The sequence below is a fragment of the Grampus griseus genome (assembly GCF_964374135.1).
Source record: "Grampus griseus genome assembly, chromosome: 20".
Taxonomy (NCBI): domain Eukaryota; kingdom Metazoa; phylum Chordata; class Mammalia; order Artiodactyla; family Delphinidae; genus Grampus; species Grampus griseus.
The window spans coordinates 40,717,737-40,789,263 of record NC_139014.1 but is presented as its reverse complement, the minus strand read 5'-3'; the positions used below and the strand labels follow the sequence as shown (position 1 = coordinate 40,789,263).

Genomic DNA, 71,527 nt, shown 5'->3' with positions numbered 1-71,527 from the left:
TCCTCGAGGAGATCGGCACCTCTGGTGCCTGGTGTCCTCTCTCATTCAATAAAAAACGAGGGAACGAATGAATGAAATGCATCCACTTCCTTCCAAATGCAGCTCCTCCTCACTTCTCTGTATTTTTTTTTTTTTTTTTTTTTTTTGCGGTATGCGGGCCTCTCACTGTTGTGGCCTCTCCCGTTGCAGAGCACAGGCTCCAGACGCGCAGGCTCAGCGGCCATGGCTCATGGGCCCAGCCGCTCCACGGCACGTGGGATCCTCCCGGACCGGGGCACGAACCCGTGTCCCCTGCATCGGCAGGCGGACTCTCAACCACTGCGCCACCAGGGAAGCCCTCTCTGTATTTTTTAAACTAATGATGCCAAAAGCTTTCCCCATCACTCTGGCTGGACGGCATCGCCTCACCAAACACCATCAAAGCCTTTCCTCTTACTGTGTTGTGTCTCTCTCCTGCGGGGCAGTTCGACACCACCGTTGAGGAATGAACTCTGACTGCTTTTCACAGGACGGGGGTCCTCCAGGAAAGAGCGAGCCTCCTTCAGATTCTCTCCTCCCGGGTACCTGGCCTCCTGGAGGTCTGGCTTGATTCAACTTTAGGAAAATAAAGAAATGTGACCCCGCATGTATGCTCCAATATCCGAAAGCAATCATCGTTTACAATTTTCTTGTCCTTTCCTTCCACCAGGATCCTGGTTTAGACCCTGGCCTCACGTTCAGACTGTGTAAACAACCTCCTTACCATACATCAGAGGATCTCCCATGGAAAGGGAGGTGGAAATCAGATCGATACCACACGCCCTCTCCTGGCTCCCTCCGAGTCCCCGAGCTGTAAAGTGACTTGGGCGATACCAGAGCCTCACGCAGACCCTGGGCTCCTGGGCTCTCAGAGCCCTTCGGGGGTCTTTTATTCTCAAACTCACCCTCTCATCTCTTAAGACCACTTTACAGCCTGTCTCTTTTCGATGTTAAGAAGCAGAACTAGGCTCGTTCAAGAACAGAGGAAATTGCACATTTTTAAAACATCAGATTGTGAACTGTGCTGAACTAAATGCTTCCATTTCCTATAAATCTGTTTCCACTCAGTCCAGCCAGGCCGGGCCTCCCGGGCGCAGTCGGTGGCCGCGCGTACCACCCAGTGGACACAGCCTGGTACTACACCTGTGGGGGAAAAAGACCCTGGCCAACATCTGACTGCAATTTCCTTAAGGCTATTTTCACCGATGAATTTCGACCCACGTTCTTCTGTGTGTCAGTGAGCTGAGCAGATCAGCTAGACTTGAGCGGTGTTGCCACTGGGATATGATGGAATTTCAGGAGAAAATAGGGAAATCCTGCTAGCACTCATGACTGTTCATTTCCCTTTAAAATATGGAGCAGGGGAGGGTCTTTAGAAAAGGCAATTGAGAATTTGCTCATTATTAACCAATGGTACTTAGAACCTACTATGTAGTGACGATCTGCTGACACCTACCTCTAAGTCCCAGACTCCTAGACCTTCATGCACGGTTCACCATAGCCAGATTTTTGTAATACAGCCAGCATTCCTGATTCTCAGTTGGATAAACAGAGAAAAAAGAGTTCAAGAAGCCCCTCAGTGACTCACAGAATCTCAGAGGTTCACAATAATATACACAGGCCTATCTGATGGTCTACAGTGGCTGTAGCACCTTCTAGAAATTCAAGAAATTTAATTTGTAGATGTTATGAAAATACAGGAAATGAAAATACACTTTAAATGACCGTCCTCACCCTTCTCAAGCTGTGAGCTAATAATTATAAAAAAATGAACCGTAAGTCAGACACAGGACACCTATGAATAAATTTAAAATTCTCCCCCAGATCGCGCCAGTTAGCCTATATCTACCCATACTCTTCGTTGTGGGGATTATATCTACCCCACAACTACCGAGCCTGCACTCTAGAGCCCGTGAGCCACAAATACTGAAGCCCGTGTGCCACAACTACTGAAGCCCGCACACCTAGAGCCCGTGCTCCACAACAAGAGAAACCACCGCAATGAGAAGCCCACGCAACGCAACAAAGAGTGGCCCCCGCTCGCCACAACTAGAGAAAACCCGCGCGCAGCAAGGAAGACCCAACGCAGCCAAAAATAAATAAATAAATAAAGATTATTTTAAAAAATCGATCATGGCAGAGCAAATTATCTTTTAAAAAAAAGCTTTTTGTGTTAGTCAGAAATGGCCATTTGCTCACGTAAGTGGCTGTAATAATCCATCAGTGAGGACACTTTCTTCCGAAAGTATGAAAAATGGCTGAAAAAACAAGATCATTTGTTATTTCAAACAACAGGACTTGAAGGCAAGACTTGTTCAAAGTAGGTTCAACTTGTCCTCAAAGACCAGGTCTTGTTATTTTTCTACCCCAGCTAGACTCATGGTCACAGAAAAGCACAGGCATCGCTTGTAGACACAAAATCCTACAGAAAGGGCAGGGCCTTTGCGCCTGCGTCTCTTTTACTACAAGAGACCCCCCCCCTCCCAGCAGCCTTCTCCCCGGGCCCCACCAGCCAGTCTTAGCTGCAAGGGAGGTGGGAAAAGACTCAGCAAGCTTCATGCTCAGCTCTATTCTGGGAGGGGGTCCTGCCGGGAGGAATCGGGGGATGGGTGGTTAAATGACCATTCGGTTCTAGTTCTAGTTTTTTCTCTTTTCTTCTTTCATCCCCACGTGCTCAGCATTACAGCATGAGCCCCTTCCCCACAGCATACAAGGAGCATCTTACTCTCTATCCCACCTTACCCCCTCCCTCTCTACACAAACACAGACACACACACATACACACACAGAGCCTCACTGCATTCATTCAGCCAACAAACATACGCCGTGTCTATGAGGGGCCGGACACTTAGCTAGATGCTGGAGACACAGGTGAACAAGGTGGGCGTGGTCTCTACCCTCTGGGAATGTCTGCTCCGGGCAAGGAGCTCCCCAGACCGTAAGGGAAGGGACCGGCAGGTACGACGGACGCTGAGGGACCAGCGGGGTGGCACCCAGAGGCTAGGTGGGCTGTGGGGCTCCCTGGGCCTCCCCCTCCACCGACCCTGGCCTGTGGCACCCCACCCTCACCCCAGGAGGCCGTGAGCTCTGTGGCTCTGAGCACCTGGGCAGCCGGCCTGCCCAGGGCAGTGCAGACGAGGGCCAGGAACCTGTGGGTGACCTTCAGGGGAGCGGGACGGATGGCAGATCAACAGATAAACTTGGAGGGTGGAAGAGATGAGTGGGAAGTGAGGCGTGGGGAGGGTGGGAGGGAGTACAGAGGGACGAGACTTTCTAAGAAGAACAGTGTTTCCAATCAGTGTTTCTATCAGGTTAACTTTAATTCTGTGTTGACACTGGGTTTTGGCCACAAGGAAGAGAGAAGGGCAGGAAGCAGCCCTGGGCTCTGATGGGGCGGCCTGTCCATCATCACCTGGACCCGAAGACAGAGGGCCTGGTCTTGGTCTCCCGTCCCTGCAGCCAGAGCTCTTTTCCCTTGGGATTTGCAGGAAAGAGGACCCACCTGTTGCCATGATGCCCCCCGCCCCCAATCACAGACACCATACAGGGAGCACGTGAGGTGTTCCAAGGACACCTGTGGCCCGGAAGGATGACTTTAGGAGTAATAAACAGGGAGGCCCTTGGCCCTAAGCACATCCTACCTCAACTTGCAGATGGAGTCACAGCGTTCATTACTTAACGAGAAGCAAGAACTAAAGACGCCAGAGTCTAAACAAGGTCCCACGGGAGAAGCTGGGGTGCTGGGCCTGGACACTTGGTCGGGGGAAGGGCCTAGGACGGGGGATGGGTAGTCCCCAAGGGTGAGCTTTCAGGTACAGAAAAGTACAAACCTCAGCCATCAGTCAAAGTAACGCTGTCCTCAGCCAGTAAGGCTTTGCAGAGAGAGAGAGAGGTTCAGATCTGTTCCAGGACCATAGGGCTGGAACCGGGAACCAAGGGGAGGAAGGAGGGCTTGAGCCGTATTTAAATGGGATGCTTGCAAGGCAGCGGAAATAGCCTTCTCCTCCAGGCTTTTTGGTTCTCGGCTGGGTCTCTGTAACAACAGACAGATTGACAAGAGAACAGGATCCACATGCGTTTACCGTGAGCTGTATGGGACACAGGAGCTTTCAGAAGTGAAGACCCCAAGGAGTGATACAGCCTGAGCGTTTCTGTGCCAGTTCTGATGAAAAGTGGAGGGTCCCGGGAAGACGTGATGGGACCACGGGTATGAGCTACGAGGGATGAACTGGGGGGGTTGGCAAGGTTGTTCCTTCAGATTCCTCAGCTCCGTCCATCTTCGCAGACGAGGACCCTCCTCTCCTCTGGGTACCGGGAGGGCACCTCGCACATGCTTCAGGGGAAGGTCGGAAAGCCCTTCCTGTACCTGCCGTTTCTCAAATGCCTTTGCTCAAAAATATTGCATACGCCCAGCGGCCATGTTTTGGGGTCGCATGTCCTGAACCTCGTCTTGTGTATCCACAGAGAACTATTAGAAACAGGTGCCGGGAACAATTCAGCATCCATTGCTCGTTGCTGTCTTGGTTTCACCGAGGTTTTACCTTTGGGTAAATTATTTCACTTCTCTGCAGCTCATAGATCATCTACAAAGACCTACTGCAGAGCACAGGGAACTCTACTCAATATTCTGCAATAACCTGTACGGGAAAAGAACCTGAAAAAGAATGGATATATGTATATGTGTAAGTGAATCACTTTGCTGTACACCCGACACTAACACAACGTTGTAAATCCACTGTACTCTAATATAAAATAAAAATTAAATTAAAAATAAGTAAATAAAATAAAATAAAACGGGGCTACAGGTATTCACCTCGTGAGGTCATGTACGAGCCCTCGCCTGGGTTACACGTGGTGCGTGCTTTGAAGGAACCCTGGCAGGTGTCAACTTTAAAAAAAATGCACACCGTGAGAGTTGTGAGTTCAGTTTTATTGGGGGCAAAATGAGAACTGCAGCCCAGGAGACAGCACTTCAGAGAGCTCTGAGGAACTGCTCCAGAGAGGCAGCGGGGAAGGTCAGGATAGATGTGATTTGGGTGAAGGGGGGAGGGGAGTCCATGCGATCGAGCACATATTATTCTGCAGCAGGTTTCTGCTAGTCACGAGGAGCAGTCGTCACCATGAAGGATTTTAGTGCTTTTCTAGATCCGAGGAGATACAAGAACTGGGCTCATAAAATTGGCTCCTGAAAATATTTAACTCTCTGAAGACCTGTTCTGCCAGTTTTTCCCAGAGCACAGAGCGCCTCAATTCTGCTCTCCACCCTGAGCTCCTTTCGGGGGGTGGTGCAAGTCAGCAGCTGCAGAGCACATGATTTAACCCTGGTAGAGGTAGATGGCAAGGGTCAATTGTAGTTGACACAGGTATGGAGGTTGGGGGGCAGTGGGATGTGGTCACTGCTGCTCTGAGAGATGTTGGACTTTTTGCCTGAATACCCCCGTTTTTTTGCTTTTGTCTTCAGCTCTGGACCTTTCACAGATTTCTCCTGGGTTTGAAGTCTCTCAGCTGGTCCTCTGCTAAGGATGTGACCCCAAGTGATTCTTTATGATTCCTTGTCATTAATGGCCTCACGCAGGTCAGCGTTCTCCACACCTCACTGAGCAGTTTCTCCTGTCTCTTCCTTAAGGAAGAAATAAGGTTTTCAAATTCACCTGAACATGTAAAGGGACAGATCGGACCTCTAGGGAATCCCCTAATTGGCAGCTCAGCCCAGGTCCCTCCCCTGTCACTCCCAGGGGACTGCAGCCCATCTGCCCCTGCATCCTCCAGAAGCTGCTTCAGCGGCTGAGTGGGCTTCCGCACGCCCTGTACTGCTCTGAACGTACCTGTAGACAGAATGTCTATCTCAAAACGGAGATCATCAATGTTCCCCTCTGTGAGAGGCCTCCCAAACTTTCCTGATGAATGAATTCTATTGTGTGTGCATCTATATACTATACATGAACATAGAGGGCTCCCTAGTGTTTGACGAATAAATTATGCATTATACATTATAGCTTTATAAAATTGCATAATACACAAGTATATAATAGAAATGGTTAACAATGAACTATAGGTCTCCCCATAAGTTTGAGAGTTCCTTCAGGATAAAGGGTGTCTTTCCCATGTCTCTGTGCCTTATAACTAAGACTAAATAAATGCTAATTACAGGAATGAATCTATTGCACACTTGCTGTGGAAATAGACACCTATTGTTACACACTTTTTTAATTTAAAAATATTTTTATAAAGTAGTAAAGCCATTTGTTGCCTATAATTAAGTCTTGGTTGGGTGACATGGGATTTAGCTTAAGTGACTCCATTTTGGGCCTGTTGTCTTGTTTTTAACAGAATAGACCAAAATGCAATCACTTATATAGGAAGAGGTGACATATATAAATAATGTACAGTTAATACTTGCTTTGAAATTTAAAATTCATTGGTACGGAGGATGTGTCTCACTATGCAAATGACTGACGTAACTTTGCATTTGGACCAAAACATTGAGGCGCTGGATCAGCTTAGCTCCGAGAGAGCGTTCAGCGACTGTGTATTTCGTACGCGTCCTCGGAGCTCCTTTCTATCTGCCAGGTTGGATGGTGCCTGATTCGTGAACTGTTGAATGAAGTCAATGAGATCTTCAAAACTAACTCAGTTGAATTTTGTTTTTTAACATTTCCCTCCTCCTGGGTTTGAGGTGGTTAAGAAGGAAGATGGGGAAAGGGGTGAAGGACCTGACAACCAGAGTGGGCTTTTAAAGGGATCCTTCCTTTGCGCCATTTTCTGGCTGAAGGTGAATTGTGTGTCTAATGTTAATAGAAGTGAAACAGGAAAGAAAATGCACTGGAACCATTATTATTATTAGTGTTATTGTTGTTGTTATTTTTTTTATTTTTATTTTTTTTGGCGGTACGCGGGCCTCTCACTGTTGTGGCCTCTCCCGTTGCGGAGCACAGGCTCTGGACGCGCAGGCTCAGCGGCCATGGCTCACGGGCGCAGCCGCTCCGCGGCACGTGGGATCTTCCCGGACCGGGGCACGAACCCGTATCCCCTGCATCGGCAGGGGGACTCTCAACCACTGCGCCACCAGGGAAGCCCTCTTGTTATTATTATTATTACAATCTGATTTCTACTATCTTCCAATAAGTAGGTATTGTGTAATCCCACTCGTGCTACCTACAGTGGCCATCCTCTTACGGACGTTACTGCTCACAGAATCTTCAGAGAGTGAAATAGCGGGATGCCCAGCTCCTTCTGTGTGAGCATAATGTACTGAATCGATATTTGAATTTTAAAAGTTGGCCGTTTTCAGGGCTCCGTGTTCAAGGCATCTGATGAGAATGACTGTAAAATACACAAAAAGTCTATGACAATTTCCTCAAGTCTGATCTCGGCACCCAGACAAAATGCTCATGACAGGTCCACATTATTTGGTAAAACGCTTGAAAACCAAGAGCTTTATGGAGAACGATCCTTCCACCAGCAGTAGTTCTCTCGAGCTGTGAGCGTATCCACATTTGGGTCTTTGCAGGAGAAAAGACAGTAAGAAACGAGGTCAAGCTGGGATTTTCAAGCTAAGTTAGCAGCTCAGAATGAAGGCGTATGAATCTCTGCCTTTCTGTTGTGTGGAAAATCTGCCAGGGGCTAAACTCTGTTGTTAGATGGGCCTCAATAAGCAAGACAGGTTAGCTGGGGAGGGGAGGGAGGGAAAATGTGGCTTCCTGTGGTTTTCTGAGGGTCACATCAGTCTTAGGAATGAGGGATACTGGGGGCAGCTAAACATATGCAAATAAAATGCAACTTTTCGGAGGGAATTTATTAAGTTCCTTCATTAGCACTGAGGCCAAGGGCGGTCCAGAGCTAATGCAAAGTAGATCTGAGGGTTTCCTTTTGTTTGGTTCAAGGTCCTCCTGGCGGTGGAAGTAATGGGGTGAAAAGGCGGACAGCGCTGTCCTTGAAAGGAAGCAGGACCTGTGAGCAGTCTCAAGTCCTTTTGGCTTGAATACCAGCCTTTGTCTCCAAAGGACCATGGCTTGGGCTCCCCGAGAGTCCCAGTAATGAAGCAGTTGATTAAGACCTCATTAAAAGTTCATTGACATTCATCGCGACCCGAGCCATCACTGCAGCCCAGAGAGATGGAGCAAGAAAGGACTGGGACCAGCCAGAAGCTTAAACCCTGGGTCTGAATGCCCTCTCTGCCACGCCATGGCTCTGTGTTCTTGGGAAAACATTTTAATCTTCTGAGATGCCACTTTCCTCAGCTCGAAGTGACTCCGATTCAACGCTGCCGTGAGCAAGTACTTTGAGAGCTTTAGTCGTTTTGCGCATCTGCGCTCTTACCATCACCCCTTTCCTGTCTTCACCTGGTCGTGGGAGCCCCTTTAGGAACAGCCAAGACATTTATTTCTTGCATCACAGCACTGTGACGCTTCCTGAGGCAGGAAGACCTCTGAGAAATACAGTCAGGTTATCAGAAAACAAGAGTCTCTGGTCTCTGGCAGGTGCTGACACAATCCACTCGGTCCCCAGGAAAGGAGAAAGTGCAGGCAGCTTAAAGCGTCTCCGCCCAAAGGTGTCAGGTGTGCTCTTTTGCCCAAATTCAAGCTCCTGGCCTCAGATCCAGGAACTAACTAAGCACAACCGCAAATCGCAAAGTGTGTTCTAGGGACCACTTGTTCTAACAGATGTCTGGCCTTCCACCAGGGGGCTGGGGCAGGGAATTCTGCCTGCTTTCCCCAAAAGAGCCCAGGAATCTGCAAGGCCACCTTCTTTTTTTTTATTTTTAGTGAAATATAATTGATTTACAATGTTGTGTTAGTTTCAGGTGAACAGCAAAGTGATTCCCTTATACATATATATATATATATATTCTTTTTTCACATTCTCTTCCACTATAGATTATTACAAGATATTGGGCATAGCTCCCTGTTCTATACGGTATGTCCTTGTTGGTTATCTATTTTATATACAGTAGTGTGTATCTGTTCATTCCAAACTTTGAATCTCTCCCTCCCCCTACCCCAAGGCCACCTCCTAGACCGTATGGTTCCATGTCAACTTCAACCACTGGACTCAACACGGGCATGTTTTGTTGTGTTTTGTTTGGACTTAGACCTGTTAAAAAATAAAATTTAACTGAGTAAAATTTAAAGATCTTATTGGCTTTACTCAATGATTCATAAATTGGTCATCATCCAATCCAGCAGAGAGGACGGAGCTCCGAGGAACTGTACAAAGTCAAAGACTTTTACAGGCAGAAGGAGCGGGAACAGGAAGTTGTACTCGGCCAAAAGCAGGCTGGTTACTGCAAGGTCACTCACTTCCCTTTAGGGGATGCAGGGGTCCACCCGGCAGGTGACCTCACTGGCGCTGATCAGGGGATTCCCGATTCCCTGGTTTAAGATTCCGTTTCTGGGAGAGGCTGAAACTGTAATTAAGTCTCGGTTTCCTGACATGGGGTTCAGCATCAGTGACTCCACTTTGGGGCGGAAATGGCCTCTTCTGCTCTGGGACCCTCCTTCAGCTCCTCTGATGATACTGTAAAAATTTCCATCCCTGACCATCACCTCCAACCTCGAGTACCCTCTCACTCTTCCTTTCTTGCCGATGGTTGAGATCTCTCCTTGTCCTGGCAGGGGAGAGAGTCTTACTTCAGCTCCAATTCTTCTCGTGCTCCGAGAGACGATATATACTTCACGTCTGATTCTTCCGCTTAGAGCCAAGTTTCTGAAAAATCAAAGCTTTATTCTCTCTACTCACAGAAGAGCGGTAGCTTTTAATTCTCTATTTGGGCTACAGATTTCTGAAGGTCTGCTTCAGAGCTCAAAAGGCAATGAATTTTTTTTATTGCTCTCTCTGATTCTTCCCTGCTCAGAGGGCGATTTATAGAGAGTCCCACTGGCTATACGACTGCTTGGTGGTGATGACAGAGCAGTGTCTACAGAAAGAAGGATTAGAGGTAAATGGTGCTGGCATTTTTTTTTTTACATTTTTTTTACTTTTGCAACTGAGCTATAATCGACACATAGCATTGTGTAAGTCTGATGCATTTATATTTTGTCAGCAACATTAGCTAACACTCTTATCGTGTCTTGTAACTACCATTTCTTTTCTGTGTTGAGAACAGTTCAGATCTAGTCTCTTAGCAACTTTGAAGTTTATAATGCAGTATTTTTTACTATCATCGCTATGTTGTGCATTAAATCTCCAAAACTTATTTCTCTACCAGTTGCAATTTGTACCCTTAAATAACATCTCCCCAAATCCTCCACCCCCAGCCCCTGGGGACCACCAATCCAGTCTCTTGTTACAAGTTCAGGTTTTTTTTTTTAAGTTTCCACATATGAGTGAGATCATATAGTATTTGCTTAAAGACTCATCTCACTGAGCATAATGCCTTCAAGGTCCATCCATGTTGTTGCAAACGGCAGGATTTCCTTCTTTCTCGTGGCTCAATACTATTCCATTTCATATATACAGACCACATCTTATATATGCATTCATCAGTTGACAGACACTTAGGTTGTTTCCATGTCTTCACTGTTTTGACTGATGCTGCAATGAACGTGGGTCTGCAGATATCTCTTCAAGATAATGATTTCGTTTCCTTGAGATATACACTCAGAAGTGGGAATGCTGGATCATATGGTAGTTCAATTTTTAATTTTTTAAGGAACCTCCATACTGTTTTCTATCATGGCTGCACGAACTTCCATTCCCGTCAACAGTGTAGGAGGGTTCCCTTTTCTCCACACCCTTGATGTTAGCACTTTTTAAAGGCCACTAAATTAACACTTCATTCTCCTCCAAAGTGCAGAATGAATAAAAAGATAGAGGAATCAGATGGAGATAAATGTTAGCTTGATTACTGATAAAAACTGGATTGGATGACACGGTCTAGATGCACAGCTAAATGGTCTTGCTAATTTTTTGCCCCTGAATTCAGTAAATTTCCCCCCTGGTCACTGGCCCAGCTTAAAGCCCAGAGGTCTTCCCTGTAATGCTACTCCATGGAGAAGCAGAGGAGGCTTACATTCCATGGAGAAACTCATTCCAAAAGAGAGCCATCAGGCCCCGTGTCCTCTTCAACACTCATCAATTAAGTAAGTCATTTCTCCTCCCTTGGGAAGGAGAGAATAAGGAAGGAAAGAGTGGGGATTTTCCTTGAAACATGAAGAATCAAAAACAAAGTGTTCTAAAAATATACATATATGAAATTAGAATAACAGCCAACCCAACTCTAAAGCATTAGTTGCTAATAGTATCATTATAAAGTAATGAATTCAATTTGCTTGTATTTCATTTCAATATTTTTGCATCTCTATTTAGAAGCTAGGTTGTTCTCTACTTGTGTTCTTTGTGCAATGCTTTTCAGGTTGCCCTCAAGGTACTGCAGTACCATGGTGTGTGCCAGGACTTCCGCTGGCCCCTCTAGGGCCACCTCCACCTTCCTCCACCTGCTGTCTGCCCTAGGAGGCTGACCCACAGGGACCACATCGATGGACTCCATTGACCTATGGCTTCCAGTTGGGTTTGGCCAATGAGGAACCAGGAAGGAAATCGGAGGGTGGGAGAAGAAGGGGGTGAGGGCATCTATTCTCCCAGGCCTTCCCTGCAAGTTCACGGGAGGCTGACTGGGTCCAAGGAGCAAAGATCACCACTGCTGCCAGGCCCTCCTGGGAGGTTCTGATACGACCCTCTCCCCGCCCCTTCAAGCCAAGGGTGGTGAACAGGACTGCACTACCATCTGACACTTCTGCATCCTTCCCACACCTTAGCTGAGCTCTCTTCAAATTAGTCCATGTGAGTGTGAGATCTGTTTCCTGCTGGGAAGCTGATTGATACGTGTGGTTAGGCTCACTTAGTAAAACGAACTGGAAAGCCTTCTATTTTTATCTATGCTCTGGAACACATTAAATAGTGCAAGAATTTTCTAGCCTTTGAAGGTCAAAAAGCTGCTTTTTAGTGCCCTCTTGGCCTCGTATTTTTGGGATGGGATAGTCCTTTAACAAATGTTTAAACATTTTCTCACGGTGATTGCTTTATTTAGGTCTCTTCCTCGTGTCAAGTTTTGAATTTCCTAGAAAAGCATCCATTTCCGTAACAATTTGCAATGTATTCACATGGAATTGTTTCCAGAATCATCTTTTTATTGTTTTAATCCACCTAGAATCTGTGGTCACCTTCCCCGTCTCACTTCTACTGTGCTGTATTTGTTTTCCCTTATTTGGGTTAAGTTTATCTGGTTGTGTGTGTGTGTGTGATTTGCCCCAGGTCACACTGGGCATCAAAAGCAGAATCAGTTTTCTGGTATCAAGCCAAAATATTTTGCCTGCAAATGACAGTTTTTCCTGAGCCTCTGCCTGCCAGTCGTCCGGGCAAAGAATGAAAAGGAGCCCCAGATCAACCAGGGTCAATCCCAAAGTGAAAATTTCAGGAATCGAAGGGAGAAGCAAGTGAGTTCTTTCACAGCTCTGCGTCCTTAAAGCCATTCGTACCTTGATAGAGCCTGTGCCGTAGGTGTTGACTCTCAACCAGATCAGCAGGCACATGAGAGAGAGGGCAGGAGAACTCCCCACTCTGATCTTCTGGGTGATAATACTTTTAATTTTCGTCAGCGCAAGACACTGTCCCAAACCAGAAGGGGTTTGCCTAATTCATCATGGTCCCTGGCCACACAATGGGACCCCTGACAAGCAGAACATTGGAGAGTGAGAGAAATGGACATCACGAACGCTCATGAATTGCAAATGTTTCTTCATTAGAGGATGCTCTCCTACTCGGGACCATCTGCTTGATGTAACGGGGCCCAGGTCCTCAGGCTAGAAACATCTGTCACTTTAATCATTTTACCTCTTAATTAAAGCGCAACCAAAAGGAGGCCAAACATCGCTATGACCCTGAACAGGTCAGACCTTAGCCATACAGACTGGAGAACGCATCTGCCTGGATAAAGCATGAGTGAGAGCACATAGGTGTGCGGTTCACCCGATGTATGTGCTCCCCACTGAGATCAAACAAATTTGGGCAAATGAATCCCCTTTCCCCATTCACTTTGTGTAGCATTTCAAAGACACTCTGTCTTCAAATCGAATTGATCTTCCACCGGTAAGGCCACCTGACCAGTTGTCTGTGAGCTGCTCTGCCCTGCGGCATCTCTGTCAAGTAGTTAATGATCTATAAATAAACACGTTAATACGCAGGGGAGATGCTATTTAAAGGAACCCCATGCTAATACTTTTGCACCACAAAGAATTCTTTTATAATGCAAATAGTCACCCTTTAATTGAGCTATCTTGTAAGTTCAGATTTTCATATGCATTTTCCACGCGTCATCAAAGAAACAATGCGTGGAAACACTCCAGTTCATGCCCAGTAAAGCACTTCATAAGTGGTAGGTGACACCATTATTTCTCACTTTGGGATGTACCCATATTGTTTTGAGCTTAGGTCAAATTGTAAGCACGCCACCGAGATTCTGCGTATACATCTGTCTAACCCGCCTCACTAGTCTGTAGTCTCTCTAAGATTCTAGACGTTTATATTTCTTTTATTTTGTTTCTCATAGAGCTGTCTTGTGCTGAGTTCTGTACTAGTGAAATGTTGATATCAGTTGATACCAGCAAAAAAGTCATATATGCATCTTTTAATACTAAAAATCCTTCCAAAATGCTAAAAAAAATACCTATATATATAGTTTTTGGATATATAGTCAAAAACACTGGAAACAACCTAAGTGTCCATCATCGGATGAATGGATAAAGAAGATGTGGCACATATATACAGTGGAATATTACTCAGCCATAAAAAGAAACGAAATTGAGTTATTTGTAGTGAGGTGGATGGACCTAGAGTCTGTCATACAGAGTGAAGTAAGTCAGAAAGAGAAAGACAAATACCGTATGCTAACACATATATGTGGAATCTAAGAAAAAAAAATGTCATGAAGAACCTAGGGGTAAGACGGGAATAAAGACACAGACCTACTGGAGAACAGACTTGAGGATATGGGGAGGGGGAAGGGTAAGTTGTGAGAGAGTGACATGGACATACATACACTACCAAACATAAAATAGATAGCTAGTGGGAAGCAGCCGCATAGCACAGGGAGATCAGCTCGCTGGTTTGTGACCACCTAGAGGGGTGGGATAGGGAGGGTGGGAGGGAGGGAGACACAAGAGGGAAGAGATATGGGAACATATGTATATGTATAACTGATTCACTTTGTTATAAAGCAGAAACTAACACACCATTGTAAAGCAATTATACTCCAATAGAGATGTTAAAAAAAAAAAAAAGAGAGAGACATGTACCACCATGTTCATTGCAGCACTATTTACAATGGCCAGGACATGGAAGTAAGTGTCCATCGACAGAGGAATGGATAAAGAAGATGTGGCACATATATGCAATGGCATATTACTCAGCCATAATAGAAACAGTCCTTTGGTTCATTTCTGCCAAAAAAATTCTTGTGCTTAGTACACAAATAGAGCTGGAGTGGCGTGGAAGTATAGCTCAGTGGTAGAGCATCTGACTGCAAATAGAGCTGGAGGTGGAAAAATTATGCAAATGAATCCTATTCAAAATCTCTAGTTTCTTAGTTTTAACGGAGGTAAAAGGAACATTCTATTACTCAAGCAGGGGCTCCCTCTGTGGAAATCTACTTTGAAACCCATACATTGTAACTGACTCCTTGAATTACCTACTTGGGAGTGGTGTGAGAAAAGCACCCATAATTTAAAGTTTCAAGACTGACATCCCCTGTCTACCTGGGTAATGAAAGCCTTTCCAGTACTTTTGCAGGTGAGTCACTGATTTCGTCAGGTAAAAGAATATTCACCTCCTTCAGGATGAATAGTGCGAATCTAGTGCTCTTAGAGAATAGTCTTCTTGTTGTTCTTTTTAATTTGGCAAAGCCATAAAATTATCCTGGGAAATACCTAATGGAAACCAAAGGCGCACAAAGAGTAAAGGGAATGCTTTTTCACTCAATTAGGAAATGTTTCTTGTCTGCAGTCCTTCAGAGATGTGGACTCACCGTATATTTCTCAGAGATTTAGGTCCTGATAAACAGTGTAGGAGCCTCAAGGTGGTCCCATACCTCTCCCAATCTTAAACCTCCGTGCCTGCCGCATACGGATCGGCCCATTGAAGATTTTATATTCTAAATCTGAGTGCAGTAATAAAGCTTGGGCATTTTTAGATCTTATTTTTACCTTCTTCTTGGCTCCAGCTGGAATTCCAAAAAGAAAAGGATCAATATCAATCCCAGAGACGATCCACTGGAAATTCTCAACGTGTAGAGTTAAGTTTTAGAGTCCGCTGATTAGATTGTGAAGAGTCTAAACATCACGATCAATTATGTCAAATCAACAGGTCAATCGATTGTGAACTGTCTCACAATTCTCAGCAGTCATTGCACAGAAGTGCACATGACTTGAAAACTGCCAGAAGTGTAGAAAATGAGTCCCCACACAGTCCCCCAACAAAACACACTGATGTTTTCTGTGTACTAATACGGATGGAGTTCATTCCACACTTCCATCCTCAACACACACACACAGCCCTCAAAATCAATCTCATTAACACCAAAAATGCCTTAATAAAATACTAGCAAAAATAACCCAACAATATGTCAAAAGAATGCTGCTTTCCAAAAAGTGGACTTTACTCCATTAACAAAATCAATGAGTCAATATTAAGAAAACTATTGATAGGATTCACCTTTCTTTTTTAAAGGTATAAAAAAATAAAGTCTTCTTGATAAAGATTGAAAAAAATTGGTAACATTTAATATAAATTCTTGGTTAAAATTCTTGTTGAGAATCAGAATTATGTACTTACTGAAATAAATTATTGTTAAATAATTATAAGCACTAGCGTTCCTATTAAATTCAGAAAAAAACTGGAATGATGTCTACTCTCACAGCTATTATTTGGCATGTTCTAGAAGTGTTAGAAAATTAATAAAATTGTAAGAATTAAGAACTGTAAATACGGAAAAGGAAGAAAAGGCACATTATCTCTCTTTTTTTCTGTTCTTGCTATGCTGTGATTATCTATGTGAAAAGCCAAGATAATTAACTAGAGAAATATTGAAAATAATGAGGCAATTCAGTAAAAGAAACGAGTATATAACTTGAGAAAAATCAATGTTTCCAACATGCCCACAATAACTAGCAATAAAACACCATAGAATAAAAGAAATTCACAAAAGCCATAAAGCATGTAAATGCCTAGAAACAGAGTTAATGTAAAAGTATAGGACCTACATAATGAAAACAAAAAATGTTACTAAAGTGTAAACAAAGAGTGGAATCATTAGAGTTTATCCAGACTGTGTGCCTGCCCAGGACGTTATCAATGTTCCCCCCAACTGACACTTATACATTTAAATGAACTCTTTCAAAATAAATACTGAATTTTTGCTTTCAAAATAAAAGGGTCTTCTTGTAGAATAGCTCATAGCAGCTTATAGAATAGATAACTTCTTCTGGCCAAGAACTACTAGAAAATCTGGATTCTAGTTTTTTCATCTGTTTGACAGCATCAAGAGATACCAAGACCTCCAGGACTCAGGCAGCAGATGTGAGAAGAAAACCCCAATGTTCTTTCCTAAATTTCTGTTTAAAAAATTTGCCAATTAATAAGCCACAGACTAAGAGATTGAAAAGCTGTCCTGAAGGCAGTTGCAAAGGGCAGGAAGGCTACCAGCGTTCTTAGCACCTCGAAAAGTTGGGGAGACAAAACTGAAGTTCAGAGTCGCTAAGACATAAAGGGTTCAAGGTCCTGGAGAGAAGATAATTGCAAAGAAGGCAGCCTGACACCTCCCTGCATTTGCCATTTCATAAGCGGTACCCCCCTGAGTGCAAAACACAAAGCAGCTGCTAGGAGGGCAGTTTCGAACCAAAACTCCATTGCTACAAATTCCTAAGATTGCAGTATTTCTCAGAAGAGCTCAAGGACGGAAAATAAATGTCATCAAAACAACCCTCTGGGAAAACCCAAGATTCTGTGAGTGAAGAGCTATGTTAACCGTTCATCTCTAATAACCTGTTTTGCTTTATATCGCTCAGAAGGAGTAAGAATCTCATCCCTTTAAAATATACATCTGAAAGCACAAAAAATAAAAGGTGACTACTTTCCAAACAGAAAGAACAGACTTTATGAGAAAATTAGCAAGGGCTTGAGCAAACAGCTGTCCCTTTTCTTTTCTTTTTTAGGAGCTTTATTGAGATATAATTCTCCTACTATCCAATTGACCCATTTAAAATATACAGTTCATTGGTTTTTAGTATATTCGCCTCTGTGAAAAGAGGTACAACCATCATCACAATGTTAGAGCATTTCATCACTCAAAAGGAAACATCACACTTTTTAGCTATTACAGCCCTACATCCTCATCCGCCCTTTCCCAGCTCTAAACAAATCTGTCTCTATCCATTTCCCAGTTCTGGATTTTCATAGCAATTCAATCGTGTAATATGCAGTCTTTTATGACCGGATTCTTTCACTTAGCATAAGATTTCCTAGGTTCATCCATGTTGTCGCACGCAGCAGTACCTCATTACTTTTTATGGAGAAAGCATGTGGATAGACTACATTTTGTTAACTCATTCATCAGCTGATGAACTTTGGGGCTGTTTCCATCTTTTGACTGTTATAATTAATGCTGCCATAAACATCCACGTACAAGTTCCTGCTCAGACACATTTGTTCATGTCTCTTGCATAAATACCTAGAAGAGGAATTGCTGGGTCATAGGGTCATAGGGTTACTATGTTTAACCCTTTGAGGAACGGACAGTATTCTCCAAAGCTGCTGAACCATTTCCATTCCCACCAGCGGTGTATCTGGGCTCCAATCTCTCCACCTCCTCATTAACCTGTGTTATTATCAGACTTTTTGATTTGAGCTTACCTAGTGGGTATGAACTAGTATCTCACTGTGGTTTGTGTTTGCATTTCCCTGATGACCAAAGATGTTGAACATTTTTTCCAGTTGCTTACTGGCCATTTGCATATATACCTTGGACAAAAATCTATTCATGGGCTTCCCTGGTGGCGCAGTGGTTGAGAGTCCGCCTGCCGATGCAGGGGACACGGGTTCGTGCCCCGGTGCAGGAAGATCCCACATGCCGCGGAGCGGCTGGGCCCATGAGCCATGGCCGCTGAGCCTGCGCGTCCGGAGCCTGTGCTCCGCAACGGGAGAGGCCACAGCAGTGAGAGGCCCGCGTACCGCAAAAAAAAAAAAAAAAATCTATTCACGTCCTTTGCCCACATCTTAATTGGATTATTTGTCTGTTTAATATTGAGTGTTAGAGTTCTTTATGTACATTCTGAATACAAGTCCTTTTCCAGATATATGATCTGCAAGTATTTCCACACTTAGAATAAACTACGGCAGACGGGTTCCCAGATCAGAAAGACTGGCCCGTGGACGGGAGATCCATCACAACCACTTGCAAAGGAGCTGGTAGCAAGTCCCTGTTTCTACTCAAGATTTTTTAGTTTAACATGCCTCTGTTTGGGGCAGCCCCCGTGAGTTATGTGTAGAAAAAGAGCACAGAGTTGGTCCAATTTTTCTGGAGGCAAAGTTGGCCATACCTATTATACTTTTTAAAAAGATGCATGCCCTTTGTCTTGGTAATATCCTTACCAGGAATTTAGCCCTTGGATGTACTCTTAAAATGCACCAATATTCGTGTGTAAGCATGTTCACTGAAGCATTTTGGGTAATAATAAAAACCAGGACACAATCAAAGTGTTTATCATTGAGGGACTGGTAAATAAGTGTGCAGCTACACAGTGAAATACTAGGCAGATTTGAAAGACTGAAACAGAGCTCGCTAAATAGAACAAGGTGTGTGTTCCTATAGAAAGATCTCCACTTTATATCCTTAGGTGAGAAGAACAGCATGGTGCAGAAGAACGTGAGTACTTTTCTCCATTTTGCGTAAATTTTACAAATACTTGAATGGATGCATCTGTGTGGGCACTGCATTTCTTCCTGGCAGAAATCATAAACTATGTCTTCTGGTTACCTTTGGCGAGAGACTATGGAAAAGAGGGGGAAAAGAGGCTTTCGCATGTCATGATCCTGGATGTATATTACTTTTTTTAATGCCAAAAGTGTTACCTAAATGGTGAGATTTGGGCCATTTCTGTTCTTCTTTGTTCTTAATTATTAATTTTTAGTTAAATGCTATAAAAGAAACCTTATGACATAAACATGTGTAGTTTCAAAGTTCAAGCACGTAAAGTGAAATTCCCAGTTTTTTCAATCACCTTGTGGCCATCTGTGCCACTTTACCCAATCTATCCGAGTCAAAACAGAGAAAGCGGGTCTCTGCTGGAAACCTTGGAAGGGAGAAGCTCTTCCATCACGGATGTCCAAAGACGCCAGAGCAACCCAGGTCATCTGCCCACCAGCGGCTCCGTGACCCTCTTCCCTCTGCTCCGACACGCACCTCGCACCCTCACCCACAAAAACCCACAAGAGCTCAGTGAGTTACTCTGATGTTTATTTGAATGCATCTTAGTCCACACAGTTGGTATAAAATCAGAAAAAGCTAAGCAGAAAATATATAAAAAAAAAAAAAGGTCTGGAGTCTTAGCATCAGAAGGGCACCGTATATACATCTACAGTTGGTGGCCAGTACGAGTCATTGCCAGACAGTCCTTGGAGTCAGAGGACAGTCTAGACCGTGCTGCATCCCAGGAACCACTGTCCCAGGGGGTCTAGAAGCTTGTCCTGATGCTCCGACCATAAGGAAAACGTGGGAGTGATAAAGGCGGTGGTTTGTTATTCATTATAGTAATAACAGCAGCCTAGCTAGGTACAAATGTGGTTATAAACCATTTATCTTACACAGAATTATTCGGGTCTCCGTTCGACTTCATGCTGTAAAATGGTTAATTGAATTTCCAGTGAGGCGTTTAGACGATTAGTGATCACAAGGAATGGTAAATACATAGCACCACTTCGTAGGTTTGTTGTCACCAATTTCTCACCTAGATGCGTGACCGGGACACCCCCCTTCAAGGGCAAGTATTCCAAAGCCACAAGTCGTGATTCTCCGAGGGCTCCAGTTTGGGGGTTCTGTCCGAGTGCAGGTAAGGCTGCACACAGAGGCGTGGGCAGTGCATGTCTGTGTGTGACGCACTGGGTCACCCACAGTAAAAGGGCTTTGGGCCATTTGGGGTTTCTGTCCACACTTTGGTTTTCTAAATGAGGTGGAGTGGGAGGGAGGCATCTTCTTTCAGATGAAAGGGAAGGGGCAAGATGGACTTATTTTATTTCTGGGCAAAACAAACAAAAACAAACAAACAAAAAAACTGAGCTTGATTATACGGTTAGGATGTCAAGTTCCTTAGCTACTTTAAGGTTCAACCCAAGGCTGATGGTCAACACATAAAGCAAACAATACTATGTACATATATGTAAAAAGTGTTATAAATAGGTTTTATAAACCGTCGATATTATATACATCTTCAATCAACACTAACCACCCCCCGCACCTGCTCTCTGTTTGGTTTGGTTTGAGTTTGGGTTTTTTGGCTAGCTCCTTTTTTTTCCTGGCTTCTGGTTTACTTCCTCCCTCCCTGCGTGCGCTCAGACCCTCGGACGTCCTGTCCCGGTGCCTCATTCACGTTTCCGCAAGATCACATAGATGACGCCGCTGAGGAGGGCCAGTGGGAAGGCCACCCAAGCCAGGATGTAGGCAAAGCCGTAGGAGTTCTCCGAGTTGAGATGCCATTCCGGGTGCCTGACCGTGTAGATGGATGCCGCACTCATCACACACAGACCTGGGAAGGAGAGGGACCAGCTGGGGGCAGGAGGGGTCATGGAGTGGGGACCCTGCACCACCCCCAAACCAGACTCCATGGGACCCGGAGCACCTGCCCCACCCACCCTGCTCTCCTCCCAGACTCGACCCACCTCACACACACACACACACACACACACACACACACACACACACACACACAAGGGCACCCTTCTCTCTTTCTTAGGGAGAAGGATACGGGCTGCAGGAAGAGAGGGCACGTCCATCTCAGGCAGGAATCTGCCACCAGATCCAGAACTGGCAGGAGGGGCTCAAAGGTACAGGAACCCAGGAAGCGATCTGCTCTCTGTGTCCAATCTATGTGACCCAGACCATGGCTTCCAAGGTCTCCCCTCCTCTTTCCTCCTCATTTCCTTTAACCGTCACCCACTGCCAGTTGACACGAGGGGCCCAGCGAGAATTCGGGTGGCAAGAGAAGCCCACCTATGTCTTTGCAAGGATGGCTGGGTGTGGGAGCCCCTGGAAGCCGGTAAACCACTCCACAGATGGGTGGCGGCATCCTCTGAAATCAGGGAAAGGGACACCTCACCGTTATCTGAGCGGCACTCACGCCGAGCACAGGGGTGGAACGCCATGCTGACCTCCTTAGCAGGATCGCTACATCAGAGACCAAGCAAGCAACGCCCACGGGCCCCACTAGGCAGACAGAAGAACACGTGGAGAGGAAAGGGGGGAAGGACGCTGCAGAGAAAGGAGGTGGTCACGGGCAAGCTGCGTGGTGCCTGGTCCCTTTCAACTGTTCTTGGTCCCCCAAGGTTGGTCTAAAGCCCAAACAAAGGAGAAAGGGCATCAGATCCGCAGGCAGGTCAGGCAACCCCTTCCTTGTCTACCACAGAGCCTTGGTGGAGGGACAAGAAAATCCTCCACTGAGATCCCACAAAGCAGGCAAGTTCAAGCGTGACGGTCCATGCCCACGGTGACGGTCAGCATCCCTGCAGGGAGGAGTCCAGTGACGTGAGCACCCCAGCCCAGAGCGGCACAAAGCCTGCTCTGTCCGCTCCTGAACACAGGGGCTTTGACAGGCTCTGACTGACTCTATTATAAGTCCAGAACGCATGTGGGATGCCTGTGGGTCCAGAGCCCCCCAAGGCCCGGACCACCTACATCTAACCTCACTGCTATTTGGGTTATTTAACTGGACACTGCGACTCTGTTTGAACAAAGTGCAGAAGTGGGACTGTGTAACATTCACTGCCCCGATAAGATTGTCCTTCTGCAAGTCAGAGAGAGAAAACACCCACTCCATTGGCCCCCGTCGAGAGAGCCACACAACAGTCTTGGGACCACAGGGGCATCAGCTCCAGGACCTGCCACCTACAGATAGCCCAGGAGACGGGAAGACATCTGTTTCCGCGGGGAAGTCATAGATGGCCAATGGTCACAGGAGGGAAACTGCGGTTTCGATCTGCTGGACCTCGAGGTCTATAGCTCACCTCTCCAAAGTGCTAATTCTTGCCTGTCTCTTAGGCTATATCTGACCTACCTAATGATGGCAGAGCCTCAAAGGCGAGACAAGAGCAAGGGAGAGGGTGAGATGTAAGCAGAGCATCGGAAGGGCAAGACAGTGTCCATCATCTTTCAAATGGGGCGTGTGTCTAGCCAGCAACAGCATGAGAAATGTAGTGATAGCTGCGTGGACCAGCTGTGTCCAGATTTCCCCAGCAAAGAGAAAATAGCAAAGAAAAAACACTTTGTCTATGACCTGGGGGGAGCGAGAGAGACAGGACACACAAGTGCAGTGACTAACTCAGTGGCTTAATTATATGACATTCGCCCTGGGAGAATCTCAGAAGTAAAGGGATTTATGCTTTGCTTCGAGAATCCACACGCTTGTACACTTGCAAAGTCAACAAGAGGATACACGCTTTATAATTACTGTTGTCGGGAGACTGATGCTTTAGGGAATATATCATTACAAGGCTGTCTGTATGCAAAGCAACAGACGAGCCCCGGAATACAGAGCAGGTAGTGAGTCCCGAAAAGTCAAACACTTCTCCCAATAACGGGACTGTGATTCGCGTTCTTGGCCACCAGTAGGTGGAGATGCGTTTTTGAAGGTCTCCGTGGAGAAGGTAAGTGAGGCCACCGACTACACGCAGGTGTGCTGCCCTCCCCAGAGATGAGCAGGGAGGGGCCTGCGTCTGGGAGCAAAGGTCAGCTGTACGTGGAAAGGCACTGACCCTGTCCAGACAACACAGAAATGCTGGCCGCTCAAGACTTCCCAAGAGTTCCCCCCTGCCTCAGCATGGCTGGGTCTGCATCACTAGACATGCTCCCCAAAGACCAGGCCTCGAGCCCCCTTTAATGGTGACAGCAGCCACAGGTGAACAATCAGAGCCCGGCATCTTTAGAAGGGAGTCCCCAAGAGACCAGAGGCAGAGGAAGGAAGGGAGGGGGTTCTCTAGGCTTCCTCATCTCCATTCTGTTCGGTTCAGTCAACATGGAATAAGCACCTGGCATGTGCGGGCACCATTCTGGACGCTGAGTGCACTGAGATCCACAAGACGTGGTCCCCACCTTCAAGGTGAGTGTCATCCGGAAACAGACACAGCAGTAGAGACTTCCAAGAGAGTAGGATGTGATTCCAAGGAAAGGAGAGAGAAACACACCGGATGCCCTGAGAGCACAGATCGATCAGGGGCCTGGGAAATCCTGAAAGGGGACACGGGGCTTGACCGGGGTCTAAAGGATGTGGAAGAGGTGGCCAGGTGCTGAAAGGTGTGAAGGAAATCCCAGATAGAAGGGAGACCACGAGCGTGGCAAGGAGGACGGAGGGCCCCGTGGACACCACCAGCGGGTCCCACTCAGAGTCTCTGTGATGGAGGCTGGAAGAGAGGGCCACCAGGGCACTTGACGAGGTTGTGGAGGGAAGCACAGCTTTTGTGGAGGAGAAACAGGATCAGAGGCGTGTCCAGAAAGACCGCCCCAGATTTAGAGGTGGGGCCAAGATCGCGGACAGGAAGGTGCGTGAGTTGGCTTTTGCCCAGCAATGGTGTTTGCAAGTAAAAGAAAAGAAATGAGCACAATATCTAGGTGTGATGCCACACGACGGAGGAGCCGGTGGTGGACTGGGGTGGGGGTGGGCGGCTCTGGCGTGACTGCCTGGTGGGTTAACTTAGGGAACTTGGGGAAATGGTCTTGCAAGCTGAGAGTACAGTTTCAAGGAGAGAGATGGCAACAGTATCGAAAGCAGGGGAGGGAGTCAGCAAATGGCCGTCCGTGTACATCCGTGACCTCTGCCAAAGCAGCTCAGAGCCTGGAGCGAAGCCAGGAGCCTGGGTGGGGCTGGCTAGGGAGTGAGCACTGGGGGAGACCACCGAGACGGGCAGCGGGAGCGCCTCCCTGGAGCTCGTTCCGTGAGCGAGGCCCCTGTCTCTCCCCACCTCGCCCTTCAGGCCACGAGGTAGAGAAGGAAGAGGCTGGAAGGTCCATTACCCGGAGAGCACTGGGCTCTCTGTCCCACCCACACCGAGCCTCCTCTGTGCCGCCAGCCCCCTTTCCATTCTCAGCCTCCGTGTGATTTCTGCAGCCTTGCAAGTCGCCCACAGCATTATTAGATGCCCATCTGGGCCCAGCCAGGGCAACATCTGGGATGATTCGCCCAGAACTGGTGTTTCTTAACGTGGTCTCCGACTTAAGCTGTCTTGGAACCACTCAGAACAGGGAGGGCACTGGGCTTTTATTCCTCTCCCAGATTTTCATTCTAAATGCTCTCTACCCACCTCAATGTGTATGAAAGAAGAGGAACAAAACAAACAGAAAAAGTAAAAGTCACTTTTAAAAGGAGTTTCCTACCATCCTTGCTGTTCCTCGTAATCACAATAAACACAAATTGCAGAAACTACACAGGTGGCCTGAGTTTAATTCTGCCAAGGGAACACATTACCCAGTCACCCAACAAGTGGGACATTCAGGGCGTTCTAGGAGGTGTGCGTGGAGCTCGCCACTGGGTGTGACTCGTGAAATAAATCAAAACATAGTCTGTATCTCCGTGATGCTTTCCCATCCTGTGCCACTCAACCCAGCAGAGCCGGCCAGGGAAGCCTCCAAGAACTCTTAAATGAGACTCTCTGGGGATGAAGCCTGAGCACCAGCGTTTTTTAAAAGCACCCCCTTTCTCACAAAAGGTGATTCTGGTCTGCAGCTGAGATTGAGGAGCACCCAACTAGATGACGGAGCCTCTCAAAACGTCTTCAAGAAGCAGCCAACCTGGGCTTCCCTGGTGGCGCAGTGGTTGAGAGTCCGCCTGCCGATGCAGGGGACACGGATTTGTGCCCCGGTCCGGGAAGATCCCACATGCCGCGGAGCGGCTGGGCCCGTGAGCTATGGCCGCTGAGCCTGTGCATCCGGAGCCTGTGCTCCGCAACGGGAGAGGCCACGACAGTGAGAGGCCCACGTACCGCAAAAAAAAAAAAAAAAAAGAAGCAGCCAACCTAAGAAGTATGTAATCAAGGAAAGACAGTTCTTAAAGGTGAGACTCGCAGCTTATTATAAGTGGAGAAGAGATGATGCAGTGAGACAGGCAGCCCCACAAGCACAGGCAAGTCAGTCATCTAGAGCCAGGCAGAGACGGCTCCCAAGTCTGCAATCAGCCAAAGAGCCCCACACGCCTTTCACCTGCCCTTCCTGCATGCTCACGCGTGTGTTTAAAAAGTCCACAGCTGGGCCCTCCAGAAGGAAGCTACGCAGAGACGATCCGGCCCTGACAGCCCCTGGGACACTCAGCATAGTTTGGAGGCTTCCACACAACAGGCTTCAGTGTTTCAAGAAGCATCTGCCCTGCGTGGATCCCAGCTATGGTGGCCACAACCCACTTGTAGATTGCACATCCCATGATGGAAGGGCTCCTCCCTTCCTTCCTTCCTTCTTTCCTCCCTCCCTCCCTCCCTCCTTTCTACTCTCCTTTTTGTTTTCTGATTGTTTTTGCTTTTCTGATTTGTTCCTTGATATTAAGGGGTAATTTCTCATCCCCAACAACCCTTCCCTAACTGTCTCTCTAGTTACTGAATCCTTCATAGGCCGTGAGATAGGAAACACACATGAGCAGGGTTGTCAGACACTGAAGTTTGGAAATCTCTAAGGGAAGTCCCCACTCTCTTATATCCCAAGTTCAGTGGGAAGACCCTACAGCAAGTTCAAACACAACATTCTAGAGAGCTGAGGTTTCTAGAAGACTAGCTCTCTCAGGTCCTTTTGACCGGACGGAACAAGCACAGAACATTCTTAGGACGTACAAAGTACAACCGCTACTCTGGATCAACACTTCAACCTCCAGACAACTTCCTATTCACAGATGGACCGCTAAACTGACAAACCGATAACCGAAAACTAGGTCTCGGGAGAGATAAGAAGCTAGATTTGAAGGGGATAACGCAAGAACAAACCATGTGCTTCTATATCCGGAGGTTTTCATGGCAGAGTTCTAGAAGGCTTGGACTGAGTTTGGAGAAGAATCCAAACAGTGAAACGAGGAGGAATGAGTAAACAAACTTTGGAAGATTAGCAAAATCTCAGTACCTAAGAGCGTTTGGGTTGAACGAAGTACTTATCTCTGGACTTTGGTTTTTGACCGAAAATGACCTTGCTAAAAAGACAATGTTAGAGACTTTTAAGCTAAAATATCTCAGTTGGAAAAATGAAGATGAGGCACTCCCTGCCCTGAGATGTCCCTTCCAAAGTAAGTTCGCTCTGTCCAATGTTTCCAGTCTGACTAGTCCTGGTGGTATAGACTCATTCATCACAGATGTTTGGGAACTTGAGAATCATAAATGGGGTAGATTTGAACTCATCTTCCACGGTCAATCAGGTTCAATGAAAGATCATATCAAAAGCAGAGTTTCTGCCTTGGATGTTGCGTTCCTTAAAAACTCGGGCGGATTCTGAATCTCTAAATGTATTCAGTCCACGTGGGATGGGAAGAAATGGGGGCACCCGGTGTCCTTGCATGAGCTACGTGTTCATTTAGCCCTCCCAGTCTCAGTTTCTTTATCAGTAAAATAACGAGTGCGTATAGATCAAATATAAGTATTTTATATCACTTTTTCTTGAGGATATAATCATTGATACCATGAACAGGATCACCATTGATATCAAACTGCAAACAGGGAGCCTAAAAGGAAATCCCAGAAGATATTCTAGTTTTCTGTGCTACTTCTGGAAATGGGGTGAATAATGATCACTGCTCCTAATGTACCCAGAAATGATATCTCACTGAAGAATTGGTAATTTAGCAAAGCTGGCAACACTCCCAGAAGCTTGGCTGATATAATAAAACCTTGATAAAATCAAGTAGCAAAGCACTGTTTGGTTTTGAAATCCCAAACTGTGCACATTGACATGTTGTATTTAGGAATTTGATGTGAAATGGTTCTCTAGTTTACTTACTTTTTCCAGTAAAGCGTAAGTCTCTGGCTTCTAGAAAAGGGTCATCGACATTCAACGTCAGGTTGTGTCTTGCCATACAAACCTATGTAAGCCATGAGCTCTGCCTGCCCATCCATCCACCCGTCTATCCATCCATCCATCCAGGACTTTTGCGCTGTTTTCAACCCTCCAATGACTGCTCATGAGTCATGGTGGTGCTTCAGCAACTAAACAAGAGATGCTACACCCCTGCCCACTCAGGGGCCAGAATTGAGAACATTTCACAGTCCCCAGACGTACTCTGGCACATACAGATTTTAAGAGTTATTAGCCTGGACTGTAGAATCCACCACACCTGCTTCCTATGTCTCTCCAGTGCTCTGCTGACTCAGTCCACTGGCCATCAACGGACAGAAGGATAAAAGGAAACAAAGTGAGACAATGGCCAGAATCCAGAGACAAGAGCTGGAAGGCGTCACGTCTAGGACTCTGCACACGGTGCGTGTCGATAACCTGGAACCGATGGTGTGTTACACATGCCGAAAGGAAAACACCAGTAAGTCGGAGGCTGGTGGACTCCAGGGGCCAGAGTAAAGCAGAGTAAGAATTTGTCAGGTGACTCCATCACTGCTTAGAGGTAGGCGACAGGTACCTGAGAGCAGCCTCGGCAGCAGATCGGGGCCATTTCCATGCTGAAGCAGGGATGGTCCCGGGGCATAACGTGAGCTACAGAAATCCACCCTCAAGACTGGCCTGTGCTCTACCGACATCCTCAGCATTTACCTCTGATGATATGTCCAAACTGTAGCTCCGCCCCAGGTTAGGGACCCTCCTTCCAGAACCCCTAGCCCTGTTTCCTATGCACCCCGTTCCATGGAGAAGTGGAGAGTTCCCAGATTCACACACACACACACACACACACACCTGTGCTGTATGAAGTCCATCCACGGGGAGGACTCCTGCACGCCAGTCATTCTGAGCCACGCCCTTCTGACTGATCGTGCTGCAGTCTGGGGGTGCCCAGCCCCCTCATGGACTCAGTCATCTCCGACTTACCAGCAAGGATCTGGAAGACTCCGGTGATGTAAAACCGGCCCCCCTTGGTGAGGGTGAAGAGCTGGCAGAAGAACAGGAACAGGGACAGAACGCTGAAGATGATGGACAGGATCATGGTGGCCTGGACAGACTGCAGCCATTCTGAGGGAGGAGACATTGGGTTAGGAAAAGCCCGGGCGCGGGCGCGGGCGCGGGGAGGCGGGGCTCTGCCGCGGGGGGCGGGGCCCGGGGCACCAGGACAGCTGAAAGCCACTCCCCACCCACCCCCCCGCCCCCCCCCGCCCCGGGCAGCAGCCGCATCCCTCCTGTGAACAGAAGTCGGACTATTCACCTTCCCACTCTTAAAAGTCATTCTTTATTTCCTGCTTTCTTTTGGAGGGAAAAAAAAAGGTATTAAAACGTGTTTAATTGTAGACGTTTTAAGAAAAGGCTCTAAGACACTACCTAGTCCCACCGCAAGGAGTTAAACTCCAGTTAAAATACATTGAACTCCCTTCCAGTCTTCTAGCCAAATGTGTTACTTACACAGATGTGTGTGCGTTCAAGGGGCTCTGAGCCCCGCCCTCTGCCTCCTCCCTCCCTGCCCTCGGGGGTTCGAAGGGCTTCTTGGAGTCCCTGGATTCTGAGAATAGTTCCAAACCACTGTTCAAAATATTAGCATCCCCCAAGGAGACAGAGAGACCGTGGGGATGGCTGGGAAGACGCAAATGCTATTGGAGCCAAGACTAATTCTGTAGAAAGTCGCAAGAAAATGCTGATGGGAAGAGCATGCTTTATTTAGCTATGAACGCCTCTGCTCTCCCTCAGTCACGCTGATCTCAGAGCAGTGGGTGCTCAGTCCGACCATCAGATAGCACCACGGATGACCCTTCCTCATCTTTGCTGAACCCCCAGCCTTAGATCAAATCTCCAGGCACCCAACTGAAATTCAGGCAAGGAAGGGAACTCTGTAGTTCACCATCTACTGCAAATGAAGGTCATTTCAGGAAGGAACGGACAAGAGGCAACAACCTGGGCTTAACACCAGAGAGGGGAACTTGCAGTGTGCCCCCAGGAGACCTCCAGGGGCCCTGCCAACCTGTCGCCTGCATCCTTCCTTCCAAGCACCTGAGAATCACTGGGGCGGGCGCTGCTCTCAACAAGAAAGATCAATTAGAGAAGACCCAGGTTTGATCCTCTCCACTCAGTAATGGCTTAACGGGCCTTGGCTTAGAAAAACACGCACCAGTGCTTAACACAGTAGAAAAAGCTGTGAAATCGCGATGGTTTACCATCAATAACTCGCGAAGATGTTCCCTTTTTTTTTTTTTCTTTTTGGCCACACCACGCAGCATGCGGGATCTTAGCTCCCCATTCAGGGATCGAACCCAGGCCCCCGCAGTGGAAGCACAGAGTCTTAACCACTGGGCTGCCAGGGAAGTCCAATAACTCACAGAGGTGAACCTGGTTTGAGCTGCGAGTGGCTCAAGGCAGAATTTTAAGGGTACTGGTTAGGGTAACTGTGACTCGAGTTTCACAGACACAGACATTTTTCCAGACTGAGACCAGAAGCATTTTAGAGTTGGAAGAAGCCTGAGGGATCAACTAACCCACCCCTTTGTACTGACCGAGATTTCCAGAGATGTCTGGATGAGCCCCACTGGCACAGCCAAAGCTGGGAGGCCCCTGATTCTAGTCTAGTGTTCTTTCCACCGTGATGGACTATACGCTGCCTTTATCTTTGCAATTTCTTTGTCAATTAAGGTTCGAAAAGGATGTCTAATGCGTTGTGAGCCATCCCAACTTCTTTTTTATATCTCTAATCGAACCACTATGCCCAGCGTAGCACTTCTTCTGAAGGAGTGGTCTGCAACAAAGCCAGTGCTGCCATAGTATCATTTTTTTGTAATAAAGCAATTATCCAGCACTTTGGTAGGTGAAGCTGGAAACAAAGAAATCTGAGCCCCAAATCTAGAACTAAAACAGTGATTCTATTTTGCTGCGGAGTGGCCTTCAAGGCACACCCTCAGAAGGGGCACAGCTGGTGCAGGTGACATCCTAGATTTCCCTCTCTGATTCTGAGATCTTTCCCTAAAGTCTTTACCTATCATTAACACCAGGAGCTTCCGCCAGACCTCATATTTAGAGAAAACTCAAAATCATACATGTTAAGTCTACATCAATAGGAGAAGTCCCTTAGATTTAATAACGTAATGAAATTCTTCTCGAAACTCTTTCACCAGGAACTTGAATTTTAGTGCCAAGCTCATTACAATTGAGTTAGCTTTCCGTAAGCTGTTTCTCACATCAGATCCCAATCAGGAAGTCAAGGAAGTTTTTATTCAATGGGTCTTGGCTGTACCCCTACTGTTTCGAGCCAAGCTCTCTGGTTTGTTCTGGGGATACAGAGTTGAAGAAGCAAGTTTTCAACCCTAAGCACAATAAGTAACACACATACACGCTGAGAGCAAGTCCAACTATATAAATCACAGCATGTGTGAATGGGTTCAGGTCACTCATTATAAGATGTGGAACTCCATCTTGAATTACGTCATTTGTATCTGTAGCCTGATACAAGAGATATACCTAAAACCAACAACAGTTGAAAATCAAAAGATTTTGAAAAGAGACACCAGGCAAATATTAACAAAAACGTACAGTAATAATAGCATCAGGCGGACGGCATTCAAATTGAAAAAGAGGAAAATGGCCAGTGAGGAAAGATCCAGTTTACCATGAAGAAATAAAAGTCATAAATTTCTATGCATATAATAGCATGGCCTGGAAAAAAAATAAAGCAAAAAATAACTGAAATGTGAGAAGAAATTGATAAAGCTAACAATCATAGTGGAAGATTTAAGCATAGCTCTCTCAGAATAGATAAATCAAGTAGATCAAAATACGGTAAGATATAGATTATTTGTATTACAGTGTTAACCAATTCAGTTTAATAGCTATGTAGATCATGTGTGTCCCTTTAACAAAGACTACGAATTATTTTCAAACACACATGGGACAGTCTTGCCAACTGCAGCAGGCAACAACCAAAAAATCTCAATAAATCTCAAAAAAAAGCAGACATGATGTAAACATGTAACACATGTTTACATGTAAACACAACTAAAGGCAAACAGAAAGTAGAAATTCAAAACAAACCAGCCAACGTAAATTGGGACATTTTAAAATAGTATCCCAGATAATCCCTTGGATAAAGAAATCAAGATGAGAAGGAAAGATTTCTTCAGCAAGGAATGATATTGACAGTACGTGTGTTAAACCCACAGGCTGTGGTCCCAGCCGTGCTCAGGCCACGCCCTCCATCAGAACAGGCCTGAGTACCCCCGGCTTCACCGGCTACTTGCATATTTTTGCCCCCGAATCCCTCTCCTGTAACAAGTGGGATTAACTATCTCAGAGGATTGTGGTAACGATCAAATAAAAGTGTTGATATAAAAGCTCTGTACAGTACAAATAACCCCATGAAAAGGCTGAGCTGAGGGGCAGGGTAAATGAGCACGCACAGACTGTTCCAAGATGGTACCTGGGGCATCTCCACCTGGGCCGCACCAAGTACATGTATAACGGGGACAGCCGTGTCCACATAAGCCATGTTATTATAAGGTGCCAACAGGAACACCAAAAAGTATTTTAATACAACTCTGCTATCATTTCATACGGGATCTTCAGCACAGAGGTTGGCAAATTATCTGTGACGAGTCAGGTTGTAAATAGTTTAGGCTTCGCAGGCCATATGGTCTCCGTGGCAACTACTCAAGTTTGCCACCTTAGCAGAAAATCAGCCTTAGTCGATATGTAAATGAGTGGGTGTGGCCTGTTCACCTAATAAAATCTTATGTACAGAATCAGGCCGTGGACCCGACTGGACCTGCAGGCTATCGTTTGCCAGCCTCTGCTACAGACAAGCACATCCGACGTACAGAAAACAATTGTTAGAGTGGAGAGACCTGGACGGAAGGGAAAGCCCTGTCCACTGCAGTCCTGTTTCATACAGATCAACCTTCATGTGAGACCACCGTGCCCAGTGGTGAGTCTGAACTTCTACCCAAGCCCCAAGGCAGTGATACTCTTTTCTCCCAAACCACAAGCTCAGGGTCGTTAGCAGAGCCCATGATCAGCGCCCGGGAACTATTCGTGGAATCCCCGGGGGCAGCGTTGTAACCTCCAACGTTGGTGCCAAGCACAGGAATTAAAAGCCTTTCGCAGACCTGCTGTTCTCATGCGCATGCCAGGTAATAGGGCTGCTGACAGCTCTCTGACGTGGGCCAGGCCGTGGCTGCCAGCACACCCACTCCCCCCGCAGAAGGGAAAGCTGGAGATGCCCAATGACCAAAGGTCAGATTCCTGCCCCAGCGGCAGCTAAGCAATGAAGGAAATACATCTGCCCCCTCAGCTGTATTCTTAGCCCAGGGCCTAGATCTGGTGAGCTAAGAGCTCAGAAGGGATACAGCCCTCTTCAGTGCACCAGCCCCGCTGCGTTCCTTTGCCTCTTTCACTCCCAGCCTGGAGCCACGCCCCTGGCAGCCCCTCCCCACCTTGCATTCCACTCGGGCAGTTCATAAAAGCTCTCTGACTCCATAGAGAGAACAGGTTTTCCGGAAGTGAACGGAAGGACGGTGGCCGTTGAGTCAGAGGATAAACTGGGGGTAGCCAGGCCAGGAGGAAAGAGGCCGTGGGGGTGAGTCACCACTGCAGGAGTAAGTGCCGCCCATTTGCATAATGCTGTGCTGCTTCCCAAAGCGCGCGACCCGCCAGGCCTCGATCCCCGCCGATCCCCACCCCCAAACCTGGCTACCCTACCTACTGCCATCCCACAAACCACCGCTCTCCTTCCTCCTCGAGATGAATGTCATCCCAGAGACGGCTGACTTGCCCAGCGGCCTGCCTCCTATCCAGGTGGCCTTGGCTGTCAAGCTTCGCTCACCGGTGCCAGCCTATACGGGGCCCCGCGTGGTCCTCGCCCAGGGCTCCAGCTTCTTCCCATCCAGTCCAGCTGGGAGCTTTGAAATCGGGCCCAGGGCTCAGGCTAACTTCGCCCGTGACCCACGCAAGATGCTTGCCAGAGGGGAAAGCTACACAGGCGCTTTCAGCTCCCTCTGGCCAGGGGCTCACGCGGAAGAGGAAGGCCACGGGGGAGGCTCTTTCAACGCACAATCACGAGGGCATTTCAACTCCAGCAGCACCTCTGGCTGATGACTAGTGAATAGAAGTTCAAGGCGCTCTGGCTGCACCTGACACCATCACTCAGTTAACTGCCCTCCTAACCAAGAGGCTTCCTGATGGTCACAGGAGCTAGTTTTCCAGAGTCTAATTTATATGTGTGGTTTGATACCACAAGTCTTATTCTCACTAGTCTTTAGATTTGAACGGGGGATATAATACAGCCATTGAGGTTCTGAGGTTACTGAAAATATTCAGCTGTTTCAAGCTTCCTCTATTCCCTGGTTGGAAAACTCTAGTAACAGGAGGGTCAGGTTAGGCTGTGTTTTCCAAAGACTTGTTGCTGATTAAACAGAAAAACAGAGGGAGTGGCTTCCATGGTCAAGTATATTAACCTCCCTCCTCGGACACTGCAATGTACAACGACGTACTCAAGGCTCTGAGAAGTCTTACCATTAAAAAAATAGCCTGGGTAACTTTTAAATGGTGTTTTCCAAATTGACTTATTGGAGAACCTTTTTTGTTGGTGTTGTTAAGAACAGGCCACCTGGACATGCGGGTTTGGGCCACAGACAATGACAGTGGAAAGGAGAAAGGCATTTTAACTGCCCGATCACAAGCTGTGCTGATGGAAATGTACAGGGAAGGAGGGTATGCCTGGGGGGAGGGGGCTTACGATCTTTGGCTTTAAAAGGCATTCTCCATATAAAAATAATCAGAGGTCCCCTCTCCTTTTTAATCCTAAAATATATAAAAAGGAAGCCAAGCATCATGGAAATTAAGAGCCCCCAGCCCACCAGTCATAGGAAAGCACCCACTCTTCTCTCCTCCCCATGCCTACTGAAGTTCTACCCAATTTCCCAGGCCCGGCTCAAAGGTTCCCCTCCCCGCACCCGCTGTCACAATTATATCCTGAACTGGAAGAGGCTCCAGGACACATGGGATGCGACGGGTGCCTACTCAAGGTCCCACCTCCACGCTCACCCTATTAGGCCACCGGGCACCTGCCCCAGGTAACCAGCTCGTAGGAGGCAGACCCAGTGCAGAAAAGCAGGGACTCCAGGTACCCATCCACTGGGGTGCTGAGGAGTTGAAAAGCATGTTTGAAATCTAACAAATTAAAGGATCCTGCTGCCCTTCTTTAGGTTTGGCATCCACAGAACATAGGGAGGAAGGAGGAAGAATGGGACAGCAAAGGGAGAGAGTTCCCCCTTCTCTGCTCGTCCACCTGCCAAGCCAAACCACGAGCCATCTGCAGAGAAGCAGCAAGGGGCCGATGCTTGCCATCCAGAGGCAGCACGTTAGCCAGCTGACAGCCAAGGACTGTCACCAGCACCAGAAAAGCCACTGCAAGAAGAAGGCATCACAGAGAAAGGAAAACCCTGGGGAGATAAAGCCGCAGCCTCCAAATATTTGAAGTCAGTCTGGGGACATGATGGGCGTTTAAACTCCTTGAGGACAAGCTTGCAACCTGTAAAACCCAGGTCCAGCCCCCCAGGCATGAATGAAGACATCCAGAAACTACTGGAAATTCAGAGGACAGTCGTGGCCTCAGCTATGTACTTTGTTAAGGACAGCATCCCAGGGCATTTCCCCCGCATCACCGGCCCCTCCTCCCCAACCTCTCTGCCAGTTCCCTCCTGTACCCTGTATCAGCTGCCGGAGTGTCACAGGACTCACTCTGGACACCTCTGCTCCTCTGCCTCTCCTCTCATCAACTCCCCGGCACCAGGATGTCAAATACCCTCCGTAGACACGGATGGCTCCAAATCTGAATTTCCAGCCCAGACCTCTGCCCTGAGCCACAGATTCCCAAATCCAAGTGCTTTGCTGACATTCTACATTCTCAGTGTTAACGGCCAGGATGAACTTCCAAAACACAAGTCAGGTCACGCCACTCTTCTGCTCCAAACCCTTCAGTGTGGCTGGGCTGTCCTTCTCAGCATCATGGCCCGAGCCGTCGGCCCGTCCTCTCCTGCCTGTAGCACACTCAGACACGCCAGCCTGGCACTGGTGGACACACCAAACTCTTCCTGCCTCAGGGTCCTGGCCCTTCCATCACCTTCTGGAATTCTCTTCCTGCAGTTCTTCACACAGCTGGTCTCTCCCATCTTATAAGCCTCCATCCACGGGACTCTGGCAGGAAGAGGCCTGCCATGACCAGCTGCTTCCTCCCCAGTGGTGACTTGCTATTCCATCGCTCTCTCTGTCTCCTACAGAGCTCTGCCCGCTGCCCACAATGACTCATTCATTGTCTATTCTCCGTCTCCCCTGCGTAACTGTGAGCTCCATCCGCCGGGGCAGGGACTGGTCTTTCTTGTTGAGCTCTGTCTGCCCAGCACCTAGGATGCGCTCCATATATTTGAAGAATGGATGAATGGACCACGCTGGCAGCTCTGAAAATGAAAGACGTTCTCTTGAAAGGTAGTGAGTTCCCCATCACTGGTAGGATGTGCACATGGTGGGCACATTGCAGACAGTCCGAAGCTAGTGGGATGGGAAGGGGGATGAATCTGATGACCTCCCAGGTCCCCGCCAAGGTCAGAGTCTACGTGTGTGCTGAAGACCACATACTCAGAAGCCTTCGTGCCAGACTTCCTCTTCTCAGGCACCAAAGACCAAATCCACACCCTCAGGCCACCCCACGGCCAATCCCTGCTCCTGAACTACAAGGGATGCTTTCTTGACTCTGGTAAAATCCTGGGAATGCAATTTAAATTTTTTTTTTTTTTTTTGCGGCACGCGGGCCTGTCACTGTTGTGGCCTCTCCCGTTGTGTAGCACAGGCTCCGGACACGCAGGCTCAGCGGCCATGGCTCACGGGCCCAGCCGCTCCGCGGCATGTGGGATCTTCCCAGACCGGGGCACGAACCCGCGTCCCCTGCATCGGCAGGCGGACTCCCAACCACTGCGCCACCAGGGAAGCCCAATTTAAGTTTTTTAAAAAGCAAAGCCTGAGCTTCAAGGGCCATATGATACAGACACAGGTCTGAACAAGCGTTCTGAATTAACTCATGGATGCTGGCATCTGACGAGAGACTCCAAGGGTTGAAACATCATCATTATGACGCCACGTCCCACTCTCTGCACCTCCCTCACCTGCCAGGACCTCCTCATCCCACGAGGGCCTGTTAAATCAAGAGTCATTACTGGGTCAGAGCTTGCGGGTTGGCCCAGGGAGCCACAGAGATTTTAAATTGCAAAACATGAACCCATAAGTGCAGAGGGCCTCCTGTGTTTTCTAAATTCTGACCAAAAGCTGAGCCTCAGATGAAGAAATGGTATGATGTCCTTGCAGAAATGACAATGCCACCAAGTGGATAAACGAGATAAATCTGAGATCACAGAAGACACAGACACAGGAGACCACCGAGGGCTCAAGTCGGGGGCTCCTGAGATTGGCAAGACTTATTTTTTTCTAATTTTCTATCCGAAGCATTGGTCTAATGCTGCCCACAACCTAACGGCCACGAGGTCGCTGCTGCTGGAAATAGATAGGTGCATTTCTACTTTGTAAGATTTCTGATGTATTCTGCCTTATAAACGCACAAGACTTTTCCTCCATCTTGGAATAAAACAGCTGAGAAATGCATATAAGACAGAGCAGGTCTAAATGAAATCATAAAAATTAGAAACCATCCATCTGCACCAAACTCCTTTCTGGGCTCTAGAAGGCTCTACAGGCTGGCCGCTGCTCCATCTCCTGTGCTCTCTGTTCCTCAACTCTGCCAGGCTCCTTCCCGCCCCAGAGATCTTGTCCTCGGGAGGTCCCGCTGTCTAGAACCTGCCCCAGATGTCCCTGTGGCTGACTCCTTCCTGGTCATCCTCAGGCGGTCATTTCTCCAAGAGGACAGCCTTCCTCACCCAAGTCCCTCATTACACATCACCCTGCTTTATTCTCTTTGTCTTTCCTATCACTGCCCCTGACTATCCATGTTTCTTGACTGTTCCGCCCAGTAAAACGGAAACTCTTGTCCACTCTTGCAGCCTTGGTGTCTGCGGTGGAATCTTCACCTGCGGGCAGGTGTTCAATGAATAGTCCTGCATGAAAGAACAGAGGGAGGGGGGAAAGGAGGGCAGGGGGAGTCCTGAGGTGGGAAGTTCAGGATCAAGGAAGTGAGAGAAGGCTGAAATTCCAAGATGAAGGGGAGGAGAGATGGGACGTGAGGCTTAATGGGAAACAGGAACAGATCATTCAGGTATGGACCTTAGCAAAGATGTTCATCTGAAGATGCAGACCAGTAAAGGACCTCTGAGAGGTTTTAAACTGACAGTAATACGATGAGGTTTGTATTTTTAAACATCATCCTTGATTCAATATGCAAAACGAAAGGAAGGAAGAAAGGTCAGGAGTTAGGAGGCTGCAGCAGCGGCCCTGACAGTAACTGCAGGCATGGTGACGGGCGTGGAGATGAAGAGCAACCAGTGGGACCTAGGGTGCTTCTGAGAGGGGAGAGAAGGAAACACATCCAGGCAGACTCTGAGCGTGAAGCTCACTGGATGGTGAAGCGGCATCCACTAAAACACTAGAGACCATCAAAGAGGGAGATCGGGTGGAGGGGGGCAAAGTCTGGCCGGTTTGGAGATGCCTCTGGACATCCCAGCCAAACTGTCAGGTAGGCAGCTGTATATGCTCATCTGGGGGTCAGAAGAGAGGTCTGGACAGGAAGGAAACAAGGATTCAAGAGACATCATGAAACAGTAAGACTTGTTAATGACTTGGGAGGTGGAAAGAAAGAGAGGCAAGTCGAAGGAATCTCCAGTTTCCAATAGGGGTCACTGTCTTGCTGATGGCGTCCAGGACACAGCAGAGATGGGCTATTTGGAGAATCCTAAAGTAATTGGGCTCTGCTCTGAAACTGCATAGGACACAGCAGAGCTCTCGTGAAAGAGTACGATTGGTATGGAGCGGGGTAGTCAAAGCCCTGAAGGGAAGAGTCTCAAGCCAGGCTTACTGGGAGGTGCTCGCTATTAAATTTCTATGAATCGAGAAGCCATGCTTCCCATGAAGCCAAATGACTCCATTCTCAGCCTCCCTTGTCACTAGGTGTGGTTCTGTGATGAACTTCCAGGAAAAGATAAAAGCAGAAGTGTGTGGTCTATCCGGGGACGTTTCATTAAAAGGGAGGGGGACACATTCTTCTCCTCCTCCTTTCTCTACCCTTGCTTGAAGGGTAGAGAAGGCTGGTGCTCTAGCAGCCTTTGGGTCCATGAGGATGAGGACCAAATCTGAGAGATGGCAAAGAAATAAGCTAGAAAGTGCCTGGGGCTCTGACAATTTCCTGGAACAGCCATACCTATCTCAGGCTGCCTACTTCCACACTTCTTTCGAAAGAGAGAGAAATAAACTATCTTATTTAGGCCACTACCATCTAAAGATGTACTGTTTTATGCAGTCAGTCTTAATCCCAATCGGAACGCTAGCCAACTGGTCTAATGTGTCCTTCCATTGCCTTCCCCTTGCTTTAGGTCATCATTGCCTCAGTAGGGAATCGCCTCCTCCTTGCCTGCATTTATTTAAATCCTGCCCATCCTTTGGAGGATGGATCAAATCCCCCCTCCCACATGAGACCTGCCTTCCACTTCCTCCCCTGAACTCTGGCGCTGCCCGCCTGTCCCCACTCCTTGGGTATCTGGCCTATGCTGCCTGCACAGTGATTCATCCCCCTGCACAGAGCTCAGGACTGTCAAGGCCAACGTGCACATTCTCCAAGTCCTTATATCCCTCAGGCCGAAAGGCATTCAAAACAAAGTCATGATAAATATTCCCCCACTAAGCCTCCTTCACCTCTACCTGCAGACAGGATCAGGATGGGGCCAGAGGGTGTGTAAATACATTTAGAAAATGGAAAAGCAGACAGAGTTGAGGGCATTTAGTGAGGAATCTAAAACTACTCTAATATCAAGAAAGAGTCTGAGGGAAAAAAATCTAATCTGTTTCCTTCCAACCGTATAACATAGACGTTTGACTGTTGTGCAGTTAATGTGGCACAACCACCATCCGTATAAGAAAAACAAGGGAATGACGCCCTGCAGAGGTGCACGGCCCCAGCCCCGCACGTGCAAAAACAAGCCCCTTCAGCAGAAATAGCAAGTCTCGTAAACCAACGCGTTTTCACATAACATGCTTGCAACATATTCTTCACAAATTGGTATCTGTAACGAATTACTTTCAGTTACTAAAATAAAAAGTATGTTTGAAACATTCTAAGAGCAAATACGAACCAAGGTGACTGGTTTACAACTAGCAGAGTTCATCTGTAAAGGCAGTCTAATTGTTTTTAATTCTGTATTTTTTTCACCTCTTGTTTGGCACAGAAATGGTTAAACCCAATCGAAAAGGCAAAGGAGTCCCAGAGGCTTCACCCCCATCAGAGCTGAGGTTGTAACACAAGCTGACCCATCAGAAGATGAGAACAGAGATAGCGACCACTGGGGAAGCTTAAATGGGAAGTTCTGACTTAGCATCAGCCCAAGTGCAAATAAACCCAGCTTGTCCAGAGTTCCTCAGAACGCCCTTACTGGGAGAGCCGAGAAGGCAGATGCGGAGGAGAAGCACGATCTGGGACCACACCCCCCCCCCCCCCCCCCCCCCCGCCCAGGGAAGCAACCACGCGGATTTGGATAAAGACCCGCGATGCACACCCCAAAGTCACTGTCAACGAACCCAGGAAGGTGAGCTTGTACACAAAGAGCCAGCTGAGCGATAGGAATAACGCTGGTGCCTCTTTGAGAGCTGCTGCGAGGGCGGAACGGCAGCCACTCCCGACCGCAGAAGATGCAGGAGGCAGGTCCGCAGCAGGCAAACATCACGGTCCAGCAGGTCGGACAATTTAGATCACTGCGCCTCTGCCGACTCATCCCTCTTGAAACCCAGCCGGGTTGGAGTATGCCTGCCAAAACTGCTCCTTCCGGGACTGAGTCGAGAAACCCCTGCCAACCCCACGTGGCCAAATGCCAGTTGGGCAACGTCCAGGTGGACACCTCGGGGGGGGGGGGGGTCTCAGGGAAAGCCGGCCCTTGTGGGCGGAGTCACCACTCGTGGCCACCAGGTGCCAGCAGCGAGCAGGGAGCCTCCCATCCTGAGCTTCAAGGAACTCCAGCCAAACCCTGCCCCGGAGACCGGATGCTGTGGCTTTGGGGCCAAGCAGTGCTGTGGCCACATGCGCAGACGCTCCGAGTGTTTCAGTTATTTGATTGCCAACTCACAATGCAACCTCTAGGGTGGTTTGAATTCAATATCCTTCACAGACTCCGAGAAAAGTTTAAGGATTGCTCCCTTCAACAAAGACTGGTGTCTTTTCTTCCCCCAGGAAAGTGGAAACATAAAGCAGGGTCTTCTAGTCCTTGCCTATCCTCCCCATATAAACTACAGTAGTTCGAGCAGTTTCTCTTTATACTGAGGTTGGAGATATTTCGTTGGTGATACTTCAGGGACAGCTTGAGTACTGCTGGGTGCAGAGCCCTGAGGGGAAAAGTCCCGCAAAGAAATTGGACCGTGCACATACAGAACGAAGGGCCACTGCCCTTCCTGCTTTGTTGAGCTGCGTCTGAACTGGTTTCTCTCACTGAGCGTAACATCTTCAACAGAAATACTTGATCTAGGGGCAGCTGCAGCCTCATCAAAACGTGTACTTTGCTGGTCTTTAAACCCAAGATGTCAGGAAAGTTCTGTCACATCTCTAGGTACTTCCCTCTCCAGGCTAAGGACATGTCCTTTGGAACATGAGACCATGCAGAGCCTGGCCCACCGTGTCCTCAATGCCGGGCACTGTGGCCCCTGCCGGGGTCCACGCTGCCACCAGACACCTTCCAGTCACCAAAAAGAATGCATCCTGTTTCTCTCTGCCTCTCCACATCCAAAGACACCAGGTCCCCGCTGAGCCCTCCTTCCCTCTGGGCGCTGGAAGTAGCTGGTGAGTGCTTCCATGGCCAATTAACCCCTTAACCTGAACCCAGGAAAGCCTGGTTTCCAATATCTCACAGAAAAGATGCTAAGGACAGAGCAGAAATACTCCCGGATTAAGCTTGGGGTTGTGCAAATAGCGTCAATGCCCCATCTTGCAACGAGGAATCGCTCAACAGCTATGATGCTAAATGGTACCCCTGAGGCCCAAGATGCAGAGAGGAAATCCTATAACTGGAGACCAAAAGCTGGCCCGTCTATCCTCAGGACAGCCCCCCCATCACTGCACCAGGAAGACACAGGACATTCCTGGATATCCTGCCACCAAACCAAAGACGCTAACTGGACTGAAACTCCCAGTGGGGTCTGCCTGAGGTTTTGCATCATCACTGCTTATGTGTGTCCACATTTCTTGGTTCACAAGAAGCCTTACACAAGTGATGGGAAGCAGGGGGTGGGGTGCTCTAGGGCTTCTCTGTAGGTAGAGAGAACGCACAAAGACTCCCCAGGATCTCAGTGTAGCCAGTGAAGCGACCGCCCCTCCCCTTTTGTCTTGGGACGTCTTGGCCATGTCCCACCCCACCCTGGCAACAACTCTCTAGCTTATGTCTTCCAAGAACAAGTGCTTCCAGGTCTGGACAGAGAAACATGCCGCGGACAGATCAGGACGAACCTGTGGAGCAAAAAACCATTCTCACCGTTTGCTGACGACGTGAAACAGTGTTGGACGTTGCCCAGTGAAGAGGTGCTACAGTTTTGCCAGAGGTCGGTCGCGTGTCCATTGCCCACCATCCATTGCTGGAGAGAACCAGACGTGGTAAATCAGGGGAGTCCGTGAGGAGTGACGGAAAGGGGGAGGGAGAAGACCAAGGGTAGGCAAAGAGCAACCTCCTCAACCTGTCTACGGGGCCTGCCCCTGCCCTGCCCCGGGGCTGCCTAGCCAGAGTCCAGGGTCGTGCTTGAGAAAGGGGAGATGTGGTGGTCTGGCCCAGACAGCCAGAGGGGAGGGCCGGGGCTTTGCTAGTGAAAAGCACTCTGTAAGTGTAAAAGTACTACACACACACACACATAAGTTGCTCTGCGCCGAGGTGTGTGCTGTAGTAGAAGGAGCCGTGGACTCAACCCAGGACACCTGCATCCAAGCTCCCCCCACCCCCCATCTCCCGGGTATCATTCCCAAAGCCGCAGCCACTCTGAGCCCATTTCCTTACTTACAATTCCTATCAACCTGACAAGATCGCCATAAGGCACACTTAAGATGTTGGCAGGATGCTGGTAAACGATGGACCAACTCACCAATCCCCAACATAATTATTTCTCAACCTTTGAACCAGGCCAGAACATCACGCCTGGGACTTGCTGTACATACAGAAGTTAAGGCCACGGTCGCATAACTGCCCGAGTCTGGGCTTAGCTTCAAGAAAATAAGTTTAAAAGCTAATGAGCTTGACGTCTGATGGTTTTGCAACACAAGTTATCCCAGTGACCTGTTTGTACTGGAGGAGGCTTTTCTAAGAAGGTACCACGTCCACAGCGCAAAGCAGACCTGGGGCTGTGAACTCTTAGGGAAAAGCCAGTTTGAACTTTCCAATTTCAAGTCCTAAAGGCTGTTTTATGAACTAAACCGCCCATCTGACGGATGCCATTTGGAGAAAAAACAAACCTTCCTAAATACTCCACTTCCTTCCTCAACGACCCTGCATTAAGGAAAATGCTACACAAGCTTATCAAATGAAGGGCCGGGGTTGGGGGGGGGAACCCCTGGATCTGTACCTAAATTCTCTGGCTTAAAGAGAGGCCTGCGTGGCTTCACCTAGCCCCGCGCTCGCTTCCTTCCTCCCGCTGAATCTGCTCTGGTTTTCGCAAAACTACTTTTGAAAAGGCGCGGATTGCCAGAAACTGCAAAGGGCCCTGGGATGTCTGAGACGCTTTGTCTGCAAACTGGAGGGGACACAGTTGGAACCGCCATCCGGAGGCCGAGCTCGGGGTGAGCCCCGGGCGCCCCTCCCGCCCTCCGCCCGCCCGCTGCCCGCCGGAGACTCACGCTGACGATCGTGGAGACGAACAGCAGCACAAGCACCGCGACGTGGAGGACGATGATACCCAGCAGCAGGAGAAGCATTCTGGCGGCGAGTTCTGCTCAGCGGAGTCTCTGCCTGGCCGGAGAGAGGGCCGAACTGGACGTGAGGCCGAGCGAACCGGCCTGACCGAGCGAGCGAGGGAGGAAAGGAAGGAGGGAGGAAAGAAGGGAGGGACGCGGAGGGAGGGTCCTGCGCTCGGAAGGCCCGGGTCTGGCGCCGCGCCCGCCCGCCCACCCCGCCCGGCGACCGCCGAGAGAGGGCAGCAGCCGACCGCGGCATCCCCGCCCCACAGTCCGTCGAGCCCGCCTGCGACCGAACATCTTCTGCTTTTGGAACAAAACAAGTGGTACGCACGACGCACGTCGAAGTCACCCCGGGAGGCGAGGTTTTTCCAGAGTGCCAAGCAGAGGCCGCAGCGCGCCTCCACCCACCTGGGGGTTCCGGGGGCAGCCCAACGAGGAGAAGGGGGGCGGAGGGCGAGAGGTCGCGTTCCCCCGTGGGGTGGAGCTGGGGGTGAGCGGAAGGGGCCCAGATTTCTGCGAGAGGCCCGGGGACACCATCGGCGAGCTGGGAGGGAGAGCGCGCGGCGGGAAGCCGGGTTCCCAGACCCCAGGGCGCTCCGCATTCCGCTAGGCTCCCAAGTTTCCACCCAGTTCCTCCCGCGCAGGGGAGCCGTCCCGGCCCCAGCACAGCTTGGCATCGACACCAGCGGCCCCGGAGAGAAGGCGCAGAGCTGGATAGAGCGGAGAGGAAAGAACGGCCGGAGAGAACTGCTGGGGCCGGCGCCTCCTGCCCACAGCGCGCGCTTCCCCCGGCAGCCCTGCGGGCCGGGCCGTTGCGCTCCCGGGACAGGGGCCCAGGAGCCTGGATGGAGGGGAGCCAGTGTCCGGTGGGAAGGAGAGGCGGAGGGAATGGGTTGGGTCCCAGGAGAAGCGCAGCCGGACGGAGCCGGCAGGACATCTCTCCGCCACGGCGTGGTCCTAGCCCCACATTTTGCAGACCTTAGGGACTGAGATCCGCCGACCTGTGGGAGGATTTGCACGTCTGCGAAGATGAGCTGCGTTTGGGGGGCTACTTCAGGACAGAATCTTGGGCCAGAGACATCGTTTCAATAACTCGGTTTTTAAAATACCCAATCGCAAACCTCTCCGTTCCTCCCCTTAAGCAACACGTTCAGTGAAACTCTGGAATGTGCAAGAGGAAATAAGCACGATTTTCTGATGTCTCCCAGAAGGTTTAAATTAAATCCAGTGACTCCTAATGCCGAGGGCAGGGGGTGGGGGTGGGGGGCACGGGGGTCCTGTACCCCGGAGATGTCCACCGCAGGGACCGCTTTGCCAGTGAGTCCAGCGAGGCGAAAAGTGCTCCGCCCCTGCCCCATACCCGGACACCAGCACCCGCGTCCCCGGCGGTTTACAGACCACCAGGCACCCCGCAATGGGTCCCTACAAGCCCCGTAGGAAGGACGCGAGACAGGCGGTGGTCTACCCGCGATCGGGGACCGCGCCAGCCCGAGGCCCCCTGCTCCGCGCGTTCTGTCACCGTCTACGAAAGATGCCCACGTTCCTCTTCCATCTCCTCCACTTTCCCTGCCAAAAGCACTTACAGCCCAAAGGGATAGCTGTCCCCGATCCTCGGAGATCCTCAGAGTGGCCTCGGGCACAGACCGCGTGCGTCCGCTCGGCGGCTGGCGTCCGGAAAGACAGCTGCTCTGCGGGGCTGCGTGCGCCGAGCTAGGGGCCGGAGGGAGGATCCCGGCGTTCCCCTTTAACGGGAACAACGCCCTGTCTGCGTCGCTGCAGTAGGGTGTGTCCCCGGGTCAGCGTGTGCAGGGGGGCGGGACCCGGGGAGGGGAGAGGGCAGTGAGGAGGGAGGCAGGGCAGGAGCCAGTTCCTCGGCCTTCACTGCGCCCCAGGAGAAAGTCGATGACTCCAAAACAGCGGTGGCTTGTCCTCGAAACTAGGAGGCAGCGAGCTTTCTCACCTCCGCTTCCCTGGCTCCGCGGAGGTCACGGAGACCAAGAGTTGACCGATATACTGGCCCTTCTGCCCACGTGGGAAAGCCCGCCAGAGGTCGCCTCCGTGGGTGACCAGCGCGGGGCTCTGGGGCGTACGCAGTCGGACCGCGCCCGCGGGGAGAGCCAGCCTGGATGCCCCTGCCACGGGTAGGGGGAGATGGCACTTAAGCGCTGGCAGACCTCCCTTCCCTCGGGTCCTGGCGTCCCTGGCCTGCCCTACAGTCCTAGCGGGGCGCACCCGCGCCAAGCCCGCCTGCGCAATCAGCGCCGGGTGCCTCGGATTCCCGGGACCGATCTAGCGGGTCTGCTCGGGTGAGGGTTGGGGGAGGAGGGAGAGGCCTGCCCACTGCAGGACAGCGCGCCCTGGGGTCGCTGGGGAAATCCAGACCACAACCCGGAACGCTCCAGGCGAGTTTGCCTGGCTTGGCGCCCGGCCTCGGCTCGCGTCCCCGGCCACAGGGTGGGGAGTTGGCCATTTGAGGTGGGGGAAGCGCAGCCAGGGAAATCAGCTGATTCACAGCCGCCTGAACGGGGTCCGCCCAGCGTCACGGGGAGAGAGGATAGCCCTTCCGGGCGCACGACAGGCGCGCCCCAACAAGACGCTCTGGGGGTCCAGCCTTGAGGCAGGAACCCGGAGCCGGAAAGTGGGTATTAAACGTCTGCCGGCTAATGCAGCAGGTCGTACACAAGACACCTACACCTGCCAGCGTTTGTGTCACAAAACATCATCGCTCTGAACGAGTCAAATACTCCCATGCTACTTATTTTACTATATGAAAGTAGCTGCTTATTGTAGCTAATTGTACATTCTTCAGGTAAAAATAATTTGAAAAAAATCTTCCAACAATGGGCTTTCAAAAATCCTTAGATTAAAAAGAAGACTCCTTGTAAAGTTTTCGCTCAGTGCGCATGACACACTCTGTGAGGGGTGGTGTGGTCCAATGGTTAGGCACGTTGCCACTGGGCTTAGACGAACCCGATTACCCTGCTTACTCAGGGTTGTGGCTTTGGGCAGTTAGCTGAAGTTTGGGGTGCTTCGATTTTCTCATCTGGAAACAGGACTGAGAATGGCCATTTTAAAGGGTTATGGTGTTGATTAAAAGAGTGTGTGAAGCAATTAGCATAGCGTCTGGAAAAGAATAAAGGATCAGTACCCAGTAAATTGTCACTATTATTATTATTATTAATTATTATTTCACATTTAATCCTCACAGCAACCTTTTAAGGAAAGCCTGACCCCCTAAACTAAAATTGCTTATCAGTCCCATAGATTGAAAGCACATATGTAGGTAGAAGGACTACCTTCTACCTACCAATGGGAGTGACCTCTCGCCTCCTGGGTCATGGTCTAGGCCGGGTTTGCCCTGGGAATTATTGCCCCTCTTCATATGCCATTCAGACATTTTTATTTATCTAACCAATGTTCACATGGTCACCAGGTACCCGGGACTATTCTAAGCACTTTATAAATATTAGCATATTTAACTCAGGAGTTTCTTTCCCTTCCTTTCTTTTGTTCCAACTAAACTTTTAAATGAAGTATATACATTTAGAAAAGTGCACACGTGGTCAGATATAGCTCATCTCTTCCTTTCTTTTGAATCCAATGTTTTTATCAATAACCAGGTCACGCCACACTGTGGGACACCTGAACCCACCCGTCCCTGGCGGTCACCTCACTGCCCCTCGCCTGCGTCCCGCCTACTCAGCCCCGAGGGGTGGAAGACAGGATACCACCCAGTGTGGCTGGTGTCACCAGCTCGGCCACACCCAGAGCCCAGCCAGGGCTCCGCTACAGGTGGAGCAGAGGTTAGGTTTCTCCCTAACCTGCTTACCAATCCAAGGCCACCTGTCAGCTGTGTGTGCAGAGCTGTTTCCCATCAGGGAAGGCGCATCTGGTCCCCTTTCTCCCTTCCACTGTGGGTACACTGAGGTTTCTAGATGCTCCTAGAGGGTCCTTCTCGCCTCCCCAGCCAGAGTATATATCCAGCTCTTAACCAAGGATTTTAGAAATCCTCTGACTCTCCGGTGAATTCCAACACACACGTGCCACCTCCCCTGCAACGCTTTCCATTTGTGGTTGGCAGGACGCGGGGCTGGGCAGCTCTCTGCAAAGCATAAGCACACACCATCCAGAGGCAGAGTTTGCCAAGACAACTCACCAGGCCAAACGGTGTAACCCCTTCCTCCCCGCGGCTTTCTTTGCAGTCAAACGTGACGGAGGCCCAGGCGAGGCCCCCCCGGAACAGGGCGGTGGAAAGACCGGCAGCTGGCAGATCTAGCCCCGCTGCTTCCAGCCAGGCTTCTCGAGATGTGCCCTGGTGGTGCTCCCTGTAACTGAAGCCAGACCGGGCGTCCACCCAGTTTATTCAGGGGCTGGTCCAATGCTGGGATATGTCATGGTGGCCTGAGAGCCTCTCAGCCTCTACTATTTAAAGAGACAGCGCCCAGCTTTGCGTATTTGAGAGTAAACACAATGATCCCAAGAGGCCCTGGGGGGTGTGGAGAGCCTGGACTCGGCCAGGAGAGGAGCTCTGGGTGTGCCCGTTCTCACCGCAAGTGGCAGCCTGTGTGAGAACAAAGAGGTCCCCCAGTCCTCGGTCCCATCCCCCTCCCCTCCCAGTGGAGTCTGCAAAGATGAAATACACCGTGTGTACAACACGTGTGTGCAGGTAGGTTCCTTCCTTTATCAACAACATAATTTTAAGGGGCTCAGACATTGCACAGGTCATCTCTTCACAGCATCTCTGCAGGGAACCAAATCACGTCCACGGTCCCAGCCCCCAACAGCAGAAGGGCCCTGCTACCTGCCCTGTCTGTCTAGACCCCTCTGTGCTCTACCACATGGGCGGGTACTGGAACACAGCTCCAAGAAATGGGTTCTTTCAGCTCTGTCTTCCATGGGCCTTCAATCGAGTCGTGATTAAATGTTGACCTTCATGAGATAATTCAAATAAGCAAAGCTCTGTTGAGAACATTCTAACCTGTGGGGCAGGACAGGCTGGAAGGACAATTGAAGAGCTGCTGCGGAGAGGTAGAGAAATGAAAGCAGGTGTTCCTCGGGCTCTCTGCAACTTGTCCCCCTTCGAGCTCGGAAAGCATCCTCCATCTCTAGCAAGTCCTCCTGGGTGGAAGCTTCAAGACAAGGGGACTTGGTTTCACTGAATGAGTTTCCTGGATTTCTGGCAGTTTCTCCCCACCTTATGTCGAGGGTCCCCCATCTGGAGCGCCCATGCATGCGGCGACGTCCCTCTCTGCCACAGACGCTTTGCGTTCTGTTGGCCTCCGCAGTCAGGAGGTGGCCTGCTGGCCTTCCCCCGTCCTACCCCCAGCCAGCATCTTTCCAGGCCCAGTGAAACCATTTAGCCTCTTTTCATATCTCAGATCTCACCCTCAGCTGTTCCTCAGAATCCCCCGAGAGCCTGGGAATATCCTCGCCCGGGCCCAGAGCCGTGGACGCGGTGGCCTGGGAGGGGGCTCAGGTGTGGGTCATTTCTAACGACCCCGGATGTTCCAGCATCCAGCCAGCTTGTCATAGGGTGTCAGGCGGTCCCCGGTTGCCTTCCAGCCGCCTTCTCTTGTGGAACCCAAATCGAGGTAAGTCCTAGTGTGGGCTGCAGTGTTACACACGCTGTGTTCAGAGTCTTGCCAGGCAAAGCAGGGGCGTGTGTGTATATTTGGGGTGTGTGTGTGTGTGTGTGTGCGCGTGCGTGCGTGTGAGACAGACACAGACAGAGGAGATTCCCACAATCCACGGTGCTGATGGGGACCGATAAGCATGATTTCCCGGCCTCCCCAGACAGCCCTCTTCCTGGGTGCCCCCATGATCCGACTCTGAGGCCTGCATGACAGAGGCCACTGCCCCTCAGGCCAGGACTCAGCCTGGAGACGTCTGAGAAGATCTTCCTGCCCCAAGCCCTAAGGATTCAGAGGAAGGAAGCTCGGGTAGGGTGGGCTGTGGGGAATGGACCTTGCTTCTGGCTGGATTGAGCCAGTCTCATCAGCCCGCCATCCTGGCATGAGCTCCGCAGCCGGGACCTGCTCTCCCAGCCCTGTGCCTCCTTCCACGTGGCCTCCTGCAGCCAGGCCCTGAGGGCCCGCTGGCTTTGGCTGTGACCTGTTTGACACGCTTCTGGAGGCTTCGAGGCGTGGGAGCCGGTCACCGCCATGCTCTGCTGGCCCCTTCGTGGGTCGCAACACGCTGTCCCACCAACCTGGGCCAGCGTCTCTGCCTCCCCACGGTCAGCCGAGGAAAAGGCCTGCCGAGACCTCTCTCCCGCTTCTGGAGGCCCCTCTTCAGCCAGATGGGACCCCACTCCAGGCATCTGTGTTGAGCAACGTATCCTGAGGACCACGGAGAGTATCCGCTGGGCTACTTGCCATGATAATTAATAGAATAGTCACCAGACCCCATTTATTATTATTATTATTAAATTATCTCCTCCCATCTTCTAGCTAGGGAAAATGAGAACTGGGCAAACTCCCTGAGGAAAGAAAGTGAAGACACATCAGACTAGCTCGTCCCGACTGGTTGCACTGTGCTACCTCAGCTCACTAGAGATAAGTCATCCACAAGTCACTCACCAACGTAATAACAACAAGAATAGCTCCTATTTGCCTGGTGCTTCCTGCGTGTGCGGCATCATTCTGAACATTTTGTGTGAATCAGATCATTTTATCTTTACAGCAGTCTTTGGAAACAAGCACCCCATCAGCCTCTTTTTTACAACGGGGAAACCAAGACACAGTAAGACACTGAGTGATTTTCTCAAGACACCCCGTGAAGAAATGGCAGAGGCCACATTCAAACCAGGCACGTGGCAGCAGAGCCCATGCTCGGTACCCAGTGCTGTTTGGAGTCTCTTATGGGCGTCCGACGCTCATAGCACATCGGTACCTTTTCCGTGGCGCTTCCATAGACGTTATATAATCTAATTCCCTTTTCTCACCAAAGATACTGACACGCTTTATCCATTTACACACCCAGGTTTCTTTTCTCATTAAAAAAGGAAGAGAATGTCCTAAAGCCTCCACCAACTGCCCCAGTCCTGTGCGTCCCCCTTTCCAGCGCCCTGACTTACCCTGCCTCGGAGGTGTCACCGGGTGGAATTAGCACGTGGCTGACAGTTTGATTTCAGAAGACCATCACTGTTCTCTACGGGGAGGAGAATCCGAGCAGATTCTGAAAGTGAGAGGCAGCCCTTATTTTCTGCACTTACGGTGGTGAAAATGCGGTTTCATATAGTCTCTTACCTGAAGGGGAATCATGACCGTTTTTCTAGCTGGAAACTGAGGCTTGGAGAATTGACAGTGTTTCCTCCAGGGGCCAGCGAGTACCTGCTGGGGCTGGGACTTGCAACCAGCTCCTCCGATTTCCAAACCTGTGATTTTTTTTTTCCATTATGCAGATTTCCCAAAGGAAAAACAGAGGTGAGTCTCAACTGGGCATTTGTCCAGTGGATGAAGTTGTTGTTGGAGCATCGGCCCCTCACCAGGCGCTCGGTCAATATCTGGGGAGTGTTTTACTCGACCAGGGAGGACTTTCCTGTTTCATGGCAGCCAGCAGCCTGTGTGGGCGTTCCTGGCGAGGCCCGGACTCAGCTGGACTGAAAGGGTCCTCCAAAGGCCGGCTACTGCCCCATCCAGACTCTTCTGAGCAGCTTATTATTAAGAGAGCTAGCAAAGGAGGGGAAAGAAAGCAGAGCAGAGGGAAGGAAGGAAGGGGAGGGGGGAGGAGAGAGGAAGGAACGAAGCCGGTGTGACTTCCGTGAGCAGATCCCGCTAGAACTGGATGTGTCTGAAACTATGTCATCTCCAAGTCCCTGGAAGACGTTCTCAATGAGCAACAGAGAAGCAGGTGGAAAGCAGCCTATGCGACACAAACTCTGGTTGGCCCAAGGCTGTTCCCTAAGTTACACAAATATACAATGTATCATGGGATAAACTGTGCCTTTAGCTCCGTCACCTGTGGGAGAGAGAAAGCACAGACTGATCACGTGGAACCAATGGCATGATACAAAATACAAAGAATTCTTTGTTCCCAAACGCACTGTTGCTTAGGAAGGCCAGATTCCATAGATGCAAGCGGAGGGGGGAAGGCAGTCTTTTCTCTGACATCTCACGAGCTGGCAGAGCCAGGATGCAGAAGCAACTCAAGCAAGAGAGGGTCTGGATGGATTTGTACCTGGGATTGAAAACTCTGAAGATTTCCTAAAAACTTTTACTCCTAGGGACATTTTTCTGCTCTGGGTGGGGAGAGGCTCCCGGAGGTGGGGAAGGGGACAATCTTGCCACATAAGGATGATGGGCTAGGAGAGGCGTGGATGGACTTTCCAAGCCCTGTGGAGACCAGGTGCGACAATGCCAATGTTGGTAGTTGTTGAGGGAGGCGGACAGGGAAGTCCACTAAAAGCCGAGGGAATGCTTGATTCAGGCTGTGGGGCATTCATCACCAGCAAAACACAAAAAAAGCAAAACAAAACCAAAAAAGTACACCTGAAACTAACACAGTATTGTAAGTTAACTAGACTCCAATAAAAATTTTTTTTTAAAGAAAGGGTGCACGCAGACCATCCCGCAGGGGACCTGGGGGGGCGGGGGGGCACACCCGCGAAGCCTCGTTGCCTCCACAATGCTTGCTTCTGTCCCATGAGCGCCTCTGAGCTGGAGGAACGAGGTTGCACTTCAAGTGAACTTGAGAGCAGAAGTTTTCCTCCTCACGACTCCTCAAACCATTTACCCAGCGTGAAACCTCAGCGGAAGCCAAGGATGTTCACAGATCGAGGTCAAAACCTTTGCAGAGGTTCAAGGCAGGACTGGGCAAAGCTTCAAGTATTTTTACTCTTCATTGTTAAAGAGTAGGAAATTTCTCTCCAGGGGACGTGGGTGATAAGGCCTGGGCTTCATGCGGCAATTACCTCAGAATTCTGATCCAGAAATTAAAATGCTAGAAATGTGGATGTGCTAAACAAAAAAATGCAGCTATATGTTTCAGCACTTTTATAACGAAGGAAAACATGAACATCCTAAACCTCGAACAATAGGGGAGGGACTGGACAAAAGTCGGTACAGTCCTCGGATGAAAAGCTGTGTAGATATTAAACATAACGTTGAGGAAGATGATTTAATGAAATGAGGAAAAGTCAACAACGCGTGGTTGGAGGGGGAGTTACAAAATACCATCCCTATAATTGATCGGCACTCCCCAGGTGCTGTGCTATAACCTCGCATTTAATACCTACAAAAATCCCAGGGTGGGTGGACCGCTGTGACCCCTGCAGCCCCACAAGGCTAACCGAGTGCCCAAGGGCACAGAGCTGGCAGATGGTGGAGCCCAAGTGTAAACTTGGACCGTACGTCACTAAATTCCATCAAATGTACCATCTTAGACTCATCCCAGGTTCCACAGCAACAAAAATGAAAGACTGCAAATCTTGGAGAATGACAGCTAACGTCTGTGTTTCCAACTTGTAACATAAAATGGGAAAAATAAGGTTGCATGCAACGGAACATATCACAGGGTTATTCATGATTAATAATCACAGATCTTAGCCTCGTGCCTCCGTCATGATGAGCCTCTGACTTTTCTGGTGTCAGTGGAGGAATTTGCACTTGGCCCACCCCAGGGAGGGGTCAGCAGGGCCTCAGGCCAGGCCTCGCGTCATCTTTTGTGCTGTCTCCAGATGGGACTCACACACCCAGGCACGGAGGTGGTAGGACACCGCTGAATTACAAATGAAATACGATGTGTATCTTACGATGTTGATGGTCAAATGTAAGCATTTACATGGACCGTGAGTTTGGCAACCTTATGTCGTTCGTGTTTAAATACATCAGGAGACTCAGAGAAAAAGCGGGGGAGTGGCCTGGACTCTGGTTGTTCTTTAGGAACCCTGAATAAGCCAACAGTTCTTTAGTTTAGTATGTGACTTTGAATCTGAGATTCCCTGCAACCCTCAGCAAAAGCAAGGTCAGACATGGTTCAGATGAAAACTGTGGTTCATTCGACCAAGGGCATTAAACTGACCCCCTTGTCTTACTAGCTTATTTCTCAGAACCTCTCCCTCCCTCCCTCCCTCCCTCCCTCCCTCTCTCTCCCTCCCTCCCTCCCTCTCCCTCTCTCTCTCTCTCCCTCTCTCTCTCCCTCCCTCTCTCTCTCTCTCTCTCTCTCTCTCTCTCTCTCTCTCTCTCTCTCTCTCTCGCCTCATCTGTCCTTTATGCCGTGCAACCATAATGAACTCAAAATAGCCTTAATATCTGAATTTCAGTACCTTGTAGTTCCTAAATCCTTGGAAGACCTCAGGGCCGTTTTGAATTTTCCTCCCAAGTGAATATCTTCAAGAGTCTCCCCAAAGGATGCTCTACCTGACATACTCACTCCTCTATAGTCTTGGATCCTTGAACTTACAATCGTGTCTTGGGAATCCCTAGGAGGGAACTAGGTGATGAAGCGTTTTCTAAATGTATGGTACCAGGGAACGTTTGTTCCCAGATTTCTTCCCGAGACTTAGATTCCCTGGAGCTCACTACTGGAAACACTGGGCCACGTGACCCTCCCCGGCCCTGACGTTCTAGCCTCAATCAGTGGAGACAAATGGAAGAGACGGCATTTCCTCAGACTGGCTCCAGTCACATCAGGAAATGAAGAGGCGATGTGTAGGTAGCAGGCATCGGCTAAGGCCCGCAGGCCAGCTAACCTCCCCCCAGCAGGGAAGAGACAGCTTCCACAGGGGCTGTGATCCTGAGTAAGGAATCAGCTGGATATGGTCTGAGGTCATCGGAGCAACGTGGTTCCCAGTCGCCACTCAGGCTCTCCCCTGTCATACGTTTATTCTCCTTTTAGGGGGACCACAGCATCTTAACTCGGGGTGGTCTCATCCTGGCCTTCAGAAGAACACCCCAGAACCCAGTTATGGGGTTATAGGAGTGATCCGAAGATGGCCTCTGGGTATTGGCCCCTCAGTGGTTTATATCTTGAGCATAAGCTGAGACCCATTACCTGAAGGCTTGCTGGCATCTAACGCCAGTTTTTACACAGCCAATCAGTTTAAAATAGCCGGAATGAGTAAAGTTTTAGTTATTTAGAAGCTGCCTGCTTTGCATACCCCATGAAACCTCACCTCACATCTGCAGGCTACTGATGAGAGCCTTGTGGTTGTAAGACCCCCAAACTGCTTCGGTCCTTCAGTCCTCTGACCCAGAGACGCCCCACCGGGCAGCTGGGCAGCCTCAATGGGACACCCCCCCTCCTGAGGAGTTCCTTTCTTCTTCCCTTTCTGGATGGTGGTCCCTATGCAGGGTCTCATGCTGTGACAGACCTTGTCTCTCATGCAACCCTGTCCAAGAGCCTAATGAAGCTTGCTGTGTGTTACAGCTTCCTGTGATCATATCGTTTTTTCCTAGATCAGCCCCAGGCCCCTCTGACGCACCCCAACGTATAGAGAGAGGTGATGCGTGGAGGAATATTGGAGCTGGTGCACAGAAACCCAGCGATGGCCGTAGGATGCAGGCTGCAGGGGAGGGCAGGAAATCCTCCAGAGAAGCAGAAGCATCCTGGTCGTATCATCATGCAGAACACCCCAGCTTCCTCAAATGACCCAGCTGAAGAGCTTCTTCCAGAGAATCTAGGGTGAGAGTGGTTGGCATGGGTTGCCAGTGATGGGCCCCCAAATGGAAGACCTGACAAAGAAGCTTCACTCGATCCAGCTGAGGGAAAAGACCTGTTATGGGGCTGGATGCCTGGACCACTTAGCTATGGAGCTATGTAAAGGAAGAACCTGGTCCATGAACCTGTCCGTAAGCCTGGTGGCACCAGAGCCCCACTCGCTGCACGCCAGTGGGTGTGCGTCCACTCAGATGACTGCTGGGGCCGTTTTCCTTATTTTTTTTTTTTCTGGAAACGTGAGGTTTATTAGAAAAGGCAAGAAAACTTTTTCTGCAAGCTCAAGTTTCTCTATTCATTTTTTTCTGTTTTTTTATTTTTATTTTTTATTTTTTTGCTGTATGCGGGCCTCTCACTGCTGTGGCCTCTCCCTTTGCGGAGCACAGGCTCCAGACGTGCAGGCTCAGCGGCCATGGCTCACGGGCCCAGCCGCTCTGTGGCATGTGGGATCTTCCCGGACCAGGGCACGAACCCGTGTCCCCTGCATTGGCAGGTGGACTCTCAACCACTGCGCCACCAGGGAAGCCCTTCTGTTTTGTTAAATTGAGGTATAGTTGATTTACAATGCTGTGTTAGTTTGAGGTGTGCAGCACAGTGATTCTGAAAAATCTTTTTCAGATTTCTTTTCCTTTCTAGGTTATTACAAAATATTGAGTATAGTTCCGTGTGCTATACAGTAGGTCCTTGTTGTTTATCTATTTTATATATAGCAGTGCATATCTGTTAATCCCAAATTGCTAATTTATCCTCCCCCCACCATGTTTTCCCCTTTGGGAACTATAAGTTTGTTTTCTATGTCTGTGGGTCTATTTGTTTTGTAAATAAGTTCATTTGTATCATTTTTTTAGATTCCACATATAAGTGATATCCTATGATATTTGTCTTTCTCTGTCTGACTTACTTCATTTAGTATGACGATCTCTAGGTCCATCCATGTTGCTGCAAGTGGCACTATTTCATTCCTTTTTATGGCTGAGTAGTATTCCATTGTATATATGCACCACATCTTCTTTATCCGTTCATCTGTTGATGGACACTTAGCTTGCTTCCACGTCTTGTCTATTGTGAATAGTGCTGCTATGAACATTGGGGTGCGTGTATCTTTTCGAATTAGAGTTTTCTCCAGATATCTGCCTGATGGAGCCATTTTTCGCCCAACAATTTCACCAGCTAATCCCTACTCCCTATTCTTTATGCACAATGTTATGTGTGAATACCTGCGTGAATAGCTGAAACCAGTTGGTGTTGTCTTAACAACCACACAATGAATGAAGATCGAGTTCCCAGTCTACACCAGTGGTTGCTTCTATATGGGAAACAAAAGCCATACAGTTCCTCTTACTAAGGTCACTGGACTTTACTGGCTTCTTCCATGATGACAGAGTAAACAGATGACTAAGCGTTTTTGGCATCCAAGGCCATCGACAGTCAGAACCAGACTCTGGGAGCAGTGTACTTTGAACATCTTAACCTCAAATATGTGAAGAGGAGGAAAACTGAAGGTCTCTTAAAAACATATTCATTCACGGCTTCCCTGGTGGCGCCGTGGTTGAGAGTCCGCCTGCCGATGCAGGGGACGCAGGTTCGTGCCCCGGTCTGGGAGAATCCCATGTGCCGCGGAGCGGCTGGGCCCGTTAGCCATGGCCGCTGAGCCTGCGCGTCCAGAGCCTGTGCTCCGCAACGGGAGAGGCCACAACAGTGAGAAGCCCGCGTACCGCAAAAAAAAAAAAGTAAACATATTCATTCAGTAGCTCTTTAGTGAGCAGTTACTATGGGCCAGGAGCAAACAATGTCACTTGGTCTCTTCAATCTTGATTAGATGCAAAAATAGCCAGGAAATCTTCCCGTCCCTGTATGCCCGCCTCTCTGCAATGTAGCTTTTGTTCCCTCCATGAAGAGGTACAGTCTGTTTCTCCACTGTTTGAATCCGGAGCTGACCACATGACCTGCTTTGGCCAATGGGACATTAGCAGGATGACATCAGCAGAGGCTTAACCCCCACTTGCCCATTGGGGGTTACTCTCCTGCTGCTGGGCACTGTTCCCCATCATCCCAATAAGCCCAGGGAGGCCTGCAGGATATCGAGAGACCATACGGAGCATGAGCTCAACCATCCCGGCCAACACAGCAAAGGCCTCAGACATGTAAGCCACCCCAGGAAAGAACAGCTGATGCTGGCCCAGACCAGAAGGGATGCCAAACAAAACCCAGCCAGCTCTCAGCATCGTGAAAACCAATAATGTGTCATTTTAAGCCACTGAGTTGGGATGATTTCTTACGCAGCAGAAGCTAACTGATACATGAAGAATCACAGGGATGGGGTTTGGTACCACACAGGTTGTATTCAGAAGCAGGACTCTCTGCCAGCAGAGCAGAGGCAATGTCCTCGGGGGTAGTGGATAGACTTGGTGGCGCTCTTGGTGCTCTGGGGCCTGGAAAACAGGCTTCCATTGCTGGCTCAGCTGTGTCCGTGAAGAAGGAGAATGGTAAGGTCAGAGAGACTGAGAGGACTCCTGAGCCTCTGTAGGATCCTATAGACATGCCAGATGGACGTGTCCCCTGGTCATGCACTGGATGTCATGCCACGTAAAACTGCTCTGAAACCTTCTAAATTCTCACTCTCAACTTCTACTTACTCACAGCAGCCCGGTACTAGTTTTTGAGCCGGCACCGGTCCCATGTGTGCACAATACTTCCAGCAGCATCGCTGTGGAGAAGGCCGAGCCCAGCCCTGCAGCTGGTACAATCCCTGGCCTGGAACCACGAACTCTCATCTGTGGCATAAGCTTGACTATTAAAATGTTTTCTTTGAACACCGAAACAAATGGTACATTTTCAATCCCCAACGCAAGGCCTATGGAAAATCAAAAAACAAGAAAGTTTTTATGAAGGGCAGAACCCTTGCTTGGGAAGAGCGCTGAATAATGAAAACAATAACTCTCAATGTTCAGCACTTCCTTGTCTAGAAAAAGTAGTTGTACTGGGAAGCATCATTCTACCACCTGTGGGTCACGGTTTTGATGGCAACGCTGATCTGAGTGCCGGCCCTGCCCCGAGCGCTGGTACAAGCACTGCCCAGCAAGCATCAGCTCTCAGGGCTGCAGGAACTGCACTCCAGCCCGCGGAAGGATGCAGCCTGCTCTCTGAGCGGCCACTCCCCTCCCGGGAGCTACCACTTTCTTAACAACCTGCAGACACCAGGACCACGAAGGGTGTCATTTCCAGAGAAATCTGCAAAGTACTTTAAAGAGTGTCCCTTGAAGCATCTTCCTGAGGGAGGGTCTTGAAGCCTTAAGATTTTCCCTTCATGGGTGGAAACAAAGCTTGACATATGTTGAACTGTTCTTTGGAAGGGGGGAAGATAAGACTTGTCAAAGGGTCAGGGCTGCGGCGGCTCCTTGGCAACAAAACTGCCTGGAGTCCCAGGACATTCTAGAGCCAGCTATCCTCCATCTGGAGAGGATGGTTATCTCTGAAAGCTACCAGCATCTGTCCATTGCCAAGACCAGAAGCTGCAGCAGCATCCCAGCCTCTTCCCCTTCTCTCAACACCAGTTACCCACTGGCCACCAAGTGTTAGCAGCTGCACCTTGGAAATGTTTCCACCACCTTCATTCTCACGGCAACTACTCTATTTTAGGCCCTGGTTTAATTTCTCTGAATTACTGCCGAAGCCAAAGGCTCTGTCCGCCTCCGTTTTGTCACTATCTACTTACCATTAATAATAACAATCATCACCAACTTATTCTGTTCTGGACACTGTGCTAAGTACTGAAATTTTGGCCTGAGAAATAGTTACTATTCCTTTTCACCAACATTTTATTATGCAAAAAATTACCAAAAAATTCGACAGAGTGACCCAGTGTACACCCAAATTCCTACCACGTAGAGGCTCTATCTGCTCCCTTTTAGCGGCATTTGCTTTATCACAGAATTATCCATCTACCAACCCATTTAACTTTTACTCATTTAAAAGTAAGTTGCAGATGCCAGGGTATTTTTCACTCTTAAATAACGTGGCATGAAAATCGTTAAAGTGCAATACATGTTTAACTTTTCTGAGGTAAGATTTACTTACAGTACAACGTGCACATCTCAAGGGCACCACGGGTGGAATTTGATAATTGCATCCACCTGAGTAATACAGAACGTTATTGTCAACCCAGAAAATTCCATCAAGCCCCTTGCCAGTCCATCCCCAGCCCCCAGGGGCAACCACTGTTGACAACTATTATTTTTGGAACTATTATTTGTATTGGTTTTTTTTAACCAATGAGGGAAACAAAGCTAGAAACAGTGAACAATTTGTTCATAGAATCAGTCAAAAAACCTGGGTCTTCCGATCTCCAGAGACCACTTTCTCAGCCCTGTTTTGTCCACGGAGCTTCAGCCAGGTGCCTCTACCGAGGTAGCACTGCCCACTAAGGGCTCCATGGAGCACGCTAAATATTTCTTGGGAAAAAAGTCCATTGGAGGATTTCCTGATGGGCATGAGCATCTAGAAGAATTCTAAAGGCTCTGAGAAGTCCTGCAATAAAAAAAAAATCAAAACAGAGCAAAACGAAAACCTGGTTATAGCCTATTTATTAGCTGACTTACATCCTTTTCTCCTGTAACAAAACTTGCTGTGATGGTGCTTTGAAATATCCCCGACATATTCCGTCCCAGGTGACAGGTGGGCTGCACTTTGCAGCGCCTCTAACGAACATGTGTGTTCTGTCCTGTCTTCCAAGCCCTGCCCTACCCCTTCTCACCGCCTGGAATTCTCTCGGCCTCCTTCTCCTCTCTGACTTGTGCTCATCCCCCAGCTCTCAGCTTATTATTTCTTGGAAAGTTCCCAAACGCCCTGAAAGGACCGGTTAGGAATCCATCCCCTGTGTTGCTACGGTCCCCACTTCACCACCCCCGCATCCCGCCCAAATAGCACTCCTCTCCGTTGCCTTGGAGATTCTCTTTTTATTTGTCCGTCTTCTGCACTGTCTCCGAGTTGGGCCAAAGCACCATTTCTGACTCACAGCAGGTGCTCCGTGGATGACTGTGAATTTTAACCTTGCAGCTTGGAGCAGGGCTGACCTTGTTGGTGAGTCCCTAGTATATCACAGAAATGAATCTGTGACAAAGTGCTGTTGGTCGGGCTCCTGTCCCACAAAACCACAAATGTCACAATCCTGCCACCAGCACCCCGGGGACTGTGCACAGAGGTAGTCGCGGACTGTAATGGGGGCACCCAGGCTGGCTGTTGACCCCTGTCACATCTGGCCCTGGAGGATGGGAAGTGAGTGAGATGGAGGGGCCATCGAGTCCCTGAGGCTGCCCGGAACCCTGGTCAGCTTTGATTTCAGTTCAAGTTCTCATATGTTCGTACAAGCAGCTCCTTTTTCTTCCTCTGTCTCTATTCCTGACAACCAGAATAACTACCTGCACAGCAAGATTTTTAACACCTCTTGATTTCATTGCTGGAGGGTCCTTTTAGGTTAGGAATGTTGAAACATGCATCAGTTTTGTATCAGATGCTTTCAAGTGATGGAGGTGGAATCTACTCCCTGGAGAGGACCCCGTGGACCAGAGAAGGACCAGTTCTGGGAGGAGGCATTGCCCAGGGAAGCGGGGAGGTGCAGGCTACTGAAGGGCGTCCAGACAGAGGAGAGCATCGGGCAGCAGGTGCTTGGACCCGGGGTCCCAGGAGCGTGTGGAAGGAAGGTGCTAAGGACTCTTGGTGAGCACCAAAATGCACCAGCCTTAAGTGCCTAACACACTATTTCTGTGTTCTTCAGAGCAACCCTATCATCCCAAGCCAACTGAGGCTCAGAGAAACTAAACGAGATTCCCAAAGTCACACAGTTACCATGTGCTTACAAAGAACTACGATCTCTACTACGTGAGCCCCCAACAAAATCACTCTTTCCCATTCCCTAATGATGCAGTTCTAGAGAATTCTTTTCCTTAGATCTTTTTACGCCTAACGTGGGCCGTATCCATGCTGTGCCCCAATACCCTCACATCCCATTTTAGCATTTCTCTGCACCTGCGCCCCCAACTGCCCCCATCACTGTGTTTCCAATGGCGGGTACCTGCAGGTCTTTTTTGAAGGGCTGCCCTTGGGCTCCTGGACCACTCTACCTGCAGGCTCGGAGAGCTGGTGGTGCCTGGTGTTCACATACCTGCCTTGCATCCCCACTTTGGTCATTAGCCAGACTGTCCGGTTGAGGAGAATGAAAGCACAGACCCCTTGCTTTGGGTCGGGACAACTCGGAGGTGTAACTAGCCCTCCAAGCTTCCCCATAGGGTCAGGACAAGCTCCCTTCTGCAGGATGTTGCCTGAGATGGTGGCATCTTTGCTTGGCTCCTCCCCTTTCGCTCCCTGCTTTCTCCATCCCTAACCAACCTGCCCTGAGAGCATCTGCTTAGCAAAATCACTTGCTCTTGAAGCCCCATCTCAGCATCTGCTTCTGGAGAACCTGACCTAAGGCACGCCTCACATCCTTTTTGGAAGGTGGTGGGAAGGGCAGGGAAGAGAGGAGGGGAGAGAGAAGAAGCAGAAGAACTTCCTCTTTGGGTTACCTTCCTTGGCTATGACCTCGTACATTTTAGCTTGAAGTTTCTGAGACATTTATTTCCCCACCACTGATCCCCGTAATTGTTGCCTTTAAGTCTGAAATTAGAATGGTAACAGGACATTCAGTTTGTAAAATACTTAAATAGGCTGGAGGGACCTCAGAGATTGGAAACTGGCCCCTGATAAGCTGAACTCAGCCCACCGACATGTTTGGTCTACACAGCGTAGAACCATGGTGTTTTCAAGTTGAATATGTCGCCAGCATTTCAAACCCGGAGTCACACGAAAATGTCCATTTCTGGCTTGTTTTGAAAAACTGGGATATTAGGCAACACCAATCCTGCATTATGTATGGCAGCAACCGTCTGGCTCAGACTTAAATAGTATATTAGTCAAGACAGAATGGGCTCTGATGACATAACAAATAAAACAAAAAAAAATCTTAGCAGCTTAACCCAACGAAAGATTACTGTTCATTCACTCAAAGTCCACTGAGGGTTGGTGAGGGCTCTGCTCCAAGCAGCAACTCAGGGATCCAGGCTTCCTCCTTCCTGTGACCCATCATATAAATTAGTAGCATCCAAGATTACTGGGGGGAGGAAGGAGAGGTGGAGGAAGCACCTTGGCTGTTGACCACCCAGCTTGACATTTCGCTTCAGAATCCATTGACCAAAACTTATCAGGTGGACCCAACTCAGCTACAAGGGAGACGGGGCAATGTAAGAGCCGACAGAATACCCGGTGAGTATTTTCTCTGCCCCACAGGAATATGTGTTCTCTGTTTTGCTAAATGTCCACAGACCCTATTACCTGCTGAACATTGACATTTATTTGCCATTTATCACCTCCCACCACTCCTTTCACTCATTACATTACCTGGGTTAAAAGGAGCTGTATCAAGCTGGAGAGCCTCTGGGTCCATAAGAATTCCCCAGTTACCCTTTCAGGGCAGCCCAGAGCCTCGGACAGCCCTCCCCACGGAGGAGCGAGCCCTCAAGTGCTTAGACAAGATCTTCATCCACTGACCAAAAGATGCCTAACTGTTCCCAGAGGCCAGACCTGTCACCCACACCTCTCCATTTCCATTTCAGCAGGCACCTGGCAGCAGGTAAAAGGGCTTTTGGAATAAACATGGTTTCTTTGCTCTTGTCTCCCAAAATCTCCTCCAGGAAAACAATGTATAAAGTGGGGACTGTGTCTTCAAACCAGGCCACAAAACCTACTTAACAGAGAACGCAGTTGAAATTCCGTCATGTGGAGGAAACAAGCTTTTGTGGGTTAGTCAGGAATGAAAGTTCCACTTAAAACTGATGCTATTGGAAACGATATTTCAAGGGCAAACAACCAGCTTATGACCTTTTCCTGCCATGATCACTTTTGTTTGTTTCTGGTCAGCGGTTAAATCCCTATCACCCTCCTTGGCCAGCAACAGAAGTCCCTTTGTTTGGTTTTTGACCAGTATTTTCCAAACAGGCGAGGGTCTTTCTCTTCTTTTGATTTTAGTCACATGGTCGGTACATGACTTATCTTCCAAGAATCTGCCCCAAGATCACTCCCTTCGTGAAGCTTAACCTGACAATTTCCCGCTACCACTACGCACTTTGTATAGAATAGAGCCTTTCTATTCGTGAGGAATACATTCTGAGCACTTCGTGAGTTCCTGCGTCGGGGCCCACCAGTAAAGCACCCTTATTCTCTCTAAATGCTCTGTTTTCTGGACAAGAACAGTCGTGTCCTTGGAGGTCTTTCATTTCTCCTCTTTTCTATCATTGTCACTAGCAACTGGATTTTTCTCAAGGTTGTTTCTCACTATACTGAGAGAGTCTTTTATGACACTGTGAAGGTAACTGTGCCAGTCCCCCCATCACCCCCGCAGAAGCCAGCATCTGTTGGTGGGAAGTCAGCTGGTGTCCTCATTAATTTGGCAACTTGTTCTTGTCCATACACTTCACACTGTGCCCTCAGCCAACCAGGTCATACTGCACCCAGCAAAATTAAAATCACTGCATGTGTGAATAAACTACGGTACATCCCAACAATGGAATATCATTGAACACACACAATGAGCGATCCAGCCATGAAATGACGTGGAGGAAATATAAATGCATATGACTTAGTGAAAGAAGCCAATCTGAAAAGTCTACACACCGTTTGACTTCAACGCTATGACATTCTGGAAAATGCAAAACTATGGAGTCAGTAAAAAGATCAGTGGTTGCCAGGAATTTGGGGAGCAGTTAGGAATGAATAAGCAAAGCACAGAAGCTCTTTAGGGCAGTGAAAATACTCCGTATGATATAATGATGGGTAGATGTCATTACACATTTGTCCAAACCCATAGCATGTACAACACCAAGTGAACCCTAAGGTAAACCACGGGCTTGGGATGATGATGCTGTGTCAGTGTAGATTCATCAGGTGTAAAAACTGTACCACTCTGGTGAGGTACGTTGATAATGGGGGAGGCTGTGTATGTGTGGGGCAGAGGCTATATGGGAAATCCCTGTACCTTTCTCTCAATTTTTGCTGTAAACCTAAAACTTCTCTTTAAAAATAGTCTTTTAAAAAATCAATGTAAAGGGCTTCCCTGGTGGCGCAGTGGTTGAGCGTCCGCCTGCCGATGCAGGGGACGTGGGTTCATGTCCCGGTCCGGGAAGATCCCACATGCCGCAGAGCGGCTGGGCCCGTGAGCCATGGCCGCTGAGCCTGCGCGTCCGGAGCCTGTGCTCTGCAACGGGAGAGGCCACAACGGTGAGAGGCCCACGTACCGCAAAAAAAAAAAAAACAAAATCAATGTATGGCATAGACCTATGTAAGTACTCAGAGACTGCTGACACCATGGATACCAAGTCCATTTGCTGAGAATCTAATTAACTTCATTGCATTTCTTCATTTATTTCCTCAGTGGAGTCTTCCTTCTAGGCTATAAGGCTTGGAAGGCTGGGACTTGTCTTACCATTTTCTGATTCCTGTGGCTAACTACAGTCCCCAGCATAACATAGGCACTTTATTAATATCTGTTGAATGCATGCATGAAAGGGTTGTTGGAGAAACACACAAATCTCCAGACTTCCATGTATTACTAGAAAGCCTGCACGTGAACATGGGGACCCCATGTTTATATAGGCACCACACTTTGTTAAATATTGCTTTGAGTTGTTTTACAACTCATTTATTGATGTTACTTCAAGCATTTTAAATTTCCAACCTAATGATTCATCGACTATCCATTCTGTCACTTGGACTTCAAGGCAGGTTTAAGGAAAATAGAATGTGGTACAGTAGAATCATAGGGTGTCACAAGAATGCCTAGGGCAGTGATAAACGCTTCTTTGAAGGTCTTTATCATCTCACCATCATTCTCTATGACGCTTCCTGAATGCTAATGTGTATAGGAACTTTGAGAGCTTTCCTACAATAAAGTAGGAACGCTCTTTGCTTTTTAATCTGATTAAAAACTTAGAGCATGTGGGCTTCCCTGGTGGCGCAGTGGTTAAGAATCCGCCTGCCAACGCAGAGGACAAGGGTTCGAGCCCTGGTCCGGGAAGATCCCACATGCCGCGGAGCAGCTAAGCCCGTGCGCCACAACTACTGAGACCGCCCGCCCTAGAGCCCGTGCTCCACAGTAAGAGAAGCCACCGCAATGAGACGCCTGCACACCACAGCCAAGAGTAGTCCCCGCTCGCCACAACTAGAGAAAGCCCTTGCACACCAACGAAGACCCAATGCAGCCAAAAATAAATAAATAAAATAATTTTTTTAAAGAAACACGTTATAAAAAACAAACTTAGAGCATGTATGTGAAGACACACTATTATTATTATTCCCATTTTAAACATGAGGAAAATGGGGTTCCAAGTATAGAGAAACTTCTAAGTCCGCTGGAGTTGGACTCTTCTGCCACCAGCTTGATCTCAAACTTCAACTTTCTCCGGGGCTCATTATCTCCAAGGATAAATACTTCACGGCGTTGGGTGGCTCTAACGGCGGATCTGATAACTCCTGACGAGCCGCTGCCTGGAACAGGCTTAGGATTTTATGTGAACTATTTAGGGGCCTCTGATGAAAGGCTGTGTGGTATGAACACTCAGTCATGGTCCAAACATCTGAGGGACTGAGCTATGTTTATCCAGACCTGGCAGATCTTACGTTCAGAACTATTTTCCTGGAGCACGCTGGAGGGGTTTGTCTTTGCCAGAGAATGTTCCTATATCGTTTCTCTCGAGTGAGAGGAGAGCATCGCCCCTGCTGTGCACAGCAGGGATGCAGCTGCCTGCTCTGCGGCCCTCCCAGGGGTGTGGGAACACAGTTTTCATCAGATGCTTATAAACACTTTGTTCATTACACAGCCCTCTCAGCGCATGTGTGCGGACACCACGGCCAGACAGATATGTGGGACGTCCACGCCAGCTTGTAGACAAGCCCGGGGGTTGTGACGCCAGGTTCTTTTCTTGGCCACGAACTCCAGCCTCAGGCCACTTGTGGTCTGAGTCCTAACCCTGCTCTCAGCACGTGTGACCACATGGCTGCGGGACAAAATGACACAGCTGTGCTGTTGGGGATCCCCCTCTGGAGGCAGGAGATGGCAGTAGGACCCAAAGGCATCATCAATCCCTGGACAGACCCTTTTGTGAATGGGATGATTCGTGAGCATCTTTAAAAGCAAGCCATTTCTTACAAGCTTGATGACCTAGTTTTACCTTAGTTTGGGAGTATGGTTCCTTTTTGCTGTCTCCCAAACTTTACAGAAGCCTGCCTTAAATGCCTCCTCTCAGCGGGGCTCTAAGACATCAAAGGAAGTCACTTTCCACCCCCACTGTATTATTTAGCCAGGGTGGCCCCAACAAATTGCCCAGAGAAGACGGCCAACTTCTCCCTGTGTCTTCACCTGGCTTTCCCTCTGTGTGGGTCGGTGTCTAAGTACCCTCCTCTTGTAAGGACCCCAGTCCTGGTGGATTAAGGCCCACCCACACGACCTCATTTTAACTTACCTCTTTAAGGACCCTGTCTCTAAATACGTCACATTCTGAGGTACTGAGGTTTAGAACTTGAACATAGGAATTTTAGGGGGACGCACATAACACGTAACACATCCCTACAGAGAACAGTGCGGTGGAGCCTTGGCGATTAATGAGGGATTCTTCAAAGGGAAGACAAATTTGAGAGGAGAGAACTGGAGCATCACGCCTGAACTCCCTTCTCCCCAGAAAAGAGCAGACTTGGAGTTTCTGGGTTTCTTCCTTTCTTTCTTCCTTTCTTTCTTTATTTCCTTTCTTTTTTTCTTTCTTTTTAAATTTTATTGGATTAGAGCTGATTTCCAATGTTGGGTTAGTTTCAGGTGTACAGCAAAGTGGTTCAGTTACACATATACATATATCCACTCTTTTTTAGATTCTTTCCCCATACAGGTTATTACAGAGTATTGAGCAGAGTTCTCTGTGCTAAGTAGGTCCTTATTAGTTATCTATTTTATATATAGTAGTGTGTATATGTCAATCCCAATCTTCCAGTTTATCCCACTCTCCGTTGCCCCCTTGGTAACCGTAAGTTTGTCCTCTACATCTGTGACTCTATTTCTGCTTTGCAAATAAGTTTCATCTGTACCATTTTTCTAGATTCCACATATAAGCGATATTATACGATATTTGTTTTTCTCTTTCTGACTTACCTCACTCTGTATGACAATCTCTAGGTCCATCTACGTCTCTGCAAATGGCACTATTTCATTCCTTTTTATGTCTGAGTAGTATTCCATTGTGTACATGTACCACATCTTCTTTAGCCATTCCTCCGTCAGTGGACAGTTAGGTTGCTTCCATGACCTGGCTATTGTAAATAGTGTTGCAATGAACATCAGGGTGCATGCGTCCTTTCGAATTCTGGGTTTTTTCTGGATACATGCCCAGGAGTGGGATTGCTGGATCATAGGTAGCTCTATTTGTAGTTTTTTAAGGAACCTCCATACTGTTCTCCATAGTGGCTGCACCAATTTACATTCCCGCCAACAGTGCAGGAGGGTTCCCTTTTCTCCACACCCTCTCCAGCATTTACTGTTTGCAGATTTTTTGATGATGGCCATTCTGACCGGTGTGAGGTGATACCTCATTGTAGTTTGGATTTGCATTTCTCTAAGGATTAGTGATGTTGAGCATCTTTTCATCTGTCTCCCACTTTAAATCTCACCCCCTGTATTAAGCTTTCCCAGATCCTAAAAAGAGCCCCCACCTCCATCCTTACCTCCTTACACCACTTCCTTCATGTTTCTTGAATGGCACTTATCCTACCTTGTCTTCCAAGAACTGCCCCCCATGACCCTGCAAGCACAAGGGCAGACCTGTCTCCTCTTCACTTCGCTGTGAAGTGCTCCCTGCGTCACCTGACCTTTGAGGATCCCACACAAGTTTAACTGGATAGAGTTACCACCCCTTCTACGTGAGCCTTGACACCACGTTCAAGTTCTTTATTGCTACCATTATCTTCTGAGTCAATGTCTTAGTCCGTTCAGGCTGGTATAACAAAATACTGCAGATTGGGGAGCTTATGTACAACAGAAATTTACTTCTCACAGTTTTAGAGGCTGGAAGTCCAAGATCAAGGTGCCAGCAGGTCTGGTGTCTGGTGAGAGCCCGCTTCCTGGTTCACACACGGCCATCCTTTTGCTGTGTCCTCACGTGGTGGAAGGGCAGGGGAGCCCTCTGAGGCCACTTTCATAAAGACAAGAAGCCCATTCATGAGGGCTCCGCCTCCCAAAGGCCCCGCCTCCTAATACCATCACCTGGTGTGTGTGTGGGGGGGTAGGTTTCAACCCGTGAATTTTAGGGGGACACATGTTCAAACCATCGCAGCCAATGAACACTAGTGCCTGAGGGAAGGAACATCTTCCTTTTCATATTTTGGTCACAGAAGAATAGACTTTCTCTCCCCTCCTTATGGAACACTTTTGAAGGGAGCATCGCTGGCCTTTCTCTACCCCCTTCCAGGGCCCTTCCCCAGGAAAGACTGGGGATCACTGACTCGCTGCACCGTGAAAATCATCACAGCACTGGGGCCGCTAGGTTCAAGCCCCTGCTCAAGGGCCCGACACTCTTTTGGGTATTACTAGCGACGTAAAGCCAGCTAGTTATCTTCACTCTTGTGCGACAGTCAGTAGCTGAGTCAGGAATTCTCTTGGGGCCCGATCTCTCTCTCTCCATTGCCATCTGAGAATGTGGTCCCCAGATTTCAATTCTGGGGTAAGAGCCAGGAAATAAGAGGCCCCCGTCTTGTCCCAAACTTGAAAACGCTCTTCTAATTTCCCACACTTTGCACTGGGATGTTGGGCTCTGAATTGGTAGACCCAATATCCCATTAAAAAGGAAGCATGCAAATGAAAATGCCTCTCTGTTGCTTAGTGAGACCTGTGTTTATAATCAAACAGCAGGAGGAGAGAATGTCCTTCTAAACCTCCATTCACACCGTGGCAATTAGTCAGAAGGTTAAAGGGGGATCAATTAAATAATTGGGGCATCTCTTGCAGTAAAGGGAAAACAATAAACCCCATACTTGGTTGAGGGTATTTAGAGGAACATTGTCTGATAGAATGGGGGGATCACATTCTCTGGGGAATCACACACTTTGAACTTTTCAGATGATTCCCATTTCCTGAAAACCAAACACGGAAGGTTTTCTACATTACCTGCCCCTAGGGATACTGAGTTTTGCTTATACTGTTTTCACAAGCCAACTTTTACTGAATATATATCCATCCTGTACGAGGACATCTATCTAATTCATTTAAGCACTTCGTTTTATTTTCTTTTTAAATTATCCTTTTTTTTTAAATTTGTCATTTTTTGGTGGTGTCACTCTCTGTTGTTTTAAATCCCCAGTTCGCAGAAAAGAATCAATGGCTCAAAAGTGATTTGTTAAGAATAAGAGTGTAATGAAAATAGTAATACAAATACTAGAGCTCAAAATAACATCATAAATATAAATAGGAAAGAGGAATTCAGTCTAGTTCAAATATAGACTATGAATCTGCATGTGCTAGAACAGTGATAGGCAAGCAGATTTCCCGCAAACAACTCCAACTGGAGAGTTGAATGAAAAGTCTGACAAATGAATTTTTAAACTGGATATCACGGTACTTAGGAATTTCTTTCTTTCTACTTCAAACTGATTTGTCTTGTTCGGAAGCTTTGTTAAGTAGGAGTATGAAGATTTTGCATCATTTTCCAACAGTGACCTTTTCTAAATAAACCCACTGAGTATCTTTTTTCTAAAACAAGCTCAAAATATTGCTTTCCAGTCTTCAATGGAATATTTTCCTCTAAGGAGTCTAAAACTTCAAAGCCAACATTCAAAGACTTCTCCAAAGCATAAACAGGTTTGAGTCAAAATATTTTCCCGAAGTTTTGCAAAACCAGTTTCATAGCTTTTGACACATTTATGCTCAGAGAAGAAGTCGAATGAGCATGTGGAAATCATTAGGACCATTCCCTACCTATTTCCAGTTCTCTGCCTTCCGTGTGCCTGACAGCACTGCATCTCTTTGAAATCAGGCAGGGCCATGTGACCTGCGTCAGTCTGAGAAATGAGGGTGGATAAACAACTTTCAGAGCGCTCTCTCCCCCGCTGCCATGACAACTTGTCCATGTTCCAACAGTGGCTTTTCCACAAGTCTGGATCCCAGAGTGAGGATGATGTGCAGCAGAGCCTTCAACTGTCCTGTGCTGGACATGAACTTTGCTGGGCTAGATCTGGGGGCCATTTGTTACTGCAGCATAACTTAGCCCAACCTGACTGATACATAGTGATGGAATTTATGACGCAGAGTATTAACAGCATATAATGTGGAAGAACAACGTCATGAGGGGTGGTGGTAAGGCTTGTGTTTGTTTTCGGTTTGCGGTTGGGTCAAACCACTGATGTACCAACTTTTGAACTCACTTGGAATATGAGTGACATATAATCAAAGAAGAAGAGGCTGGCCACTTTTTTCTGTTGGAAACTTAGAGTACAGAAGAAGAGGTATTTATTTTAGTGAGCAATTATTGTGTGAGTCATGGTGAGGATTGGAAAATGTGCATAGGGAACACTAGCTAAGTAGGCACTGGGGGAGGAGCTGCCGTGAAAATAAACATTGGTCTTCTCAGGATCACCACTGCGCGTGTTAATTGTGATGCAATAAAGCAGGAAAGATGCTCAAACTGTAAATTACAACCGAGTGGTGTCCATTTGGCATATGTTTTTTCAACACATGGTGTGAAAGTACCTGCAGGAAGCGTAAGATTTTATTCTCTACACAGACTGTATTGAGTAAAAGGCACTCAAATGAGCATTTGAATTTAAGAATGAATGAGTTTGGGTTTTTTTTAAAGCATTACTTGGCGGCACTGATAATATCACTTAAAGCCAATTCAGTGATGTTCAGTGCTTTGTGTGTGTGGAATACCTTAACTATATATTGGGCAATTTATGAAGATTCTTCAAGAGATGGACACTTGGTACAAATGACTTAATAGCAAAGTATTTGACTCTTTCCTGACACTTTATGATTTTTTTTCCATTATCAGAAGAAGAGATAGATGACATTAAGGGGTAGACAGTGTTTTAAAACTAGCCAAATGATGCCACAGAATTTGAAAAATTCAAAAGCTCAATGCAATCAAAAAGTGAGTGAGGAAATGTTCACTGCTCCTTCCCAGCTTTTAACTTTCACATACTTCAACTGTTCTTCCTGATGTTTGACTAGACACAGAGAGTATGTACTTTCATGATTTTTAAAAATCTGTAATCTGTAGAGATTACAGATAATTTTAAAATACTGCTTCTGGAACAATAAGTAAGAATGGCTGAAAGATCTTTAAGGATATTGAGAGAAGTTTTACCTTACAGTAACATTA

At 48.5% G+C, this 71,527-nt stretch overlaps 1 protein-coding gene across 3 annotated transcripts; it reads right to left on the bottom strand.

Moving 5' to 3' along the window:
• Positions 1-19,505: 19,505 nt before the first annotated feature.
• On the bottom strand, positions 19,506-47,745 carry PMP22 (peripheral myelin protein 22). 3 transcript variants are annotated; one of them, XM_082678691.1, is made up of 6 exons: positions 47,590-47,745; positions 45,017-45,175; positions 43,374-43,485; positions 42,028-42,127; positions 28,268-28,408; positions 19,506-20,807 (listed from the first exon to the last, which is right to left on the bottom strand). In XM_082678691.1, the coding sequence occupies exons 3-6, from the start codon at positions 43,449-43,451 to the stop codon at positions 20,644-20,646; spliced, it is 483 nt and encodes a 160-aa protein (XP_082534817.1). In that variant the 5' UTR covers positions 43,452-43,485; positions 45,017-45,175; positions 47,590-47,745; the 3' UTR covers positions 19,506-20,643. The 3 variants fall into 3 exon arrangements, with proteins under 3 accessions (XP_082534817.1, XP_082534818.1, XP_082534819.1); XM_082678692.1 differs by lacking the exon at positions 45,017-45,175; XM_082678693.1 differs by lacking the exon at positions 45,017-45,175 and having other exon boundaries at positions 43,374-43,481.
• Positions 47,746-71,527: the final 23,782 nt, after the last annotated feature.

Excerpts from the sequence above, each read along its gene's own strand:
- PMP22 (XM_082678691.1), bottom strand. The coding sequence starts at position 43,451 with ATGCTTCTCCTGCTGCTGGGTATCATCGTCCTCCACGTCGCGGTGCTT. Across the intron at positions 28,409-42,027 it reads TTTCACGTCGTCAGCAAACG|AATGGCTGCAGTCTGTCCAG; the intron begins GTGAGAATGGTT and ends CTCCTCCCTCAG. Across the intron at positions 20,808-28,267 it reads AGTCTTCCAGATCCTTGCTG|GTCTGTGTGTGATGAGTGCG; the intron begins GTAAGTCGGAGA and ends TCTCCTTCCCAG.